Source organism: Rhea pennata, chromosome 17 (genome assembly GCF_028389875.1).
Source record: "Rhea pennata isolate bPtePen1 chromosome 17, bPtePen1.pri, whole genome shotgun sequence".
In the NCBI taxonomy this organism is placed as follows: domain Eukaryota; kingdom Metazoa; phylum Chordata; class Aves; order Rheiformes; family Rheidae; genus Rhea; species Rhea pennata.
In genome coordinates, this window is record NC_084679.1 from 16,776,330 (window position 1) to 16,844,833 (window position 68,504).

A 68,504-nucleotide genomic window follows, 5' to 3' on the forward strand; every position below is an offset into this window, starting at 1 on the left:
GTTACAGGTGCATTACCTTTATGGTTTTTTTGTGAATCTGTTGCTTTTTACCTGCAGTACACAGCCCTTCAAACAGACTGATTATCATAGCTTGAGGTCTGATAAGGCAAAACAGATCTCTGTGTTTATATAACTTGCCATTGAAGCTTGGCCGTAGTAGAAAGGAGTTGCTGGTTGTATCTGGTGCCCTAGGAGAGCATTGAGAGAGGCAAAAGATTGCATGGGTTGTAAAGACTAAGTCAATGCCTTCATTAAATCTTCTGTCACCAGCTGATGACTCTGTGATGGCTTTGCAATCTGACAGCCCTGGGCTGCAGAGAAGCTCACCTCTGAAAAGATCTTGTGTAACAACTCTCCCTGCACCACCCTGAAGCTGTGGGCATCCAGGCTGCCCCTGTAAGCCCTCGCTGCCCAGCCATATCCAGGGCCTAGGTGAGTCTCTGGGCTCCCAGGAGCTATGCTGCTGGGATAGATGTTGCCCAGAAAGAGCTTCTGGATCAGGAGATCCAGGAGGATGTGAAATGGGCTCTTTTGTGGGCTGAAGGGGCAGGAAATCCACTGCAGTGTCAAATACAGAGGGCCTGTGGTGTGGCTGCTCCCATGCCCACTATGGTGGCCCGAGGGGCCTCTTAAAGTTGCCGTGAAACACCTCAGATTCTGTTCCTTCTCTGTTGCTCTTCAGTGCAGAGACAAATCCACGTGTCTGCAAAAGCATCTGAAATCAAAGAAGCAGCAGAAGTTGCCTCGCTGTCCACAGCTAAACAGGAGGAGGAAATGGGAGCTGCCATCACAGACTGGAGCCACCAGAACTTTAAGAACAACTCTGCACTCTCCTCCTGGCCATTTCCATGTTTGCAGGCTGCTGCGCTGCCGTGGGCGAGGTGCTTCCCCTCTCCCTAAATTGGGGGAGGTTCAAGCAGGCTGGAGCTTCTGCACGGCTGGAGGCCAGACTTGTGCTTGCTGAGTGGAGAACAGGAAGGACAGACTCATTCCACAGTGAGGGAAGGGCAAGCAAATCCTTGCTTCAGCCCTACTCTTTGCTTTCAAGAGTGCGAGAGATGAAGCCCAAGGACCTCTGTGCCTTGCCACCTTCTGTGGGTGGCAGTGTGGCTCCCTGATGCTGCTCTTGGCCTGTTGCTCCCAGCACCCTCGCAGCATGCTGTGGTTTGGCTCCTACCCTGGGCCATGCTCTTATCCTCAGCACAGAATAGACACCAACCTGGAGAGAAGCAGCAGAGGTTTCTTCAGTGTTGTCCTCCGCGGGCACGGCCGGGCCCAGCGCAGCGCAGCGCCCCGGAGCCGGCGTGGCCCCGGCGCCGGCCCCGCGGGCACGGCCGGGCCCAGCGCAGCCGCAGCCCTGACTGACAGCCGCCTCGGCGCGCTGACGGACTGCTCCCGCCGGGCGGGCTCGGCCAGTCACCGCTCGGCGCGGGCGGGCCCCGCCGCTCCATACGGCCGCCCGTTGGCGAGAGGACAAGGGCCCGCCTCCTTCCCCGCGCGGGGCCCAATGGGCCGGCGGGGCAGGGGCGTGGCGGCGCGGGGTTGGGCGGTGGCGGCGGGGCCGGGCGGGGCGAGCCGCCGCCGTGGCCGGGCCGGGCGGCGCGGGGGAGCGGCCGCGCCGCCGCCGCAGCGCCATGGCTAAGAGCCGCGGGGGCGGCGGGCCTGGCTCGCCGGGCGGCCGCCGCGGCCTGGCGGGCACCCGCGAGAGCCTGGCGGCTGAGCCGGGCGGTGACGAGCTCAGCTCCCTCGGCTCCGACTCCGAGGTCAACGGCGACGGCCCTGAGGAGCGGCGCGTCGACAAGTTCGGCTTCATCGTGGGCAGCCGCAGCGCCGAGGGGCGGTGAGTGCCGGGCCGCGCCCGAGGCCGGGAGCCCTGCGGGCCCGGGGGGCCGCTCCGCGGGGCAGCGGGGGGCGCTGGGCTGGTGGCGCTGGCGCCGCGCTGGCGTCTTCCCCGCCTCGCCTGGCGGCACCGCCGTGGGCTCCGGCCGCCTCTGCCGGGGCCGACGTGTCCCCCCGGCCCGCTAGCGCCCCTCGCCTCGGAGGCGCGTTTCACGCGTTCTGGCCCCGCTCCGCCGCCCTGGGCGCCGCGGGGACGAGACGAGCCCCCACTGGGAGTGCTCTGCCCCGCAGCAGAGCTGGGCAGCACCTCCGGGCTCCGAAGCGCGGCTGTGCGCCAGCCCGGCGTCCCACGCAGGCCCACCGCGAAGCTGCCTCATAAAACGCTGATGCTCCCAGGCCAGCTTTGGCTCTGTGGCACCTTAGTAAAAGCCTCCATGGCTGTAGAGAAGTGAATGTGGGGCTCTGCTGAGCCTGCAGAGTGAGACTCGTGGGATGTGCCAGCGTATGGGGGTCTGGAGCTGTTGTTTGTCCCCAGTGCCTCTGTTTAGGCTTCTTCCGACGCAGAGCTGATGATCTGCTCTGTGTGACCAAAGCTTGCCAGGCAGCGTTCCTGTCTCATGCTGTAAATCCTTTAAATTCTCTTGAGGGAATCACAGGAGCAGATGGGAAGGATCCCTTGCCTTTCTTCAGCCTCCTATGTCTTGGTGCAAGCAGCTAGCTGTGAGCTCTCTGCTGCTTGGGGTTGGGACATCCTGCGGTGTTACTTGTACCCGCAGCCGAGCGTGAGGCCGGAAGAGTGATGCTCCAGGTTCATGCGGGCAGCTCTCCTGCTGTGTGGAGCAGCAGTGGGGAAAAAGAGGCAGTGGAGGAAGCTGGGAGAGCCCCAAAAGCTATTCCTTCTTCTCCTGAGTCTCCTGATGGCTGATTGGGAGAAGGGAAGAGGGAAAACGTGCTGGGGGGCTGGAGCAGGCTTGGGGAGAGGCTGGAAAACAGCGCCCGCCTTGGGCGGGGGGAAGCACAAGGGAGGAATTGCTGAGCGCTGTAAGTAACGCCAAGGCCTGCTCGCTCCCTTTCCACTCAGTGATGTCAGTGTCTGGTTACCTTGAGGCCTGTTCTCATCCAAGCACTGGATTTCTGCGTGTTTTGGCCATCGTGCCATAGTTTGGCTCTCCTGGGTGATGGCTTCCTGCAAGGGGAACTTGTAGGCCAGTCAGGAACATCTGTAGCTGCTGGAAAAGCCAGCAGTTACTGGAGGGGCTGCGGCAAGGAGGGGAGGGCGGTTGGTCTCTGTTTGCAGAGGAAGCCGTCGCAGGAGCCTCCAGAAGGGCTCTCGCCCTCCCTGAGCCCCCGCAGCTTATGGCAGGAGGAAGTAAGGCTGCTGAAGTCAGCTCCAAGCAGTGCCAAGCTCATGGGTGGTCAGCTGGGAGACAGGAGGGCTAGCAGCTGTGCCGGCCCACGGCACAGAGCGGGACAGTGCTGGTGGCGAGGCACCCTGGAATGCGCCCTGGCCACCTCAGGTCCTGGATAGCTGGTTTGGTGGCATGTTTTTCCTCCTGGCAACAATGTTTTTGCAGTGACACCTGGCAAAGCAAGGGATCAGACCTGGCTCGGGCAGGTGGCCAAGGTGGCAGCTTGATCCTCTCTTTTGTGACCTTACCTAGGACTGACTTACCTGCAATTTGCAGCCTTGCAAGATGCTGCTGGATGCCCTTGCGGCCGACGCGAGGCCAGCATGACAGCCGATCTGGCCTGGCCCCTGGCCAGTGAAGCTGAGCTGTTTACCCCCCGCCCCAGCGCACATATTCTTAGCGCGTTTGTGAAGTTCCCCGAAGGTCAGAGGGATGCCGGGGATGCATGCTGGCATGTCTGAGCTCTCGTCCCTGCCTGTCTGCTCTGGTGTCAATTGGGCCAAGTGCCTCAGCTTCCCTGTCTGTGACAAGCAAAGTGCACGTCCCTCCCCTGTGCAAGAAGCCCTTTTAAGCTAGGAGCCTGGGGGCGCTAATTCTGCTCCCCCAGTACTGGTGTCCAGGGAGAGAAGCTGCTGAAGGATTGATTGCTTGGCTGCTGGGCAGGGCGCATTGCTGTCTTGGTGGCAGACTTCTCTGCCTGCCAGGATCACGCTTAGCTAATTCATGTATGCACTCAGTGCTGTACAAAGTGGGAGACCCTTTCCTGGACGGAGGAACTTTCCTGCCCATGGCACCTGCAGCCAGAGGCAGCTGGCTTGCATGTGTCCTTCTGAATGGACTGTTGCCTCTCGGGGCGCTTCTGAAGGTGCCATGGTGGCAGCCTCATTACTCAGGTGGCCTCTGTGCAGACATGAGTGCAAGAGGATGTCTCTGCTGTCATCCCAGCAGACACAGGCTGTCACTTGTATTTGGGCTACTCTGGCTGGGACATGGTTCATCGCGATGGCTTTCTCCTGTGGCTGCTCTACAGTCCTTTTGTCTTTGAGGCATGAGCAGCTTCCAGGAACAATTGCAGCTGACTGGCTTCAATGCTGCTTCCTGCCCTTGGCCCTTCTCCACGTGCCTCTGGTCTGGTGCTGTGTGTGCAGTGATACCAGCAGAAGGGGCTGGCTCCCCTCGCTGCCTTGTCACCCCCACTGGATGGGGTGGGGAGGGTCCCACAGCATCACTATCCCTTTGGGGGTTCAGCAGGCAGCAACTCCCCCATGTCAGAGCTCCTGGCCCTGGAGGTGAGTGGTTGCTTGCAGAGTTGCTTACAGCATGGTGGCTGCAGGTGCAGGGCACGGCCATCCTGGGGACTGAGCCTTCTTGCTGGCTCCCGCAGACACTGTGGGCACGCAGCACTGTCATGCTGTCCAGCAGGGCTTCGAGCTGCTGCCCAGGTGGCAGGGGATGCGTAAACAGGAGCACGCAGCCTCCCCCTGTGGCCGGCACAATCAAGGTTCTTCTAGTCAGAAAGGCTTTTGGGAAGAGCTGGCAGGGTAAGCAGGGCATTCCAGTACCCTGAACAGGCCCTCTCCTGCCTCCAGGCAGCAGATTTGCCCATGCCCTGGAAGCAGGGAGTGCTGGGGCCCAAAATACAGGCAGGCCCTGCTGCACCCATTCTCCAGCCAGCCAGGGCCCAGGCTCCTGCCTTCTTGCCATAGGGTCCTTCTCCACAGACTCTAGCGGCTTTCATGCAAGGGAGCTTCTACAAGCCCCAGCCTATGGCTAGTGGAGCAAGGTCAGATTGGGAGCCTCTCTGCACCAGGCACTGGGCTCCAAGGATGTTGGCAACAGCAGCTGGTGGCAGTACCCAATCCTGGTTTGCAGTTCTTGCCTCTGCTGCCATGTTGGGCCTGGTGGCACTGAGAAGGGCTGCGATGGGGGGGGGGGGGGGCTTTTGCCTGCAGCGTGGCACAGTGCAGAGGAACAGGGCCTGGCCACCCTGCTGCCTGGGGGTGACACCCTGGCTCCCTGCATACAGCACCTGGCACAGGAGGCAGGGTGGGAGAAGGGGATCCCTCCAAGCCCATCTTGCACGATTTGGCTGTGGGCCCTGACAGCTGGCTGCAGTTCCCCGGGAAGGCCTAGAGCAGAGCTTGCCTACTCCATCCTCTCAGCCTCAGCCATCTAAAATGCCTTTGGTCCTTGCTCTGTGCCCGCTGCCAAGCCAGCATCAGCTGGTAACAGCTTCCAGTCGGGGCTGGCTCAGCTCCCGCAGGACAGTGTCCAGATCCTGTATCCAGTGTCCAGCGCTCTTAAGCTTCCCACGCCTCTGAGAGCCCCAGCTTTTCCAGCAGCCCAGGCTCCCCCGGTATGGAGCCAGCACTCCCTCCACTCCCTGTGCTCTGCTGTAGTGCTGTGTGCTGGGCTGTGATCACAGGAGAGCTGCCTTTGTGGGAAACCTGCTGGCAGTGCTGTGCACTGCTGGCACTGGGGAAAGAGGAGTGGCTGCATTGAGCAAAGCAGATCATCCCTTCACAGCAAGTTCGCTGCTTGAACCGCACTTAAAAACAAATGCACTTGGCCTGATCTGACCTCGCTGCTGTGGGTGTGACCTTGCAGTGGAAGGGCTTGGGCTAGGGCAACACTGCCAGCTGGATGTGTCTCATTCAGCTCCAGGGAGCAGGGCTGGCTGCACCCTTCCCTGGAGAGCTCGAGGGCTCTCCATGCTACTTTCTGACTGCAACAGCTCTTAAGACAGTGTGGTCTGGGTGGAAGCAAAGCTCTCTGGCTTGCAGGTGCTCTAGCGATTGTACTGCCCTACAGCAGGCACCTGAGCTGAGGTGGGGCTGGACATGTTCAGAGCATTGCCCATGGCAGCAGGAGCCCAAGGCTGCTGGGTTTGCTCTTCTCAGTCTGGGTTTGGAGGTCTCTCCCAGGTGGATGCTCGTGCTATTGTGCTCAGCTTGGAAAGGCTCTACCCGCTCCTAGGATTGGTGCAGCATGTATCACCCCAGGCAGGCCAGATCTGCTCCTCTTTCCCCACTGAGGCTGCTCAAAGGGACAAAGTGCCACCTTGGGCCACCACCTTTTTGGCAGTTGCTTGAATGGCATCAGAAGCACTTGTGGGGATCGATTGCCTCCTGCTTCTGTGCACTGTGGAAGAACTTCAACTTTGTTGAAGTTGGTCTGCCCCCACTGATGACTTGAAGCTTCTGATCTCCTTGAGATACAGACACCGAGGGCTTGGCTGAGCTGTCTCTACTGCTTGCAGGCCCTGGGGCTTCTGGCATCAACGGATTCTTGCTGGAACAAGCTGATGCTCAGGCCCACATGGTGTCAGGGCAGTCACCGGGGGCTGGGACATGTGGGTCTGCTGCAGTCTAGCCATCCTAGAGTTGCCCTGTCATAGCATGGATGCTGCACTGAGCTACATGCCATGCATGGCTGGCTCAAGCAGCACTGCAAGCTGTCACCTCTGTTGTCAGTTCTGAGGCTGAAAGGCTTCCACAGGGGCTGGGTCACTCTGGCCCTCTCCTCCACCCAATAAAAGGGAGAGGATGCCTGGCAGGGCATAAGCATGTGGTTTGGGGAGTTCTGCAGGCCACACGGGCCTGTGCGTGCCCACTCGCGGGAAGTAGAGGTGGGGGAACAAGAGCAGCCTGGCGCTGGAGAGGCCAGGAAGCGCTGCGCTGGGTGAGGCTCTGCCGAGCTGACGTGGTGACTCTCGCCTGAGCAGAAGTGAGAGTAGGGCTGCAGTGCTCAGAGCTGAACTGTTTTTTATTTCTTGCCATCTCCCTGCAGGCTTTGGCTTGGATAGCAGCATCCTGCCTGGCTTGGCAGGGTTAAATTTTATTCCCGATCTAGGCTAAACTGTTGCTGGAAAACACTTCTCTCCCTCCTGGGGGACTCTCAGCTGGGCTTAGAGCCGGGCTTGGAATAGTGCCAGGCTTTTCGGGCGTGAGTATGACCAGAACTGAGCAGATAACAAAGGCTGGGGCGCCAGGAGCTCCGCAGCGGGGCACTTCTCAGAAAAACTCATTTACAGCAATGCTCCCTCCGCAGCAGGGGGCTGCTCTGTGGCTGCAACTTTCTCTGTGTGCAGTGCATCTCTTGGCAGGGGCATCTGAACTTGCTCAGCTTTTCTAATGGCTCTTAATGTGTTCCCCTAATTCCTTGCCTTCCAGCACACTCTTCTTGCTGGGCCTGGGTCCCCAGGGTTGCGCTGTTTTCTGCCTTGCAGCACTGCTGTCCCATTTAATGCCATGGGGGGTGCAGCGCAGGCTGCTCTCCTGAGGTTTTGAACAGCTGAGAAATTGAGGGAGGACAGTGTCAGGGTGAGTAGTTCTCCGCTGCTGCCAAACTGAGACCAGCGGGATCCGCTTCTGCAGGCTGTGGCTTATGCAGTGATCTTATAGGTGATGAGCGCTTCTAGCAGAGAGAGTCAAGCAGCTGCCAAAGTGCCAGTGCTCTTGAGCATGTCCTGTCCCTGCACAGCACTCCCAGCCAGTTCCATCTGACCTTCTGCCCCTGGGCGCTGTGCCCAAGGGATGCTGTGGTGATGGAGCCTAGGCCACAACGGGTAGATTTCCCTGGCTCTGGCTGGCAGGTTTGCCAGTTCCAGCTCCATCCCTCAGAGCTGTGACTGACGGCTCCTTGCTGTTCCGATCCTGCTGTGGTTCATGGAGAAGAGCTGTGTGCAAGCTGTGGCTGTTGCGAGGTGCATCAGCACCCGCTGATCCCCTTGGCGTAGTAGGGCTGGTATAGTAGATCCAGGGGCAGGTTGGGTTTGAGTGTGCTGTGGGGAGTGTGCTGAGGTGCTGCTGGGGATGAGAGGGCTCCAGTGATATAAAGAGGGTCTAAAGGCAGGGTTTGCTCTTTTACTGATGGACATCTCTTCCTGCCTCCTTGTAGGCTGGAGGAGGTACCCCTGGAGGTGCTAAGGCAGAGAGAGTCCAAGTGGCTGGATATGCTGAACAACTGGGACAAATGGATGGCCAAAAAGCACAAGAAGGTAGGTGCCTGTAACCATGCTGTCCTCCAGGGCATGGCTGGGGCTGTCTCCCTGTGTCACCAGTGTGGGTGAACAGGAGGTGACAGGGAGGGATTTCTGGGTACAGCGACATCCCCTTGAGGCTTTGGGGCAGTTACCTTGGCTGGTCTGCATGTCACTGTGTCCCACAAGGCAAACGTATTACCTTCAGATGGTGATATTGGCCCAAACAGGCCAGTCCTTCCAGTGACATTTGTTATTGTGGGAGGCAACTTAGTGGTTGGGACTGAGACTGAAGTTTGCATGTCCCCAGGCTAGGCTGCTCCTGCCCATGTCTGTTCAAAGGAATCATCCCATGGCCAGCGTCTGCTCCCTGCTGGGCTGGAGACTTCCTAGGGCTAATTTGGCTGCTGCTCTGCCTTGCAGACAGCCATGGGAATTATTAGGTCATGGAAACTTCTGATCTGAGCATCTTGTAGACCAAAAAAAGTTCAGAGTAGGAAATGTTTGAGCCTGGTGTATGTGCTGCTGGTCTGCAGGGCAGTCCCCACAGGAGACAGATCATCAACCAGATGGGTTGTCCCCGTCTCTTGAATAGTGCTGACTCGGTCCACACAGGACTATGCTGGTGTGTTGGGTGACCCCTGACCTCCTGAGCATGTGAAACAAGTAGAGATGAGATGCAACAGTTCTTAGGTTGTTGTAGTGTGTCTGTTGGAAGCAAGGAGGCTGCTGATGGATGGGCCAGCAATGTCGGAGTGGCTGGAGACCCTGCTTTTCCCCTCTTCCTGCTGGCAGTCTTTTTAGCACTGCTCTGCCCACCATGCTCCCCAGCGGCCTGCCATGCCTGTGTCACTCCTGGAGTGCTGTCTCTGCCCAGTGCGTGGTGAACAGCTGAGAAATCCCTCCATTTCTTGGCTGTTTGCACTGGATTTTGAGAGCTTTTCAGGATATGGTAGATGGGCAGTTTGTTCTGTAGGCAGCTTCCATCTCTGTATGTTCTCCAGACTAGGAAGAATTATTCCAGGCACCCTATCTCTGGCAGAGTCGCTCCCCATGTTTGTGCTGAGGTCCTCTGGGTCTCTGTCATGCTGCTGTGGTGTGTGGTCTGGTTTGCAGCAAAGTTGGTGCCTAGACTCCTGGATGGCTGAGATGGAGTCTGAAGTCTGCCTCTAGAGAGCTGCTCCTTGCGTGTGGCACCATGGCTGGCCAGCCTGGGCGGGGTCATTAAGGGAGGGTGCTGGGTCTGACCTTGGGCTGCTCTTGACAGTCCATATGCCAGATCAAAATGTGCCTGACTGCTTTCACACTAAGCCATGCCATGCTGCTCCTGGCACTGCTGCTCCAGTGAAGCTCCCCATGCCCCTAAACTGCCCCCCTCCCGTGCTTTTCCATCTCCTGTTACTTGAGATTGCTTAATGGCCCAGAGGTCTCCTGGGCAGGTTGGGGCTGAGATTTTTGCCAGTTTGTTTCACAGAATCAGTAAGGTTGGAAGGGACCTCTGGAGATCACGTAGTCCAACCCCTGCTCAAGCAGGGTCACCTAGAGCATGTTAGACAAGGTTGCATCCAGGCGGGCCTTGAATATCTCCGGAGAAGGAGACTCCACCACCTCTCTGGGCAACCTCTTCCAGTGCTCTGTCACTCTCACAGTGAAGAAATTCCTCCTCACATTCAGGCGAAACTTCCTGTGGTTCAGTTTGTGCCCATTGCCCCTTGTCCTGTCACATGGGACAACTGAAAAGAGTTTGTTCCCATCCCCTTGACACCCTCCCTTCAGGGACTTATAGACATTGATAAGATCCCCGCTCAGTCTTCCTTTTTCCTTTTTCCTTTTTCCTTTTTCCTTTTTCCTTTTTCCTTTTTCCTTTTTCCTTTTTCCTTTTTCCTTTTTCCTTTTTCCTTTTTCCTTTTTCCTTTTTCCTTTTTCCTTTTTCCTTTTTCCTTTTTCCTTTTTCCTTTTTCCTTTTTCCTTTTTCCTTTTTCCTTTTTCCTTTTTCCTTCTCCACACTTTCATGCCTGGGTATTCATTAGCTCACACCTGCATAGCTCCATGATCCTGAAATGCTCCATCCCTGGTCGGGATCCCACCAGAGTCATGGCCTCACATTTTTCATGTAGTCGAAAGCCCCCTGCACCACATGGTGGTCTTTGGCCTTTCCAGCCAGGCTGGAGAAGGGTAGATGTGAGCAAGTGGGTCCTACCTCTCCCACTGCTCTCCAGGGACTGGCAGTGTTGCAGGTGCTCTTTGCTTCTGGCATCCCTCAAGCCACGTTTGCCCTTAGTGCCCCAGAAGGGCATAGTGGGATCCTGGGGACCAGGTACTCTATATCCCCAGTGCAGGGGTGATGGCAGGACTCCATGCAAAGTCAACGTGGCCGAGCTGGCTTAGCCAAGAGCCTCCTCACCTGTGCAAGCGAGCAGTGTCCTTTGTTGAGGCCTTGGCCAGCCCCCAAGCGCTGCCTGCTGCAGCCTGGCTCGTCTTCCCACTTGGCCCTGACCATGCTGAGCTAGCCAGCTGGAAGGGCTGCTGAACCGAAGCTGCTCTTGCTCCCAGCAGTGGGGTTTCCTTCCTGCTCACTTGGCCAGCAGGAAGGGGAGCTGACTCGAAAAAGAGCTGTTGGCGGTGGAGGAGCTGCCTGCAACTGCCCTGGGCATTGCCAGCTGTGTTTCCTGTTAGCACAAAGGCCTCATGGGGACTGGGGCCTGCCCTGGTAAACAAGAGTACTGCAGGGAGGGAGCACAGGCCATTCCAGGAACATGCTGTGTGGGGCGCTGCTAAATGGCATTACTGCCATGCTGCATCAGGCAGCTTGGAAACACAAAAGCCCACTACCACGTTACACTGGCAAACGGAGAAAATGAGCTCTGGCCAGACAGGAGAGGCCCACAACTGCTAGTGCTGAGCAGAGAGCTGGGGCAGGAGTGGGTTGGCTGGTGCTCTAGCTCCCTTGCTGACCCGTCATCAAGGCTCTCCAGGGCTTCCCGGTGCCCTTTGGTAGAAAACCTGGCTCCTGGTCTGCCCCACAGGAAGCAGAGCAGGAAGACCTTGGGAGGCTTCTGTGGCTTACAGAGTCCTGGCACATCTTGGGCACTTGGCACGTTCCCCCTCCAAGTGGAGCATAAGGCACAGAGGCTCTGTCTCATACTGGGTTTTTGCAGAGCTTTATGCTGAGCAACTGTGTTGAAAGCACAAGTCTTGTTGGTCCCCACCTTGCTGCGAGCCCTGGCTGAGGACTCGGGAGTTGGCACTGCTGCTTCCCCAGGAGCAGTAAGATTGGAAGAGGACATCCTGGGGCCTCCAGGTTCTGTCCCTGTGCTGGCTGCTCTCCAAGGCCACAGTCGACTGGCAGGCTGCCACCAGGGCACAGGGCTGAGGCAGCCTGCAGGTATATCCCAGCTACCAACCTGGGAATGCTTTCAGAGTCAATGTCCTGCTGATCTGCTTGGTTTCTTTGAGACCTTCACAGCAACCCATAGTCCTGTCTCGATGGCCTGTCATGGGCTGCCACATTCCTGCCCCACACTGTGGCTTTGAGGAAGGACATGGCCTGGCTTGGACCTGCTAGGGCACTGGCAGTGACAGGTTTAAGTGACCTATGCTCCCTGCCATGGGGTTGATGTGAGCACTGCTTTGCCTGGACTTTGGTCACAGCTGGTGCCCTGTGCCAAGGAAACTTGGAGCTGATTGTAGGCATGGAGCCTGCCCAAGGGACCTCGCAAGCCCATGCTCCTTGGAGCTGTGGACTCCAGGACTTAGGCCTGCTCTTTTGTCCTTATTGCTGTACAAATGGAAAGGCTGAAGTGCTCAGCAGGGCACGTCTCCCCTGCCTGCACAAGCCACCCTGATATTTGTGCCTGATGGGCAATGCAGGAGAGCTGAGCTGGGGGGCCGAGGAGTTCTCTGCTCACTCTGCATCGGCCTGCCCTGAGAGCAGGTCAACGGGGAGCTTGCTCATGCGGCTCCACTACGTCCCTGGTGCTTCCCATGGGCCATGTCTAGATGGGGAGGAAACCACACTCTCCCCACCTTGGCTCTGGATTTGCTTTTCTATCCTGAGTGGCATCATGCTTGCAGGCAGACATGGGCTTTTTTTTCTTTTTTTTTTTTTTTTGAGCTATTTGCAAGGTGCAAGCCCTTGGCTTGGCTGGCAGCATGCATCTCCAGCTCCCTCTTGCTGCTCCGGCTTGCATCCAGGCTGGCATGCTGGGCAGAAGGGCGTGAGCAGACCCCAGCCTGCCTGGCCACGTGTGTTTGCCCTGAGATCCCTACGGTCTGTAAATACAAGGCTACATGCCATCCCTGCTGGTCTGTGCAGCACCGGCCATCTTTGTGGGACCTGAGGCAAGGATGTGAGGACCTGTTCTCTTGTCAGACATAGGGTGGCAGCAGCTGACCAGCCTGCCACTGCAGTGCGATGCCCAGCTGGCTGTGTCTAGCTCCTGTCTTGCTCCAGTGGCCTCTTTGCCCTGCATTGCGCCCCTCTTGATGACTGTGTGTTGTTCTCTCCGGCAGATCCGCCTGCGGTGTCAGAAGGGGATCCCACCTTCACTGAGGGGCCGTGCCTGGCAGTACCTCTCTGGAAGCAAAGTCAAACTGGAGCAGAATGTCGGCAAATTTGATGTAAGCCTGACCATGGTCCTTCCCACACCTGAACCTCCTGGGAGGGGATGCTAGTGTATGTGTGGGGTGCTGCGATGCTTGGCTCCTGCTCCCTCAAGGGCTGGAGTGTCAGCTGGAGTCCTGAATGCTGCTCGCTCCTGCTGCATGGGGGCAAGTGGTCCTATTTGCCCCAGTGAGACCTGCAAATGTGTTTTGAGGCCAACTAGGTGGGAATGGCATGTCCACGTTTGTGCTGCTGCATGGCCCTCTCCTCTCTCTGGCTTTGGGGTTCCCCTGTGCCTCTCTGGGCCTTGCAACTCCCCTTCTTTGTTGCAGCCTGCAGCCAGGGGCTCTGGGGAAGGCGATCAGCAAGGCAATGGGGCCACACTGCTCCGGGTGAGATGGAGCAGAGCATGCCACTCTATGGCACTGCTCACCCTGCCCTGCAGCAGGGACTGGCTCTCCGATCTTGGCTCGCACATTCTGTCAGCCTTTGCCCTGGGATTGAGCATGCTGGGCTATGTCAGCACATGAGGGGTCTTTGGCCTGCAGGAGAAAAAGCCCGTGGGAGAGCTGGCTTGAAGCAGGGGCACTTGCATCCCACCAGCAGCTCCAGACCAGTGTGGTGGCTGAGCAGCAGAGATGGAGCAGGCATGTGGGGCTGGGGAGGCCTGCAGTGCCCAACCAGACAGGGCTTGCTGGGCTGGGCTGTGACTGGCCACTCCGCTGGCTGCCTTCTTGCCATGGACCCTGCATGCTGGCATGGGGTTGGCACAGTGGTGCAGCAGGCCTGGTGCTGCTCACCTGAGCCCTCTCCTCCCCAGGAACTGGATCTCCTCCCTGGAGACCCCAAGTGGTTGGATGTGATCGAGCGGGATCTCCATCGGCAGTTCCCTTTTCATGAGATGTTTGTCTCACGTGGAGGCCATGGGTAAGTGGAGCTGCCTCACGTCTGGTACTCAGGAGCTGATGGACTGACACCTTGTGGCAGTTGATGTCTGTCCCAGCTTGCAGAGCTGCGCTCAATTCCTTGTGCAGTGTCACCCTATCTTGCACCACCAACTTGCAGAGCATCCGCAGGGGCTCAAAGTGTGGGCTAACAGGTTGACTTTTCCAGATGCTTGGTTCCTGGGTCACTGCTATCAGCACCAGCTCCAAAACACCAGCAGGGTGGGCTTGCTGCAGCAGGAAGGCAGATGGCAGAGGATGGAGGTGCCCAATCATAGTTTCCACATCACCCGAGAGAAGCAGAGCACTACAGGTCCCTGCGTGTCTGCACCACTTTGCTTACAGCCAGCTCTTCTCCCATCCATGCCTGCCTGGGAGATGCTTTACCTCACCCTGGGCCAGCATCCCTAGCAGGAGCAGCAGTGCTGAGAGACGAGTTGGCTCCTTGCCTCATCTGTCAGGACTCTGCCAGGGTGTTTCTGCAGCCCATGGGACCTGCTGAGTTGGCCGGGAGCAAAGCAAGGCTTTCGGCCAGGCTCCATCTTTGGACTCTTCCCACAAACCCGTCAAGGGCTGCCTGTCCCCAGGCTCTGCATGGGGAGGCTGTTGGGCTCTGTCCGTGCTGGCTCTCCACCTCTCCCTTGTTCCTGTGTCTCTGCAGGCAGCAGGACCTGTTTCGGGTGCTGAAGGCCTACACCCTGTACCGCCCGGAGGAGGGCTACTGCCAGGCCCAGGCCCCTATTGCTGCTGTGCTGCTCATGCACATGCCAGCCGAGGTACGAACACATGATCAGGAGGGCAGGCAGCCCTGGGGAGCCACTATTGCTGGAGAACTGGGACTGGTGGGAGGGTGCAGAAGGGTGCTTTGGGGTGGTGCCATGGAAGCAGAGGTACTCGCTGATGGGCAGGGTGCTCACAGCACTGCCTGAGCCAAGCTCCAGCCTTCAGCTCCCTGCCTCTGTGGTCCTGGAGGCTGCCCAAGTGTCTCCCTGCTCAGGGGAACTGAGGCTGTGTCTGTGGCATAGGGTGCCTTATGGAGCACCCCTCCTTCAGTAGCCTCTCCTGCCAAAGCCAGAGCAAAGGTGGGTGAACCCCTATGCTGCCTCCTCATGTGTGCCTGGTGTGAGGACCTGTTGGGTCCCTTGGAGGACCTGTTTGCCCTGAAGCATGGCCAACACAGGGAATTGCCCTTCAGCCCAGATATGCTCTGCCTCTTCCTGCCAGAGCTGAGCCTCCTTCCTCCTCTCTCTCATCCCTTGGAGCAAGTTGGGGGCTGCAGGGCTTCCCCTGGGGGCACGGGAGGTGTCTGCGTGCTCACCTGCTGTCTCTCGGCTTGCAGCAAGCCTTCTGGTGCCTGGTGCAGATCTGCGAGAAATACCTCCCCGGCTACTACAGCGAGAAGCTGGTGAGTGAAGGTCTGGCAACGTTTTTCGGGGTGGCAGAGGCTGTCTGCAGGCCACAAGCTCCTCCAGTTCCTTACCCCACTGGAAGAAGGGGTGCAGAGGGGAGCACTCCCATCTGCTCTGTGTGGTGCCAGGGCCCCCATCGGCACCCAGCACTGAGGGATGAGGGTTCAGTGTGTCTTTGCTGCTGGCATCCATGGGGCGCAGCACCAGTCTCCTAACCTGACCTGAAGATTATTCTCCTCTTCCTCTTGGTCTGGGGTGCTAGAACTGAGCACTGGGGAGCAGATCCCTGGGGCAAGGGCTGAGCTGGGGTTAACCCACTCGCTGTGGAGCTCAGTAGGGCTGAGCTGGGGTTAACCCACTCGCTGCAGAGCTCAGTGCTGATACTGTCCCTGCAGGAGGCCATTCAGCTGGATGGGCAGATCCTCTTCTCACTGCTGCACAAGGTCTCGCCTGTGGCCTACAAACACCTGAGCAAGCAGAAGATCGACCCCATCCTCTACATGACAGAGTGGTTCATGTGCGCCTTCTCCCGCACGCTGCCCTGGAGCTCTGTGCTGCGTGTCTGGGATATGTTCTTCTGCGAAGGTAGGAGCTATTCGTTGCTGTGCACTTCTTTCTCACGGGGGTTCGGCTACAGGTTGGCAGGGGGCAGAGAGGCCCTTCTCCTTTGGCGTCCCTGTGCCCGTGGGCAGTCAGCAAGCCCCCCAGACCCAAGGAGGGCACTTGTGGTTGCAGCAGGAGCATTGTGACGAGGTGACTGGCTGCTTGCTTGTGTCTGGCAAGTGGGAGCAGGCGAAGAGCAGGTTTGAGGAAGCTGTGCTCCTGGAATAGAAACCAGGCTGTTTATCTGGGGCCTGGTGGGGAGCTAGAGGGCACATTCATGTCTGTGTTAATACACACAGAGTCTGTAATCTGCTGTGCACCCCAAATGCCATCGTTCATCCTGACTGCTAGCGGAATGACGACTGTATCCCCCCCCATGTGCTGTGTTCCAGTGCTGCCTGGGTAGTGACAGCCTCCATTCAGCTTTGCCTTCTCTTGCCCTGCTCCTCCCCAGGCTGGGGTTACTCCTCTGCAGCAGGTGATGTAGTGCAGGGCCTGTTCTGTGCCCAGTCCTGTGCCCAGCAGGTCAGTGTGGTGCTGGGGCCCTGGCTTCCCAGCCTGGCATCGGGGAGCAGCTCTTACAAGGTAGTACGTCAGCAAATGCAAATCCTTGGTTATATCCAGCTGAGCATCCCCAAGCTAGCCTGAACTTAGAGCAGCTCTTGGGTGCTTTCTGGTGTGCGGTGAGAGCAGCCGCTCCTGCAGTCAGCACAGCTTCAGGCACCAGAAAAAGCAGCTGGTGCCCAGATGGGCAGCAGGATCCCAGCCAAATGTTGGATGGGATTAAGGGGAGCTTGGTGCACATAAGATTGGGGCAGCAGGGCAGACCTGTGCTGGAGCATCCCTTTTCCTCAGCAGCCTCACAAGCACAGCACAAGGCTGAGCAGACTGTGTCGTGCCATACTTGGTCCATGATTGTCATCGGGCTTTTTTGGAGGTCCATGGGAAAGAGGACACAGAAGCAACAGGTGGGATGTGGTGGCAGTGTCACTCCCTCCCCCCTGATGCTCAGTGCCTCACCTCCCTCCTTCCAGGGGTGAAGATCATCTTCCGGGTTGGCCTTGTGCTGCTCAAACACACCCTGGGCTCCTCGGACAAGCTCAAGTCCTGCCAGGGCCAGTACGAGACCATGGAGAGACTGCGAGCCCTCAGCCCCAAGATCATGCAGGAGACCTTCCTCGTGCAAGAGGTGAGGTGCTAGGAAGGGTAGGAGCACCCAGTCCACCCACTAGGCCACCCTGTGGGGCTGGGCTGCCCCTTGGTGGGCAAAGCTTGCACATAGCAAAGGCAGGTGTTCCTGGGCACCTGCCCTCAAAAGGCCTAGGCTTGGGGTCGGTTCTGTCCTGGGGTGGTATCCCGCACACTGCCAGGGTGGCCCCGCTGTAGAGCCAGCCCCCTGTGGTGTCATTGCTCTTCGGTCTCTATCAGGCTCGGGTGGCCTTTGGGTACTCTGTGCCACAGGGAGATTCCAATGGCATGAGTCTCTGTCCCACACCAGGTCATCGAGCTGCCTGTGACGGAGCGGCAGATCGAGCGGGAGCACCTGATCCAGCTGAAGAAATGGCGGGAGATGCACGGGGAGCTGCAGTGCAAGTCCCCCCCCCGCCTCCATGGCGCCAAGGCCATCAGCGATGCGGAGCCCCCCACCCGCAAGATGCTGGAGCCCGTGCCCTCCATCATTGTTCCCCCCGGGCCAGCCCCTGTGCCCAAAGCCCGCAAGAGCAAGGAGAAGAGCCGAGAAAAGGGCTTGAGCAACCCTGCCAATGGCCCCGGAGCTGAGGGCAATGGGATGCCCATCTCTGCCCGGGAGCTGCTGCACCCCCAGGTCTCTCCCCATCACCAGTCCAAGGAGAGTCTGAGCTCCCGGGAGAGTGAGGACACGTACTTGTAGGGCCAGCACATTGCTGGGCCCGCACACCCTGGGCAGGCCAGGCTCAGCTGGGCTGTGCACGCACCTGGGCCAAAGGACACTATTTCCTCTGCAACTGAGGGAGGGAGGAAGGGGGCTCGTGAGGCCTAATGTCATGGGTACTCTGGGCTGGGGGGATGTGGACGGGCTGATGCCCGGCTGGGCTGGGCTGGCCTGGCCTGGCCTGTGTGGGACTGTGAGGCACTGTGGCCCTGGTGTGCAGGGACCATAGGGGCACCCGCTCAGGGCAGAGGAGCTGCGTTCCCATGGGGACGTCTGTGGGAGCTCAACCAGGCAGGCAGTGACAACAGGCTGCACTCAGTCCTGCCTGCCCTGGGTGCTGTGCTGTCCCCACCCTGGCAGGGTGCTGGAACTGCGAGCAGTGGGAGCCCCAGCACAAGGTGTGGAGGGCCGCAATGCCCCTCGGGATGGTCTCCCTGTCCCAGAGCTGCCCCGTCGCCCTCCCCAACCCCTCAACCCTTGTCCCCCAGGGTCCCTCCTGCAGGTGCTGGTCCCCGGGGTTTATCCTGCCAAGCCCGCACTGGCTGGGGCAGACCTCAGACCCAGTTCCTGAGTGCCTGTGCCTCGTACAGCAGGACTGGGGGTACACGAGGAGCCGGGGGACTGGCCACCCTGCTCCTCTTTACTTAGTGTGGATGTATTAAGCTGTAGCCCAACACGTACCGGATTGACCTACTCACTGAGCCTATTTATTGTTCCTCTGAGCAGCAACGGTTGCAGGACGAAGGCTGGGAGCCGCAGCTGAGGGTGGTGAGAGGCAGCAGGGCTGGGTGCCCTGGGCTTACGCGGCAGTGCCGGCCTCACCACCAGGCTGGGGCCACGGCAGGGGCCTGGTGGTGACCATGTCCTCCTGGCACGCTGGGAGCTGCGGCGGAGGGGAGGGTAGGGCGGCCCCCTCCCTCACTGCTCCTTGGCTGGGTGCCCCCGCATGGCACTGGCAGGGGCTCCCTGCCATCTCCCTCTCTCTCTCTCTTTCTCTCTCTCTCTAAGGGCTGGGGGCAACTTTGTAAAATAAAGTGGTAAAAATGGTTTTGTACAAAGGGTAAATAAAGCAGGGTTGTGTAAAGGCGCAGAGTGTGCGGCTCGCTGGGCACCCACCACCACCACCCTCTCTCCCCAGAGCTGAGACCCGCTGTACTTGTGACTGCCATGCTGGAGCTGCGCTTGCTGGACCCGGCTCTGGCACAGCCACCCCAGCGGCTTGTGGGGGATGCGGTGTCCCTCCCCTGCCTCCAGGAGGGTGCCCGCAGGGTGAAAAATACCCCTGTTCTGTGGCGGCTATGGGCTTGCTGCCACCACCGAGATGCCTCTGCCCCTTCCAATCCCGTGTAGGCCCCGTTGTTTCCTCCCCCCCCCCCAGGTTTCTCTCAAATTCCCAGGGAAAAAATAGACACATGAAATTCTCCTGCTGCCTGGGTGGTTTCTGAGCTGCAGTTTAAAGAGCTGTCAGCACCGAGCCTTGTCCTCGAAGGGGGGCTGCACGCTTTGAGGTAGCAAAGCGCAGGCTGCAGGGCTTTGCATTCATTTACCCCGTGTTGCCCCCAGCTCTCCGTGCCACGCGTCCGCCGTGCCCAAGCGCTTTCTCCCTCCCCGTGATTCCAGCAGGCCGTAGTTGGGCAGAAAGCTCCATTTCTCCCCTCCGGAAAATCCTCTTTTTATTCCCTCCCCCGCCCCGCCCGGAGAGGAAGTGGCCGCAGGAAAGGACCTGCTGAATTTCTGCTCCGCGTTGGGGCTCTGCAGCTTGGACACTCCCGGCTGCACCGGCCTCTGCCCGGAGCTGGGGAACCCGCGCCCTGACCCCATCCCCGCGCCGCGCTGTGCTGGCGGGGCCGGGATGCGGCGCAGAGCCCCCACCTCGGGTTGCGCCGGAGCCCGGGGGCGGGGCGAGGCCGGGGGCGGGGCCGGGAACGGGAGCGGAGGCGGGGCCTCTGCGGGAGCCGGGGCGGGGCCGGGGCGGGGCCGCGACGCCCTTATAGCGGCGCCGGCGGCGGGCGGCGCTGGCCGCCATGGATCTGCACATCCTGGAGCACCGGGTGCGGGTGCTGAGTGTGGCCCGCCGCGGGCTCTGGCTCTACACGCACCCGCTCGTCAAGCTGCTCTTCCTGCCCCAGCGCTGCAGGTACTGCGGTGGCGGTTCCTTCCTTCCCCTGTCCGCCCCCTCCAGCAGCGCTCACCCTGCTCCAGGGCTGCAGCCGTGGGGCAAGGGGGAACCAGGCCGGGCTGGGTGCCCCTGGGCCGCTGCCTGCCTGCAGCCCTGGGTGGCAGGGTGCAGCCGTGCCCCTGGGCTGCCCCACTTCAGCAGTGCTTGTGGCTTTCTGCAGATGCAAGTTCTTCAGCCTGACAGAGACCCCCGAGGACTACACCATCATGCTGGACGAAGAAGGCTTTAAAGGTACTGTGCAGCAGCTTCCTCTGTGACGATGTCCATGCCACCACTGCAGCAGAGGCTGTCAGCTGCAGGCTGGGCCCTGCTCTGAGCTCCTGACAGGAGTCGTGTAAGTTCTCAGTGCATCCCTGCAGATGGCTCGGTTGGATGCTGCATATGCCTGGATGATGCAAGAGCCCAGAGGCTGCCATGCTCTGTATTGGTGGAACAGGCTGTGCTGGAGGGACAGATTCTCCCCCCCCCCCCCCCAGCTGGGTGTTCCTGGCTGCTCCCACCCAAACCTTCCTGTTGCCGGGCCTCAGAGAGCCAAGCGGATCTTATCTCCTTGGCTATGCCCCAAGGAACAAGGGTCGTTGCCTTGCCGCTGGCCCAGGCACCAGCAGCCGCCCACATTGTAGCGCTCGCTGGCCGCCTGCGGCTGACGCTGGTCCTGGCCTCAGACTCTCTCACCAGGAGCCAGTTTCACCAACTTGGGCACTCTGAGGCATTGGGGGCTGTGGCCATCCCTGGCCCTCACACGTTGTGGCTGGCAGAGAGGTTTGGTTGCAACCTCTCGCTCTATGCTTTATTTTTATGGATTTGCTGCCAGGTCTCCTTTTTTGTGCCTAGGCCACTGGTGAGCTGCTGCGGGGACCCCGCAGCTTAGGGCGGCCTTGTTGCCCTCCATGGACACCACAGCACCCTGTGCTTCCTGGTGCTCTTGCAGAGAGACTGGCTGGAAGTGGCAGCAGCCAGGCCAGAGCACGCAGTTTCCCAGCCCACTGTCCCTGGGAACACATGGCAGCTGCTCTGGGACTTCCTGTGCAGAAGCCAGATGGGGAAACGCCTAGCTGGTGGCAGCCCCTGGGACCTAAGCACCTTTCTTCTCCTTGGAGGAAAGGGCTTTTGGGCAGAGACCCTTCATCCTTCTTGCTGTGCCACTGGTGTGATGAGTTTACCTTCTCAGTGCACCTGCTCTGCTGCAGGCCCCAGCTGAAATGGCAAGTGGCTAATGTGCTGCCTTGCTGGACCCATGGCTTGGCTGGGAAGTGGTGCTCACCCGGGGCCATAGGGAGGACCTGCCAGAGCCTTCCCAGGTGCTTGCCTGTGGGTGTTCTGGGGTGGGGAGCTGGGGGGGGGTGGTGTGAGGAGTCCTGGTCTGGGCATGCCACTCTGGATGGTGAGCAGCTCAGTCCCTCTTGCCCTGGTCAGCCTGGCTCAGCTGCAGGGTGGTGCTGGCCCCTCTGCGCAGCACCTGGTGGGAGCTAGCCTGGCGGCCATCGGAGAGAAACGCAGGAGGAAGAACATAGCCCGGATCTGTCCCTTCCCGGGGAGAGGGCGTGTGGGGCAGGAAGGAACCCGCGAGCGTGCTCGGGGCTGCGCCAACAAAAGCAGCGCTTGCGGAGCCAGCCCTGGCACCGGGCCCCCGGTGGTGTGAGGCTGCTGAGCCCCTGCAGCTCATCCCGCCTGTGGATGTGGACACGGGCTGGCACGTCGCGGACATGCAGACCTTGGGGCAGCACCTTCCCCAGGTTTGGCTGAAGGAAACTTATCCCAGGAGGTGCAAGGCCCCAGGAACCACTAGTGCCTGTGGGGACAGGGGCAGCCCCTGTTCCTGTGCGATGCGAAGGGGCTTTCTGAGTGCTGGTGCTCTGTCCAGGCTGGTGTGAAGCTTGAGGGGGCTCCTTGCCGTGCATGTTACAGCCATGCCGATGGGTGGGTGTCTGGCTCCAGCAGCCCTACGAAACAGAGCCCAGGAAGTTATTGCAAAAGTTCCAGGATTTCCGTGGACCACCCGGAGCAGGTGCATGGTGCCCTGGGCCGTACTCAGCACTGTGCGCAGAGGGGAAACAGGAGCCATTCCCGTCAGATGGGTGCGAGGCGATGGCACCCAAGCCAGCAAGCCGTGGCCAGGCCTGCAGTCGCTTTGCGTTTTTGAGCTGCAACTTATTTTTTAATCCACTGAGCACAGGGGAGGGTGGGCCAGGCCCTGGCAGGCCCCTGGGCAGCTTTGCCATGGCTGTTCGTGCCTGGGCCTGTGCAGGAGACGAGCAGGCGGGTGTTTTGGGCCTGCAACCCACTGCCTTTCCTGGGGCTGTTCCTGTTCTTGGGAAGCACCACGCCACCTTTGAGTTGTGGCAGAGGGTGGGGGGGGGGCTTGCAATGAAAGCTGGGATCTTCTGAGGCTGGCTGTGCCGCCCCCTCCAGGGGGTTGGATTGCCCCTTCAACAGGCACAGCCCTGTCCCTGTGAAACCAGTGTTTCCAAGGGCCAGATGGGCACCCTGGCGAGGATGGGGCGCTATTGTCCCTCCTCCAGGCCTGGGGCTGGCTGCAGACCCTGGTGGCCTGCCCCAGCTCCAGGGGAGAGGGGAAACATTGCAGCAGTTCCTGGCCACGCTTGAAGCATGCTTGAGGCCAGCGGCTCCCTGGGAGACTCTCACCAGCCTTGCTCTTCCTTGGCCCTCATGCCTCAGTTTCCTCTTTTGCCCTCTCCTGTTGCAGAGTTGCCACCCTCGGAGTTCATGCAGGTGGCGGACTCGACATGGCTGGTGCTCAATGTTGTGTCCAATGGCAGGGCTTCCTCCAGCTGCCAGGCCACTGGTGTCACTAAGATCGCCAAGTCAGTCATTGTTCCGCTGGCTGAGCACAACGTCTCAGTGCTGATGCTCTCCACGTACCAGACAGACTTCATCCTGGTGAGCTCCGTCAAGGTGCAGGGGTGGAGGCTTGGGTAGCGGGGAGAGGCGCTTGCAGCCCTGACTCTTCCCTGCTTCTGCCAGGTCCGGGAGAAGGATCTACCCGTGGTGATCCACACACTGGCAGGAGAATTTGATATCTACAAGGAGGAGAATGGCGAGGCCGTGCCCGTCAACTGCAGCGGTGTCAGCAACGGCTTCCTCAAACCCAAGCCAGGTGGGTGTGCGCGGCCCCCTGTCCCGTCGGCTCCTGCTCCCAAAGCTGCATCCATGCCCCCAGGGCCTCCCCGATCGCCCTGAGGGATTCCGGGCTGTCACCGCTGTGGCCGCGGGGTGGCACTGCTGTCCTGTCCCCAAGCCAGCCTCAAGCAGCTGGGCGCCCTGGCTGGTGGCAGGTGGGGGGGAAGGGGAGCAGGCCCTGAGTGCCCTGTTGGGGGTGACAGCACGCTGTCCTCTGCCAGCCATCAGCCCCACGGTGCACCCTGTGCAGAGCCCCCAGAACCGCTTCTGCATCCTGACTGTGGCACCTGACATGCTGCCCAGCATTGCCACCATGCTCATCGACGTCCTCTTCTACTCCCCCAGGTGGGTGCCTGCAGGTGCTGGCACTTTGCTTGGGTTGCTGGCACCTCGCTCAGTTAGTGCTGTTGGGCAGGAGGCTGTGGAGTGACCTGGTGGGTGAACTCTCTGCCACCAGGTCCTTCGCGGCCTGACATCTCATGCTGGAAGGGGTCTTGGGGTTCCTAGTGCTGTGCCCTGGTGTGGAGTGGACAAGGTTGCTCCAACCCATGGCTGCTAGAGGCATTTCACCGCAAGTGTAAGGGGGTGCTGTCGGTATTTGGGACCTGGTGGCAGCAGAGTCCTGCCAGGCTGCACCTCCAAGCCTGGCGTCTTCCAAAGTGCAGAGCAAACCTGCTCTTGTCCCGTGTCTGCCCCTGCCCAGGGGGTGATGGTGTGACATCTGGATGTGACACCAGTAGAGGCCAGCACCCCCGCAACCCTGACCCTGGTGCTGCAAGCCAGCCCTCTTGCTCCATGGTGACGGAGCCTCTGGCCAGCCTGGAGGCTGCCTCAGCCTCTCCCTCTGCCTGCAGCCTCCCGAAGGAGGCAGTCCCTGGCAGCCAGGACCTCGACACCATCACCTTCTTTGCTTTCTCGCTGATTGAGGGCTACATCTCAATTGTGATGGATGCAGAAACCCAGAAGAGGTGGGTGCCCTCTGAGGCTCCAGCCTTGCACGCTCCAGGCACCTATTTTGGGGCCACAGGTCCCTCCCTGAGGCCCCGGCTGCAGTGGGCACTGGGGTCCTGGGGGATTTTGCAGTTGGGGTCCCATTCCCCCCCCCCGCCAACGTCTTTCAGGTTCCCCAGTGACCTGCTGCTGACCAGCTCCACAGGGGAGCTCTGGCGGATGGTGCGCATCGGCGGGCAGCCTCTGGGCTTTGGTAAGCATCACCGTGGCTCTGCCCTGCCCAGCTTGTGAATGCTATGTCCTGCTCGGTGCTTGTCTTGAGGCAGCCCTTCAGCAGTGGGATGCAGGGCTGGGGGCAAGGCTACGAGTGGCCAATGGCAGAGCAGGCCAGGGGGTTCCCTCGCTCCACTGGAGCTTGGCACTCATTGGCACAGCTTGTTTGCACCCCCGGGGACTTGTGCTCACTACTGGGCCCTGTCTGCCACCGCGGTCGTGAGCAGACCCTTTGTCTCACCAGACGAGTGCGGAATCGTGGCCCAAATCGCCGAGCCACTGGCTGCCGTGGACATCTCAGCATACTACATCAGCACCTTCAACTTTGATCATGCCTTGGTAAGCTTGCAGGCAGGGAAGCACTGACATGAGATGGCCCTGCCAGCCTCAGCCCTGAGGTGCTGATGCTGGCCTGCGGCCCTGGCCTGCTCCCAGGTCCCCGAGGATGGCATCACCGAGGTCATCGCGCTGCTCCAGGGGCGCCAGGAGAGTGGCACGTAGCTGCTGCCGGAGGTGCCATGGAAGGACTCATGCGCTCCCCACTGTGGGGTACAGTTCCTCGGGCAGCGCCAGCACCGGGGCAACGGCACCTGGGAACCAGTCCAGTACCAGCACCCCGGGATTACGTGGCCACTGGGGGAGGAGAGGGACATCTCCACTGCACTACCCTGGCAGCGAGGCTGAAGGGCACCCTTCCTCTCCATTGAGCACTCTGTGGCCTGGTGCTGCCTGCACCTAGTGATGCTTTTTTTTAATTATTATTTTATTAAAAAAAATAACACTTTTGCAAGGCAGGAATAGGGTGGTCTCCAGCCCTGTTGGGCTGGGGCAGAAGGTGCCCAGGTGCCTCCCAGGATGGAGGGATGGGGCAGTGCAGCTCCTTGGTGCTCACCTCCTGCCCTTGTGTCTCCTCCCTGCCCCCTGCCATCACCACCCCTGTGCTGCACCCGGGCACATCCTGAAAGACCTGGGCGGGGGGGGGGGTGCTGTTATGGGGACGTGCCCTGCTCTGCAGGGCCTGGCTCTGCCTCCCCACTCCCCGCCGTGGCCCTGGCGGTTCCTGCCCTTCGCTGCCCTGGAGGGGGGAGCACTGAAGTCCCATCTTCCGAGTGGTGTTTTTTTCTTTTTTTCCTAGTTTTTATGAAGTCAATAAAAGTCCAATTTTCTTCACCTACTGCATGGCTGTGGGTCCATGCTGGCTGTTGTGTGCTGCCCCGTGCCCCTGCAGGTGCGTGGTCGTTGCCTAGCTCCTGATGGGAGAAGCTGGCAATTCTCTTGGCCAGGAGCAACACTGCCACAGGCTCCTGACACTGCCAAAAGCCACCTGAGCCAGGTGCTGGCTGCTTTTCCCCGTGCCTGCACCAGCCCTCACTGTGCTCCCTTGGCAAATGCTTTCCAAGCAGGGGATGGGCGCCGGCATCTCTGCGTAGGCCAGCGCTGGGGCCATGGGATGCGCGGCAGAGTAGCAGAGGCTGGGCAGCTCTCACGGCAGCAGTGCCCGCTGTGCCCGAGATCGTTGCCGAGGCAGCGCAACTGATTCGCCAGGGAGAGGCGAGTGCTTGGGCAGCAGCAGAGCGAGAGCACCATGGGGGGGCTTGGCAAACTCCTGTGCCATCCTTTTTCCACTGTATGTGATAGATGACGTTATAAAACCTTCCTCAGCCATGGCCACGCTGGCACCAGGCTGAGAAGGGCCGCCAAAGCCACGCGGGGCTGCGCGCGAGGCCTCCAGCACCCGCTTGCGAGACCTCAAGTTCCTATGAAGTCCCCAGCCTCTTTCCTTCCTGTCTCACTCTCTTTTCCAGAGTCATGAGACAGCAGTGACGTGCGCCATGGCGATTAAGTAACTGCAGCCAGCCCATGCGATCACCGACTCTATTTTTAACTGTTCTGGGTATTGCACATCCTTCCACAAGGCGCTCCTCTTTCATCTTCATCCTCCTCCAAAGGGTGCATGGGGAAGGCTGCTACCTCTGTGCTAGTGACTGTGCTTTTTCCTTCTTCCTTCAGAGCCCAGCAGAGACCTGCGGCAGCAAAGAGCAGGTGCTTCCCCCTGCCACCCAGCCCCGTGGCGGTGGTGGCGCGCTTCCCCAGCCAGTGACTCAAGAGGATGAGCCACCCCATGTGGTGGGGTGAGCACCCCAGCCGCCTGGGTGCTCTCTGGGTAGCAGCCCAGCTCCAGGGCTTTCCCATGGCTTTTGGAGTCATGCAATGAGCCTGCTGGATCTCAGCACTTCCTGCTTTGTGCAGTGCAGGCCCTGAGTAATCTCCTTGGATTTTCACTGTGCAAGGCCCAGGGTGGTGTAGAGACTGCCAGACTGTCCTGTGGCTCTGGGGGGTATCTTTTGTTGGGGATCCTCGGTGGTGGTCAGGGTGCAGGTGCCAGCATGGGCTGTGGGCCAGGGATGTGAGTGGATGAGCAGCCAGCTTGGTTTTGGAACAGCTAGAGGGAGAGATGGATGGATGGATACGTGGATGGGTGGAGGTGCATAGATGGATGGGGTGAATGGATACATGGTTGGGCAAATTGATGGATAGGTGGATGGGGTGAATGGATACATGGATGGTGGTGGATGGGGTGAATAGATAGGTGTATGGATGGATGGGGCAGGTGGATATGTGGATGCATGGATGGGAGTGGATGGATACATGGATGGGTGGGTGGATGGGTGGATACATGGATGGGTAGATAGGTGGATATGTGGATGAATAGGTGGATTGCTGGAGTGGACAGATACATGGATGACTGGATGGATGGCCAAATGGATACAATGGATGGATAGATGGATACGTGGATGAATGGAGTGGCTAGATAGGTGGATGGATAGATGGGGTGGATAAATAGGCAGATGGCTGGCTGGATGAACATGGATGGATGGAGTGGATGGCCAGCTGGATGGATAGATGGGGTGGATGGATATGTGGATAGGATGTACGTCTGGATGGGGTGGATGGATGGGATAGATGAATATGTGGATAGCTGGATGTATAGGTGGATAGATAGGTGGATGGGATGGATGGATGGAGTGGATGGATAGGTGGATACATGGATGGATGGATGAATGGATAGATGGAGGGATGAACAAATTGCCTTTGTCAAACCGGTGTGATGTCTCCTGGAGACAAGGAACTTCTGGATCCTTCTTCCCTCTAGTGTTGCCCTATTTACAACCTTTGCCAGTCCACCAGGCCAGGATGAGACTGCCCATAGCTTGACTAGCTGTGACTGTGGGCCTGTGCTCAGTGCCTGTCCCTGGCAGCCGGGCCAGGCCCCCTGGAGGAGGCCGTGGCAGCTCCATGCTTCCCAGGTCCTAAGTCCCATCAGTGCCCTTGGGGCATGAAACCCCATTGTGATCTGGGGTCCTGCGGAGCCAGGAATGCAGGAACAGCCACCATAGTCATGTGTGCTTGGTGCTGCGGGGTTGTGGGCACTAGAGCAGCCCTGATGGTCGTGGCTGCACTGCAGAGAGAGGCTGTACTGTGGCACACACATCCCCAAGACTCTTTACCTGCTTACATGGGCCCCAGCACAGATGTGGCTGGTGCCAGCTGACCTCCCAGATGATGCCTAGAGGACGAGGATCCAGCCACAGGGATGTGACCAACCCAGGCCATTTGTCCTTGGACCCTCATTTTTTTTCTAGTGCAGACACAGCAATGGCTGGGGTGGGGGGTAAAAGATGGAAAGAAGATCCCTTGGAGGCCATCCAAGGTCTCCTGGGAGGAATGCTGCAGAGAAACCTGGGCCATGGCTGAGGGCAGAAGAGCCGAACAGTGGGAGTGGAGGAGCATCAGGCAGCGGTGACCTTGCTCATAGCATGTGTCTGGCAGCCCCTGCTGCCCAGGACCTGCTGCCCCGGGGATGGTGGCGGTGACACCCTCCCCGCCATGGGGATGCGGGAGGACGCGATGCTGGCCAAGGCAGCATAGCCTTTGCTGGCTGCTGTGTGATGCCCATTTGCTGCAGCAGGGAGTTCTGCAGGTTGGCAGTGGTGGGAGGAGAAACTTTGGGAAAAGAAAACATTTCTTTTGTATGGAAATGAGTCATCACTGCTCTCTTCCGTTTTCAAGGAGACATTATTTCTGGTTTTCCTCTCCTTTGCCGAAGCCGTCCAATCTGAAAGTGCAAATTGTGCTTCGGGCGGCTTCCTGTGCCAGGCCAGAAGGGCACGTGGGAGCAGCCGGAGGCGACAGGCATCCAGCTGCTGTGGGCTCGCTGGCACCGTGCTCTGTGTCTGCAAGCGGTTGTGTTTTTCCCTTTGGTGGCAAAGCAAGAAGCAGCAGAGGTGCTGGTGAGGACCTGGCACAGCCACGCCACCTGCAAGCCCTGGAATCTGGCACTTGGCAAGTCTAGGAAAATCACAGCCCCTTGGAGAGAAACAAAAACAGTGTGGAGTCCAAAATGCACTTTGCAAAGCAAGCTGTCGCTCTTTGGCCCCATGCTTTCAGGGTCTCGGTGCACCACCGCTGCATGTTTTGCATTGTAATGCCCTGCCCCACATGAGGACATGGGCCCTTGTGTCCATGGCCATTTTCCTCCCAAAGCTTGGAGCACCGATGCAAACACCTCCTGGCTGGGGCCTGCTGCTGGCTCATCAGCTGGTGGTGTCACCCACGGTTACCCCAGAGCCAGCGGATTTGTTCCTTTTAACAATAGCTGATAAACTGTACATAAAATAAAGTTTTGTAAAAATCGATCTAATTTCCCTGGGCAACTGGCACAGGCTGCCACGGGAGCCAAGGTGCTCCTGCACCACCAGCGTGACTTTAAGGGCCGAGGCCAAGCCTGGGCAACCCCTCTGCCGTGGGGCTCGCAGGCGGGTTCTCCCCCCGCCACCGGCATTGCATAACCCTTACGCAGCAGGATGGGGAGGCTGTGCGGGCAGCCCGCTGCCAGCTGCCGTGCAGCGCCTGCCAGAGCGTGCTTCCTCTGACCCCACGGCTTTGTGCAATGCCGCGGCCCCAAACAGGGCCCAGCTCTGCCGCTGACCCCCTCGGGCAATTGCATTTCCTTCCTTGCACACATGGCCCGGCTCCAGGCATGTGCAGCTCTTTCCTTCCATACAGCGAGGACGTACAGGAGCGGCGAACAGCTGCTGGGCACAGTAGGTGCCTCCAGTTTCTCACCCATCTGGACGCTGGTGCTACCCGCCACGCTTCCCTCCCCTCCGTGGCTGGTGCAAGCCACAATGTGCACCCTAGGTGGAGAGAAACCCAACCCAAGCGGTGCGGCAGAGGGGGTGGGAATAGCCGCTCGCCTGTGCTGGGCCTAGTGCCACCACGTGGCTGGGGCTGCCACCGTGCCCCAGCGGAGAAGCGGGGCTGGGCAGACGCTGGCAGTGCGTCGGGCGGCGCAGCGGCCCCTTAGTCAGCAGGCCACTTCCTCTGCCACCGTGCGCCACGGCATCCCACTGCCGGCGGCCACCCTCCACTTTCGGGTTTACCATATACGGCTGTGGCAACAGTGCCCCAGCACCGCCGTGGGCTCACAGCAAGCGCTGGGCATCGTGGTGGCCAGGCAGCTCCAGGCAACAGTTCCCAGTGTGGGGCCATGGGGCACGGCAACATTTGCAGCCCTGCAGCCGGGCTCTGATGGAAAGAGTATCTTCCGGAGCAGCACTCATGTCCGGATGGTCCAGAGCAACCTCTGTGTCATCTGCCCCATCTCCCTTCGCGCTGCACCTGCCTCTGCTGGCCACCTCCCTCGCAGGCTGTGTTTTCTGCTACAGCCCCAGGGGCAGCTGCAAGATGGCTTTGCCAGGTGAAGTAGCCCTGCAAAAACTGCCCAGTCCGTGCTACAGGCCTAGGTCCAGCTCCCGGCGTGCCGCCACCTCGGCACCGCTTTCCGAAATTGTCCGCTACTGCAAGGCAGGGTGGGGGGCGCAGCAGGCACAGTGGATGCCACAGCTTTCAGTGCACATCGCGGACACTGGGTGGGTGGCAGAGGCTGTTTTCAGTGTAATGTGCCATTACTGTGCCCCATTTAGTAAAGGAATCAGTGAAACCAGGCTGACTCAAAGCGGCTCTTTCCTATGGAGTGGCTTTCCTTGGTTTTGGCTCACAGCTGAAGCCGCCGCGGGCAGCAGGGCCTGGGCAAGCGGGGTGTCCTCCCGCTCCCGCCGGAGCGCCAAGTGGACCTGCAATGACTCCCTCGAGGAACTGAATCGAAGAACAAAACCAGGGGCCGGCCAGCCTCGTTTCCTGCCCCTCCGCCGCTGGCGCAGCTCACCCCGCTCATTGGCCCCCAGTCGTCGCTTCACTTCTGTATTTCTTTCCGTTGAAGCCGGGTGCCTCCTTTGTAGGTGGTGGCTAATCAGTGCACTTTAAAAGGCGAGCTTCCCCATAAGCGACCAGTAAGGAAGTGGCTCCGCGCGCCTTGCAGCACCGCTCGGAGATACCGCGAGCTGAACATGCGGTGCAGCAGGCGGCCCCTGGGCGTGCTAGCAGGTAAGTCACTGGTGGTGGCCTGCAACTACCCTCTTGCTCACGCGCTCATGCCATTCCTGCCTCCCTCCGCCCTGCCGGGCCACCTACTCAAGCTAGCTGTGCCGGGAGGCGTGTGGGGAAGCGTGGCAGCATGGCCCGCTGGGGCGCCGAGTCCCACAGCAGCGGCAGCCTGCTCCGCCAAGCCCACTCGCACTTTCCTCTCCCAGCAGCGTGAGTGGGCCTTTCTGGCTGTGGGGGCCCTCTTCCTGGAAGGGGTGAGAAGGGGAGCAAGTAGGGGGGCTGGGCTGTGAATCCTCCCCCATCACTGGCTCCTTGGGGGTCTCGGGGGTCTGGTCACCACTCCAGCAGTGAGCCAAGAGAGATGCTTCACTTGGCAGCAGCCCAGTGGAGCGGGAGGAAGGACGCTGGGTCTCACCTAGAGCTCCATGGCGGCCGGCACAACATGGGCGCCCCTCTCCTCCTCCTTGCCGCCCTGTGAGAGGTGACACTGAACCCCCCCCCAACCAACAGCTCCACTCCTTCCTCTTCCCCAGCCATGGCCAAAGGCCTCCTCCTCCTCTGCGCGGTGCCTGCTGGTGCTGGCCGCGGCTCCCAGCCCTCGTACCGGCAGCAGATCCACGCACTGGTGCGGCACATGGCAGAGGACGCGCAGGAGCTCTTCACCTTCTACGTAAGTGGGATGGGAGGGGACAGCGCGGCCTTCCGCCGGGGCCAGAGCCCACGGAGGTGCCCGCCAGCTGCTCGGCGCTGACTCCCTCACCTCTTCGCAGGAGAGCAACCAGATGCCAAATGGGACCAAGCTCTGCCAAAGTGGTAAGCGGCTGGAGTGGCTGCCCCAGGGCATCAGGACGGACCCGCTGGCGTCTGGCGCGCTGCAGGAGCTCCACGGTGCCATGCAGCGCCTGGAGCGTGCCTTGCGTGCTGTCTGGCAGTACCAGCGGGACCTCAATGCCCCCGGCGCCGAGCTCCTCCGGCGCCTCTCCATCACCCACCTCAAGGTGCGGGGACTCCTCAACAATGTGCAGGCCCTGCTGCGAGCCCGGGGCCTCACGCCCGTCCCCGTCACCCTCACCCCAAAGCCGGCACTGACCAAAGTCTTCCAGCAGAAGCTGGAAGGCTGCAAAGTCCTCTGGAGCTACTCCGGCTTCATGAGTGAACTCCACACTGCCCTGGAAGCGAAGGGCCTGCAGGAGCGCCGAGCAAAGCGGCAGCTGCGGCGCAGGTCGAGAAGAGGCAACCCGCGGGTCGGGCGCTTCTACACCCAGGCACGGCCCACACCGACATGAACCGTCCACACGGCTCCCATCTCCACCAGCTTGGGGCCCACTGCCACTGTCTTCCCATGAAAGCTTGGCAGAAACTTGTGGATGCACTCAGCGGGCGCACGGAGCAGGACTCCCTTGCTGCCACTGCTGCTGCAGATGGGACCAGTATCCCAGGGGAGGCTGAGCCTTTGCCCAGGGCAACCCAAAATTGGCTGTTTTTCCCTGGCCGGATTTGAGCACCCTGAGAAGGCAAGCGTGTTTGCTCCGGGATGGACAGCTCCACCAGGAATCACCTCTGGCTCCACCAGGACTGCACGTGGAAAGGGGTGAGAAGCAGCAGGCACCCGTGACCGAGCTTCTGGCAGCCATGGAGGCCAAGCTGCGATGCCCCCAGTCACAAGACAGCCCCGCTGGCACCAGCGCAAGCCCAGATCAGTGCCTGGCTGTGGGAACCCTCATGAAGGCTTGCACCCGCCACCGCCTGCAGACAGCTGGCGCTGTGAGGTCAGCACTGGGCGCCCGCCGCCGCGGGGTTACTGCAGGCTGGCAGCCCCGCGCGTCGGAAACGGCCTCTGCTTTCGAGCCCGGCTTGATTTTCCAGTGATTCAATGGGTCTGGTGACCCATCCTGACTAAGGAGCTGCTCGCGGAGCAGCCAGTGCGCGGCCCCGCGCTGCACACGCTCTCCTCCCACCCTCGGTAGCCAGCTCGAGCTAGCAGGAGTGCTGGGCCACTGATCTCATTGCACGCAGAGGCGGGAATGTCTCCTGGATGCCAGCTAGCACCAAGGAGCAGCCAGCCTCTGTGAGGGTTGGCATGCCACCTGCCTGTCTCAGATCTTGCAAGCCCCAGAGAGCATCTGGAAGCAGTGTCCTGGTGCCCTTGGGGTTCCTGTGCCCACCGCATCCTTCTGCCCACAGCATCCCTGTCCCCACAGCATCCCGCTGCCCGCAGCTTCCCTCTGCCCACAACATCCTTCTGCATGCAGCATCCCTGTGCCCACAGCATCCCTCTACCCACAGCATCCCTCTGCCTGCAGCGTCTCCCAAGCCTCACAGGTGGTGGAGGTGGCAGGACGCACTTTTGCTGGGGAGCCTGGCAATGGCTCTGACCACATGTACTGTGGCCTTGGGCCTCGGCAGCCAGCCCACGTTAGGCCTAATTTATAGATTAATATTTGTAAAGCTAATGTATTTATTGAATCTGAAGGTTTAACTTAAAACACCTTTGCACTGGGAAGATATATTTAAAAATGTGGGTTTAATATATGACTATATATATATTTTTGTGATATTTTTATTGTGTTTAAATATAAATGTAACAATATTTTATTTATGAATTTAAATATTTTTTTTGTACTGTGAGAAGAGAGCCTGCCCTTTCTGCTCATGGCGGGCCAATTGCACTCCCTTATTTTTCTATTATGCCTGAAGGAAATAAAGCATTGAACTACACGAGACAGCTGTCGATGAGTTTTGTGGGCGGTGAGCGGAAGGCAGTGTCTCCACCGGGGTGGCACGTGGCATGTGGCTCTTTCGTGGTGGCTGGTGTTGCCCGTTCCCGCAGGCCAGGGGCAAAAGCACCCACTTTCAGGGGGCTCTGCAGGGCAGCCAAGTACCCCGAACCAGGACATTTTTCAGGCATGGAGCAGGGAGAGGGAAGGAAAAATAATGAAAAAAAAAAAGGAGGGGGAGGAGAGAGAGAGGGGGGGGGGGGGAGAGAGAGGGAGAGATGAAGGTGGCCTCTCTGCAGTGGAGGTTTTGTTTGCTGGATGCGAAGCGGGACTGCGAAGCCCGCTGGCATGGGCACGAGGGCAGCATTGCCCGCTCCTGCCAAAGCCCCTGCCCTCCCCTGCCGCGGAGGAGGAGGAGGAGGAGGAGGAAGGCTGCTGAGTCAAAAAAGCCAGGGCACGGGCCGGGCGGTCACGCGGCACTGCGGAGTCAGTCGTTCCCTCCCGTGCGCCAGTGCCCAGCACAGCTTGCAGCGGGCCGCACTGACTCAGTGGTGGCCAGCGGTGCCGTGGCGAGCAGCAGTGTGGGGAGCATCCCGCTGCCCCGGCGAAGGGCGTCCCGCCGTCCCGCTGCAGGAAAATGCCAGAATGAGGCAGCCCCGGCTGGCCTGGTGCGCCGCCGGTGAGCGCGCCACGTCCGGCAGGCGGCCGCCCTGCCCACATCTCCCGCCCGGGTCCACAGGAGACACCGCTCACCCCTGCTTCGAGGGCAAGGGCTGAGGTGCATGACGGTGGCGAGCGGGACGACTGCTTTGGGCCGGGACTCTGCATCTCGGTGCCAGCAAGAAGGGAGCCAGCCAGCGACACGGAAAAGTTGCTCCTCTCACTCCGTGAGTCAACAGGGAATTCATTCCCCAGACTTATTCAGTCCTGGGCTTCCCCCACCCATGGGCCCCAGAGCCTAGCTCAGGCTGCCCTGGCCCTGGGATGCTGCCAGAACCCAGCAACCCAAAAGCTGCTGGTGGTGCAGGATGCATTGGGCTCCTCCAGGCACTGGGGCCCACGCGGGCAGATCCAGCAGTCAGCTGGGAAAATTGTGATCACTCCTGCAGTGCAGGCGAGCGCCCAGCAGGAGCTGAGCTGCCTGCGGAGCTTCGCTCTTCCTCCCAGCCTGGTGGGGTTAGAGACGGCAGAGACACAAGCAGGGCGAGCACCGCAGTGCCCGGGACGGCGGGTGGGATGCAGGTGGACCAGCGAGGGGCTATGCAGCAGCTTGTCGGGGCACATCAGACAAGGAAACCTGGGCAAGGGCGCCCTAGCTTTCCGGTTAAAAAAAAAAGAGAGAAAAAGAAAAAAGAAAAAAAATAACTTAGAAAGGGCGGCGGGGGCGGGGGGGATAAACGCAGCGCACGCGGGGCCGCGTGGAGCCGGCCCATAACGCGTGCGGACAGCAGGGAGCAGCAGTCAGCAGGGCAGCGGCCGCCGCGGGCCCCGACGGCAGCAGGGTGCTGCGCCCAGCGCCAGGCCCCCGGGGCCCCAAATCCGGGGGGGGGGGGGGCAGATTGCCAAAAAAGAGGAGGGGGCCATTAAATAATAATAATGATAAAAATTTTTAAAAAGCAACCCGCACGTCGAGGGCGGGGAACCCGACAGCGGCTTTAAGCTTGTCCCCGCCAGCGGTGTCCAGCAGGGGAGGACTGGGCAGGGGGGTGTTAAAGGCGCCCCGCGACGTGAAGGGTTAAGGCGGCCACCGCCGGCCCCGGGGACTGGTCCCGCCTTGCCCACTGATGCTGGCCGGGTTTTGCCTGCATTTGTTTTTGCCGGTGGAAAACAGAACTTTCTTGTTTCTTCTTCTTTTTTTCTTTCCCTCTCTTTTTTTTTTTTTGCCCAAACAGCAGTTTTGTGAGGGTGCAAAACAGCTGCTTTTCGCTTGAAAAAAAAGGAGGTTCCCCCCCACCCTGACACGGCGGTGAAGATGGCTGAGGGCTCGAGCCTGTCACCCCGCTGCATGGGGAGGAGGAGGTTATTGCAGGAAAAAAATACATTATTTATTTATTTATTTATTTATTTATTTATTCTGCCCCCCCCCCCCAGCTCCAAGGGGAATCACCGAGGGGGGGGGAACCCTGGGGTGGTGGAGGGGAGGTGGGGGGGGTGAAAGTGCTTTCAGAAGTGCATGAGTCACTGCCGTGGAGCCCGCGGGCCACCCAGAGGGCAAGCTGCAACATCCCCCCCCCAAAAAAAAAAAAAAAAAATCCCATGCGGCTTGGTATGGTGGTTTTGCCTTTTTTTTTTTTTAACCCGCTTAACTGCCCCCCCCCTGCACCCTTCAGCCGCCTCCAGCCCCAGCCCCGTGCGTGAAAAAAACCACAATCCCGGTGACATCAACTTTATCAGAAGTTTATTTCTAAGAATCATTCACGATTTCCAAAGCTCTTTACTTCCTGATTTACAGTTTCAATACAAGTAATGATAGTGTTTCTCTGTTTCTCCCCCCTCGCCCCCCCCCCCCTCCTTTCTTACAACACAGGCTCACTGCACGACCGGTATATAAACCAAGAGAAGTCCCCCAGTATGAACATGAATTTCTGAAAACCTCTTCTGCCAGCATCAATCTCTATTAAAGTTGCTCCCGGGACACACGGCTCACAATGAAGTTCATGCCGGCAGGTAAAAAAAGAAAAAGAAAAATCTTTGTCAAACCTATTTCCCCCTCTTTTTCCTCTCTCTCCTTCCTTCCCCCCCTCCCCGGCTTCCCTCTCCAGCTTTTCAACTTCGGCGATGTCCAAACGAGCACACGCACACTTTGTCTCCGGCACTGCCGCGGGCGAACTCTCCCGCAAGCCTGCTCTTCCCCGGGGCGAGCATCTCTGGGAATTGGCAGCGGGGAGTGCAGATGCCTTTCTGGCGCCTTTCAGCCAACATCTGGACACTTATATAACTCAAAATACTTCCAAACAGGGTGTGTGTGTGGTGGTGGTGGGGATCTTGCTATTTTTTGGTGCTGTTGGTTTCTCCCCCCTCTTTTTTTTTTTTTTTTTTTTTTTTTTTTTTTTTTGCCTTTTCCTCCTCCTGGGTCTGTGGATGCTACAAAAGGCAGGCAGCTCTTGCTTAATTAGAGGCAAGTAAGAAATCTGAGAAATGAGGAAGCTGCCAAGTGCAGCCGGGGCACTGGCCACTCCGCTGGGATGCTCGCGCTGTCGGGGCAGGGCGTGGGGCTGTGTGTGCTGGCCACTTCCCAGCACCTCTCCGCCGCAGGCGGCTGTCCCGGCAGTTGGGGTGCCTCAAGAGCCCAGGGATGCCCGGCGGGGCACCCCAGCTGTGCCAAAGGCAGCGCATGTTCAGCAGCCAGGGATTTCCTGGCCCGCACCACCGGCAGCTGCGCTGGCTCTTCCCAGGGCTCCTTGGCAAGCGGCAGCGGGCGCACGGATGGGGAAACTGAGGCACAGCTGCCCAGGCATTAAAGTGAAAGCCCCGGGCAGGTTTGCTGGCTGCGCCGGGTGCCAGCGCCGGGGTGGAGCCCCGCTCTGGCTCCCGTAGCATGCCACCGAGGATAACGGGGAGGAAACCGCTTTGCATATTCGATTAAATCTGGCAGGCCGTCAGCGGGGCCGTTGCGAAACGTGGGAATGCAGGCGGGCGCCCTGTGGGGAAGCAGGAGAGGGGAATTCCTGCTGGGCAGCGGGCAGGCAGGTGAGGAAGCGGCACCGAACCGAGCCGAGCCTGGCAGAGCGGGTGGCAGCATGGGAGTGGCAGGCGGCGGGGAGTGCGTTCCCCGGCAAAGGCAGAAAAGCAGAAGCTTCAGGCAAAGCCCAGCCTGGCAGCCCACCCGTCTGAGGTGCTTGGCGCCGGCCCTGCTCCCGGCACCGGCATCGGTGCCATGCCGGGCACCCACTGACCCTCTACTCTCTCTCCCTTGCTCTTTCCCTGTGCCAAGGTGTCGTCCCCTTCGTGGCCTTGCTGCTGCTGCACCGCAGGCTGGTGGCCGGCCGGGCCTTGCTGGTGAATGGCGCTGGCTGCCCCATCAGCAGCTTGTGCCGCTCCAATGTCCACGAGCAGACCCGCAAGCAGGTTGCGCTGCTCAATGCCACGGCCCAGGACCTCTTCAGCCTCTACGTAAGTGCCGCCCACTGCCTGGGCGCCCAGAACGGGCTGCGAGCGGGGCTGCCACCAGGGCCGGGGGTGAAAATGCGCTCCAGGCGTGTCCTGGCACAGTGGGGGATGTGCTGGGGACACACCAGGGACATGGAGGTTGAAGCTGCTGAGCTGCAGCACAAACTGACCATGACACCTTGGAAGGAGGGTGCCCCAGACGACCTCAGAGGCTGAGGGTGCCATGGAGTGGTGACCTGGGCAATGGGGACAGGGACAGGGAGCTGGCTGGGACCCCTGATGACACTTGCCTGTCCCCCCAGCTGAAGTGCCAGGGAGAGCCTTTCAGCAGCGAGACAGACAAGCTCTGCAACCCCAATGGCATCGACTTCCCCCCCTTTCACGTTAACCGGACAAGCGAGAAGGAGGTCATGGTTGCCATGTACAAGCTCTTTGCCTTCCTCAATGCCTCGCTGGGGAACATCACGCGGGACCAGGAGGAGCTCAACCCCACAGCCAAGGAGCTTCTTGACCGCCTCCACAACACCACCAAGACCACGCGGGGCCTCATCTCCAACCTGACCTGCCTGCTCTGCAAGAACTACAACATCTTCCAGGTGGATGTGAACTATGGGCAGAGCAGCAAGAGCAAGAGCGCCTTCAGGAAGAAGCAGCAGGGCTGCCAGGTGCTTCGGAAGTATGTGCAGGTCATCTCCCAGGCAGCTCGCATCCTCCTACCTCACCTGAGCCCCGTGTGAGCACTCGAGCCACAGCACCTCTCGCTCCGCCGCCAAGCCCGGAAAGCCACAAGAGGATTCGCCAAGGCTGGTTGAGCCAAGACCCTTTCAAGGGAGACCTCAGTGCTGGCTCCTGGCAAGGGGGGGACAGCTGGCAGCGGGACAGGGACCAGGTGTCCCCACCGGCCCCTGGCTCACCATGCGGCCACCAGCACCATCACCTGCCCCCCCCAAAGGTCCTTCCCTTCCAATGGTCCCTCTTCCCTTCATATTTATTACCCCCTCCTGCTCTCCCGTCCCTCCTGCCCCAGCCGCCTCTGCTCAGCGCCTTTATTTATTTGATGCTCTGTGGCAGTAGCGGCAGCGAGGCTGATGGCATGGGATATCAGCGGTTGTGCTCGGTGCGCCACAGGGCCACACTGGGCTGCATGGGCTGGTCCCCGCGGGGCGGCCCCAGCCGTCCCCGTCTTCGCGTGGCCCACGCCTGTGGGAGGCAGCAGCGGCAGGGGCTGCTCAGTCCCTTTGCTTTGGGTTCTAGTGAATTTTACGGCATTCGGGAGCTGGGATTCAGCCAGAGGCAGGCTCGCAAGCACCGGCATTGCTGGGGGCACAGCCTGGTGCTTCATCTCACTCCAGCCTGGCGCCTCCGGGAGGGAGCCCAGATCCGCTGCGCGGACGGGATCCTCGCACCCCAGCCAGCCCGGAGCTGGGATGTCAGCCTGGGGCCACGCTGTGAGCGCTTATTTATTTGCCTGGGACAGGCTGGGGCTGCGCATGCCCGCCAGCACCTGCCTCGTCTCCTAATAACGTTATTAATATAATAATGATGATGATGATGATAATAATAATAATAATTAAGCAGATTTGGGGTAATATATAGAGAGGCTTCTATTTAAATATTTATTTTTTATACTATTTTTTAATTATTAAATAAACGCATGGAAATGGACTGTCCATCTGGGGCTCTTCTTTGCTGGCACAGGTGAGCAACTGCTGTGGCTCTGCCGCCTGGTGTCTCCTCCAAAATACCCCTGCCCCGGGGCTGAGCTCCATCGTGGCCCTGGTGAGCCAGTTCCCATGCATTCCCAGGATTTTCCCCACCTCTCGGGCCCCAGGACAGGCTTAAATGCAGCATGGCCTGAGCAGGAGCTGCGGGTTGCGTGCGAGCGTTGGCGCAGCACTGCCAAAAGCTGCAGTGCGAAGCAGTGCCGAGGCGCCGGGAAAGTCCGGATCCCGTCAGGAAGAGGCAAAGGAAGTGGATAGGGGAGAGGGGCGCAGATAAAACTGCAGCTGCTTCCCAGGCAGCATCTGGGAGAAACTCGGAGGAGTTTTGGCCCCCTCCACCCCCATCCCTGGGGGCCCAAGACCACCATGGGGGCCGCAAGGAGCATGGGCACCCCCTACAAGCGCCTCGCGCGCGGGGACGGATCGGTTAACGAGGGGGCCGCTTATCCGAGACACCGCAGCAGGATGATGAAATCCTCCTCCTCCTCCTCCTCCGGCGCCCCCGGGCCGCCCGCCAAGCCTCCCAGGCGTGAGGCAGTGAGCGGATGAGCTAAGATCCTGTGCGATCATCTCGCGCGTCTCGGAGGAGCCCCAGCAAAAAAGACACACACACACACACACACACACACACACACACAAAAGGAATAACCGGAGGGGGGATGAAAAAAAATAAAATAAAGCAACAAATAAATGCGGAATCTGTCACGGGACGGTGACGCCGCGGCCCGGCCTAGGCCCCACAGGCGGCGCGCGCCGCAGCATGGCCGCCTTTCTCACGCTGGCTTCAAGTGGCCCCTCCTCAAGTGGCGGGCAGAGAGGGCCATGCAGCATGACCAGGAGGCGGGGGGGGGCATCGGTGCGGCGAGCAGCGGGACCCAGCGAGCAAGCGGTCGCGCTGCAGGCGCCTGCCAGGCAAGGCTCTTCCAGCGGGCATGGGGGGCTGCGCGGGAGCCGGGCGCCCCGAGCGCAGCGATGCCTTCGCGCTGATAAGCAGCGTGGGCTCGGCCGCTCAGCGCTCCTGGGCCGCCTCGGGGGAGCACGGGACGTGCGGAGACGCTGCTGCCCGCAGTGAAGTCAGTGCCGTCGCCTGGGTGTGACTGACTGACCTCAGCCGGGCCCCGCGGGCTGCATCATGCGCTTGCTGACTCCGGCCGAACCCAGCCGGCCAGGGCTGTGCCGCTGCCTCGGGCCCCCCCGGCGAGACCAGGCTCGCTCTCTGCGAGCCACAGGTTCAGGCTCCCTTGTGAGGAACGGGGGCAACCCGGCACCTGCGCGCACACACCAGCTGTGCCACGTGCCGCTGAGCATGGGCTGCATTGCACTGCGCCACTCATCTGTCCAGCACCTACATGCAAGCACCGACAGTGCCACACGCCTCTAAGCATGGACTGCACTGCATTGCGCCCCGCACCGCTCACCCACTCGGTGCCCACATGTGTGCCGCTGAGCGTGGGCTGCATTGCACTGCATTGCGCTCCATGCCACTCACCCAACCAGTCCCTGCATGCATGCACCAGCAGCACCACATGCCGCTGAGCACAAGGATTCATCGCCGGCACCCTGTGCTGCTCACAGGCCTGGTGCCTGCATACATGTACCGGCAGCACTGTGTGCCACTGAGCATAGGCTGCATTGCATTGCGCCCCACACCACTCGCCCACCTGACGCCCTGCTGCGGACCTGTCCTCTTGGCCTCCACAGCAGTGCCCAGGGGTTGCACCAGCACCCTGTGTAGGGCTCTCCCTGCTCTCTCCCGCTGCAGCCAGCCTGGGGGCAGCACATCGGACCTTGCCCTGCTCTTCCCCCAAAGGTCCCTGTGCGGAGCCAAGCTACCCTTGCTATCCGCCCCCTCCCCCCGCCCCGCGCTGGGTCTACACGGGTGCGACAGTGACGGCAGTGCAGAGCTGCCCCACAGCGGACCACGACGATAGTGCCTGCTCGCTGGGTTTGGTTCGCCCCCAGCGAGCTCCCCAAAAGGCTGCTGGCTCTTTAAGGTGCCCTGACACAGCGCTGGGGCCTAGCAGCCCTCTGAGGAGGGAACATTGCGTTCACAGGGCTGGATCTTTCTCGCCGGCTCGGATTGGCCTCCGGCCCGAGCACGGAAACTGAGATCCGAGCGCATCTGAAACGCATTCAGCCCCGGGCATCTTTTCTGCAAGAGCAGATGCCACTGCAGGCCCCCAACCACATCACAGCCCCGTGGCGTGGCAATGGCGCGGTCCCGTGGGGAGCAGCAGTCCCAGCCCCAAATGGCCTGACCGCCTCCTGGAAGACCAGCTGTAACAAATCACCATCCCGACGGGCTGGAGGCGAGAGGAACACAACGTGTTTTGCCAGGCCTGGTTACAGAGCGCGGATCCTGCAGCGTGCAGGGCACGTGGCACGGTGCCGAGAGCACAGCGAGGCTGGATCTGGACCCCCCCTCCCCACCTCCCCCACTTCTGCCAAAGGGGGACAACTCGCTGAGGGGCAGGGTATCTCACCTCGGGGGTTATCTTGGCATGGCTATCTCAGCCTGCCTGGAAACAGAAAACATGAAAACTGCTGCAGCTCTGACTTCCCTCACTACCGATGGGGGAGCCCTGATAAAGCGCTCGGTACGTAGAGGCTGATAAGACCCTGACGAGCCACGCAGCACGCACAGGCACTGTCGGAAAAGGAGCAATTGTCCGGCTCCTTCTGGCATGGTGGCAATAGCCAGGGAAGGAGAAGCCATGGGATCTGGCGTTGGACAGGATGATCTCCAAAGGTCCCTTCCAACCTTACCTAATCTGTGATTCTGTGATCTCGTGCAACATTTTACGTCCCTTATGGACTGTGAGGCCAAAATGCAGCCGCACTGGCGAGGCTGATGTTAGAAGAGGCGCAGCTACGTCTGAGGGCCATCATTTCAGGTGGCCTGTCCCAACTTAGCCCCGGTCGCAGAGGGGAGAAGGCAGGGCTCCTTGCGGGTGCATCTCACCTGGGGCGAGGGTTTGGTGCTGGAGGAAGCTGCAGGGGCTCTGCAGGGGTGAATGGTTGGGAGCCAGCAGTGGGTGGCACCAGGAGAGAACCCAGCAGGGTCTGGCTGGGTGGTGTGAAGGGCCCCGACAGATGAGTCCCTGGAGTCAGGACCCCTCCAGGGGAGCAAGGGCGGCAGGCCCAGGTGGCATGGGCACATCCTGACCCAGCACCCCGTGTCCGTCATGCTGCCGCAGCCTGTGGTCACCGGCACTGAGCAGCTTCATGCACGTGACAGTTGCTTCTAGGTGATCTTTTTGCATCAGTGTCTCGCCTAACTTCGCAGGAAAGGCAAACAAGCTGGGAAGCTGAGCGGCTGTTCCCCGACTCCAGCTTCAGTGCTGCTTCCAGACAGCTGGCGACCGCAGGGCTGATGACCTGGCACGCACGCTTCCCTCCAGGGCCGCTTAATTGCGCCGCCAGATATGCTGAAACAAAGGAAATGCAAGAATATGCAAGAATACACTGGTAGCAATAAATATGTCTGAAGAGCAACAAGCGGCGCTCGGTTGCCCCGGCGGGAGAAGGGGCTCACGGGCTGGGGGTGAGTGCCGCTGCGAGGCCTGGCTGCCAGCCCTCCAAAAGCTGGGTGGCCGCTGGTGTGAGAGGCTTTGCGGAAACTCGCAGCAGAGCCTGCCAGTTCCCGGGAACTTTTTTTTTTTCCCCTGCCTTTGCCCAGATTTTTCTCTAAGCAGCTCCCCTGATCTCCTCCAGCTGCCTGTGGCCCCCACTGTGCTGCTGTGACACACACTCTGCCCTGGGGCCCCGAGGGGCAAGGCCGCCTCAGTGGCAGGTAATGCCAGGACACAGGGCTAAGCAGCAGGCAGGGCTGTGACTCTGAGACCCTCTTGTACGGGCACCCTCCGGTCAGCAGGACGCCTCCAGCACTGCAGGAAAGCATTGACCCAGACAGCAGGCTGCTGAGCACAGTCAGGGCGAGGAAAGGCGGCTTGCCAGCAAAGATGGAAAAGCTGGGCAATTGCTTAGGCGAGGAAAGGTGGGGTGGGAGCGCACAGCTGTGCACAGGCTGCGGCAGAGCAGGGCCGTGTGATCTGCTCTCCGTCAGCAGTGGGTGGGACAAGGCGGCCTCGGCTCCAGCTCAAGAAAGAGCGGCCAAGGGGAAGGTTTCCTCTGGTCAGTCTAGAGATGCTGTGTTTGCTCTGTCTGGGAGGTCGCAAGGAAGAGGCAGGATGAGGCCTGCTGAGGGGCTGATGCCGAGCAGGCCCCACCGCGCTGCCCACGCCGTCTCTGGGCAGCGCCGCATGGTTCCATGTGGGGTGGCGCCTCTTTGAGCCCCAGCGGAGAAGCCAGCCAGGTGGGAATGGCCAGTTCGAGGGCTCCAATTCAGGCAGCAGATGGGTTTCGAGCATGGAAATCCCTTCCAGAGCCAGCAGGGTTTCCGGCTTCCTTCTGGCAGTGTCCATACCCTTGTGGGAAAGTGCCGTGTGCTCGTCACGGCTCGGCTGGATGCCGCGTCACACGGCTGGTGGCGAGGGGCTAGGGAGACAAATTGGTTTTGGCCGAAACCCTTCTTTTCCTAACCACAGTGGAGGAAGTGGCCAGCTGGGCACAAAACAGAGTCAGGGCAGTTCCCTAGAAATATCAAAACTCTTCCAAAAAAAAGAACCGGAGGTAAAACCCGTCAGTGCTGTTAGCTCCCAGCACCCGAGCCCTGGAGCGGAGGCCAGGATCTTGGGCGAAGTGAGCGTATCTCTTATGACAGGGCCCAGGAACAGCAAAGCCCATCGGCATTAGCCGTGGTAGGACAGCACGCAGGACATGCTGATGAGCCGGGCAGGAGGGAGAAGAGCAGAGGCAGGGCCTGAACAGGAAATCCTGGCTCCTGCTCCCTCTTTGCAGAGCTTTTGGTGTATTTATGTATTTTACGCACATTAAAATGCATTGCCAGCAAGCCCAGGGCACGGAGCCACCCACCTCCTGCCCTGCGGCTGCCTGCTGCATGGCCTGGCTGGCTCTGCCCAACGTGCCAGGTCGAAGCAAGTTGGCTGAGGCCCCAAGGTCCCGCACAGGCTGGCAATTTCCGTATTTCCCTTCCTTGTACACAGGTGTGTCTCAGGAAAGGAAATTGCCACCAAGAACAGACTTGCCTTGCTCTCAGTGTGGGGAATCTGCACCCTCGCTTTTGCTGAAGAGTTGACTCTTACTCAGAAGGTATCAAGGCTTCTTTGTGAGCTGGTGCTGAGCACAGGCGCAGCTGTCGTGGCTGGTCTCCCTCTTCCTGCCCACGCAGACAGGTTAGTCCCTTGCAAAGAGCTGCCTGTTCGTGTGTTTCCTCTGCAGAGGCATGTTCCTAGGTGCCAGGAATAAGCAAAATAGCAGGTGAGCCCCAGAGAATGAAGAGTATTTCTCCCCTCCTTCCTCTGCTTAAGTAGGTCAATCCAGCCCTCGCCATCTCCTGGAAGCAGGGACTAGGCCTGGACAAATGTTACCACTGTTGTTCTTCTGTCTTCTCCAGAAAATGCCAGCAGAAGAGGCTGAAAAATCCAGACTCCCTAAACTACATATTCTATAGGCTCCTAGAGCTCCATATGGAAGCGTCATCCCACAAATCCTCCACTAGCCATTTTTTCCAGCAGAAAAGTGACTGTCCAAGGAATGGGCAGTAGTCACAAAAAGTACCTGAAGCTCTGTCCCCTGAGTGATTCCTGTACGTTCTCGCTCACTCCTTTATCTGCTGTTACATGCCATAAAACTCTTCTTGCCCAGCTCTCTCCTGCCCTCACCTCCACTCCCAAATCAGCCATCATACAGGCAAGCTGGGTTACACACAGGGCCAGGCAGGCAGGGGATGGCCCATACACTTCCTTGGAATGCTGTATACACTAGAGGATTTAGAGGGATCAACTCTAATCTCCAGGATCACCAAAGCCAAAGAAAGTCACTCTTTCTGTCGAAGTACTGAACATCAGCAAAATTCTCATCTCTTGTTGCACTGGTATGTATTGGATAAATCTTTTATTAGATCAAAGGCACACAGGAACTGCCAAGTGAGACCCATCTAGCCCAGCATCTGCCTCTGGCAGTAACTAATACCAGATGCTCCAGAGGAAGGTGCAAAGCCTCCTGGGCACGTGGGTGCAAAATGATCTGCCCCATGCCTGAGTTCTCATCATCCCTTACAAAGGCACAGGAGCAAGTCCACAGAGAGAGAAAAGATTAACATGCCTTCGATGGGTATTCACACTCCTGCTTCCCAGACCAGTGTTAGTTGGGAGGGTCCCTCTGCGGAAAATGGAGAAACAGAGGAAAGATTTCTTTTAGTGTGATTCAGAAGAAGAGTCTATCTCTACTCTGAATCACCCTGGAGAAGAGCTGCTGTCTGTTCATTGACCAAATAGGGAGTTTAGGACTGATAGCCTTCAGCTAGACACCTCAAAGTAGAGGCGAATGCTTCATCTGAAAGGGATTTGGCTTTCAGCTTTTACTTTGGTGAAACATCCTTCTACAGGCACCTCTCTTAGATGCTTCCCTCAGATTTAAAATGTCACAAGAATACATGACTGAGATCCAGACCGCAGACAAAAGTGAGATGGAGCCCATCAAAGCGCTGAATTTAGCAAAAATTTAATTTATCAAAGCCCTGCTTCACAAGGCTCCCTAATGATGTTCCAGATTAACAGATGAAATTCCAGATAAGTATCTGATGACAAGACCTTGAAGATCTGAGATCTTTGCCACAGCAGGCTTTTGTGAGCTCAGGTGAGTCACTTCCCGCATAACTTTAAGCTTCTCTCTCCTGTTAAATGGGACTGAAAATGTCCAAACTCCTTTGCAAAGAACCTTGTAATCTGCTGATGAAAAAAGCAACAATTGATGGATTAATGCAAGCATTATTGGAAAGCAGAGGAAATACCAGTTACAAAATACTAAAAAATCCCAAGGCTGCCCGTGAGCAATGCTTCCTGCACTGGTGAGCCGCATGGCTCTGACAGCGACATCGCAAAGCCCTCATGACGTAATGAATCAACTGGCTGCCGTTGCCTCAGTGCTCAAGTCAACTAAGCTGGTAGAGAGCGACTTTGCCTGTGACTTACATCAGCAAAGCCGCCCTGAGTGTTTCCGCTGACATGACCAGTCGCCTTGCAGGTTCACGGAGTTTCACACACTGCGCTCCAGGAGCAATTATCACAGCACTTGAGTCATGAGAAGCCTCATTGACCGTTCCTGAGTACTTCCTTTGTCCAATGTGGAAGGATGCCCAGGCAGAAATATCTCGCACATCTAACTCTCTTTCCTAACAGAGCGCTCTGTTGCTGGGCTATAGGGAATTTTTGTCCTGGGCTTCTTGACGTGATCCTTTTCAGACAGAAAATCCTGACTCATGAAGCCATGACGTTGAATATACTGCTGTGTAAGGTCTGATACAATTAGAAATTTGGCATGGGCTTCCTCCTAATCCAGCCAAGGAGACTATATGCATTTTTTGAGAACAGAATATTTTTATTTTCTACTTTTAAGCAAAAGGCATAGGAGGGAAGCCTTAGCAATGCCTTAGCAATGAGTGTCACCCAAATACAGACAATGTCTCCTGCTGGATAGTTTAATAAGGGAAATGAGAAAATAACAGTTTTTCCTTTTTCCTTTGCAATCAGTGGCCAAATATGTTGATTCTTTTCCGGACTGAGTAGCTGCCAATTTCAGAGAAGAAAATCTCTTGTAGCCAAGTAGCTCAGCTCTTACGTTCTCTAGAACAGCCTGGGAAAAAGAAAATAGGCCAACCAATCAGCTATACGATTTCTGAACATAAGTAGGTAATGGCCCTCTGAACACCAACAACATGGGAAGCTTGCTTGCAAGCTGGCATTTCTTTTAAAGCAGAAAATCAACACATCCATGTCAAATCCTTGTTCACACTTGAACCTTCTTTACAGAAGTACTGGGGTTGACTGTGGGTCAGATTTTGAAGTCCTCTGAAGCTCTGAAGCAGAGCTTCCCCAAACTGTATGCATGCATCTGTGGATCCATCTGGCCTCATCCGGCAGGTAGAGAGAGGATGAGAGCATTTGCTTTCAGGATGCTCTTTGGATATTCCTGGCCTAAAGCCTCAGGTTAAGCTCCATAGGCAGTACTTTGAAAATAGAAAGAAATTGCTGTAGGTTGGCTAGCCTAATTTCTCTTTTCTTTTTTTTTCCTTTTTTTTTTTTTTTTTAACTTGAATGTAATTCCACTGCGCTAGTAGGGAAACCAGGTAACAGCCAAGCAACCACTTGCCAATGGAAATATTTGGCTGTGTATAGACAACTAGGCTTCATCTCTATGGTGTGCTCACCAACACCTTCATTGTGTCTGGTGTGTGGCCTGATTCAGGACCTCTTTACCATGGAGTAACACCGTGATTCTTCAGGGAGCTTTGCCCTGTGCTAGTGCTGGGCTGAAGCTTCCTGCCCCACTCAAAGTCAATCCAACAGGAGGTCATGGACAGAAAGAGAGGTCCTTGCCCCCTGCCTGAGTAGTCAAGGAACATAGTGGTTGTGAACTCGCTGTGCTTCAGAGCTGCAGCTAGGAATCTCTGAAGCTCTGTTGATTCCCAATTTTATGGCCTAATAGCAATAACTGGTGGCATCTAAAGCAGGGTAGAGCAGCTTCCACTGATTATGTTCCAATGTTTTACAGTCCTGTAAGTGGAGGGAAGATACCGGGACTGCCGAGCTGCGGCAGAGGACAAAATCTTTTTTCCAGCTGAAGATATGCAAGGAGAAAAGTGCTCAGCAAAAATGCAAGTCTTGGATTCCAGGGTAGCTTAACTGGAACAGCAGAAGGAAAAAAAATTATCTTTTTGTGTATAAATAGAGCTCATTTAGTGTTCATTAATGCAGCTGCAGCTTGAGATGCTACTTTGTCAACGCTGTGGAGGCATTTAGAAATGTCAGACAAGATTAAAGTGCTGTAACAGTAGGTCCTGCAAGGGCTCACGAGACGTGGTTCCTGCCCCAAAGGCCAGCACTCGGAACTGGAGAAGAAGGGAGGGAGTCATTTAAGGTCACAGACAAGTGAAAGCCCCCACTGGCGCATGCACAGTCCTCTCCTGAGTCCCAGTACTGTGCCTTACCCACTGGGGCATGCAGTTTCAATTTACTCTTTTGACTTAACTTTTAAGAAAAACTATTCAGGGACAAAAAGCAACTGTCCTCCTTGTTCTCCTAACAATTCCCTAAACCATGTTTACATCTGTACCACCTGCTCTGGATGACATTCACGGTTTGGAGGCTGGCAAAAGCTTGGATAGATTGTAGCCAACTCAAAATGCCACTCTGTTTTCTAGAGACATCATTTTCCTGTGTTTTAGACAGTCCTACCCTCTGTTACTGAAAAAAGGTCTGTGTGTGATTCAAGGTCAATTTGCTGCACAAAGGACTTGGGCTTCCTGTTATCAAGCCTAGACTTTCATCAGAATAAACATCCCCTCGCTGCACGTCTTGTAAAGAAATACAAGTAATATGAACGGAATATATCATGAAATGTCTATAAAGGAAACCACTACCTTATATCTGCCTACGACAGCTCCCTTCTCCCATTGACTTGTGCTTTCCCAAAGTCCAGGGCAGGTCTTGTGTACTATCTTCTAAATAGCAGTAACGGTCCTTAAGCCTGCCGGCAATACACTTAAGCGTATGTCTTAGTAACAAGATCCCCTCCTTAAAATCATGTTAAATGCAGAGCTAAATCCATTAGCTAATGAGACAAGAAAATGCTTAGAACATATGAACAAGGAATTATTAGCTCTTCTAAAACAAACTGTGCAAACTAAGTGGGCACAGTTGCATTATTTCTACTACAGCTGGGCCATAGGATCCACTGAGATTGCATTGAATCAATGGTAGTTTTACTACTAGTGTCTTAAGAATCATTTTTATACCATTTAAATGACATATTTCATAGCAAGATACTTAGGAAATGTCCAATGACCATTGACCAGATGACCAATCAATTCTGAGTTAGAACAGTATGTCATTGAGGCTCAGGGAAATGCCATACAAGTATGTCTGGCACACAGATACCCAGGGTGGTGCTTCCTATGGAAAACTCCTATGAGACTCTGGAATCTTAGTCTCACTTTAAAGGAAAGATATACATGCCCATTTGACTTAAATTAGCTTTGGAAACCACTTACGGAAAATGTGCCAACTCAGATGCAAATCCCTCTTACTTACCTTGTGATGAAAACAAAAGCCTAATGAAATTTTATTCATCCATTAACAAAGACCACTTAGCACAGCTACACGCATGGGTGGGATGCCATTGGGGTGACATTATGCTTTAAGTACAAAGATCTTATGGCATGACAAATGCAGCCACTCTACTACAGTAGGCCACATCTGCATACTTCACCTGCTGACTAAAGAGGAAAAATACAGAACCTTCAAAAATTAAATTACCAGTCAAAATCCTGAGCTGGTAATCTCAAGGAACAGTTCTTCAGATTAAACATTATTATTAGAATTATACTCATGAAAAGCACTAAATAACTTCTAATCACTTTTATAGTAAGGTATAGCCAAAAAATGATAGCTTAACTCCCTTGGATGGTATAACAATATGATTTTTGTATTACCTGCCCAGATAGGGGTCTCTCCATTTTCCACTGAAATCAATGGCAAAACTCTAACTCTCTGGTTTCGAGTATGAAAAAATTTTCATTTCTCCTACTCGTGTTATGTTTTGTTTCTTCCTTCTGCTTTCCTTACAAAACTGAAAGCAGCAGCAATCAGATTAGATGATTTCCTAGACCACACACAGCAGTGGAAACCCCTAAAGAATCATCAGTTTTCAGGCGAAAACTGAATATTGACACCTGTCCACAAGATTACTGTGTAGTACTAGAAGTTGGGGTTATTTCTTGTTGAGGATATTATATTTAAGGATGTGGTTGAGACAATGGTAAACATTTTCCGTTTGACTTCAGCTTGACTTTCAGTTTGAAACACAGATACTACTGTTCTTGTTAAACACTATCCCAGAAATAAAGAACAATTTTTGGAAGCACTGCAAACCTGTATGTGGCTCTGCAGGTGTAAGGATATCCATAGTGCATCAATTCAAAGGCCTGTGGTCATGAGAAATGTGAAAGGGTTCCTCTTCTCCACCGATTTTCTGAAAACCCCATGAAAGATTCACTTTCCCCTCACAGAACGTTCCCAATATTACAGTTTTTAAAAAATCACTTGTAATCTTAATTGCTGTTCATATCTTTGATAGATCAAAAGGAGGATGTCTGTGATTCTTTGTATTACTCATTGTTGTATTAGCACAAAGATCACATACTCATTTATTTTGGTTTAAGAGGTAACAGTCTCCTTTCACTGCACGCACATAATTACTGTAAGTATTCAAGGGACTTGCCGAATGATGCATGGGGGGAGGAGGAGAATCTTTGAAGAAAATTGTTCAAACGTAATTTAGTTCACTAATTGCCAAGGGACCGTTACTAACGAATTGCTTCTGTTTTATGTCAGTAGTGAATCAGGTTGACGATGTGTAACATACATTAAGTCAGTTAATGAGTATTAACTAGAAATGTGACTGAAACACAAGAAAAAGGTTTTTACCTTTAGCTAGCCAAGCAGAATTGCTAATAAATAAAAGGATATGTGTAAGTGGCTTACATGATTCCAATCTGCAGTGGAAAGACTTTTCTTAGAATCTGATGGTAACCACAGGCTTGTGGGAAAGAAAAATCAGACGCTTACTGTGGCAGTTCATCACAAGTTACTTTATTTCTAACCAAGCCTGAAATGAAAATGACTAAAAGTCATTACCGTAAAATAGCTGATTAGAAGCCAATGTGAACTGAGACAGTGAATCTCTGGCTATGGGTACAAGACCAGGACACTTTTCAGTAAACTAAGCTGTGGATTTGCTTCGTGGTAGCTGTGTGCACACTCTTACTATGCGGTAAGACAGCTTACTTCACTTTCATTGCGAGACAAGACACACTGCGTTTTCCACTGCACCTAAAGCACGCTAATGCACTAGCTCATTTGTGCAGCCATAATGACAGCCCCATTTGTCTTTCTCATCTGTGCAAGGCACAACAATAGGAAAAGCCTCTGGAGGCAGGCAGGAGGCAGCGGGCTGGAGATACATGGAGACAAAATACTCTGGCAACACCAGGGCCATGCATTCAGGTCAAGGCAGGTCCGGGGCTGCTGCCATGCTGTGAATAATGCAGACCCCGGTGGATGTGCAGGCATGAGAGCAAACATCATTACAAAATCTGGGCAAAGATTTCTAGTTTGCTCTGGCATGTGAACAAACTGGCTTATTAGGCCACAGGTGCAAAAATGAGAACACAGGACTGAAAGTGAGGATAAAATGGAGAATTCTCATGTTCTACCTGTTTTGTGAAATAGGCATCAAGCCATAAAACCTGCCAGACACTGCTGCAGGCTCAGGGATAGTCAGTGGTCTGTCTGCCTTTGGCCAAGTAAGCACAGCTGTGGTACTGTCATTTTAATTGCAGTAAGTAACACTGCCAGTTGTAAAACTCAATTGATCAATAAGGTTTTGGCCAACTAGAGTAAAAGCACAAGAAAGGCAAGACATCAGCAGCTGGGTTTAAAGTGAGGTCAGCTAGTTAAGTAAGGTCAATCCATACCTCCAGGAACTTTTATCCAGTCAAGCAAAGGTTCACAGTTTCAGCAGTGAAGAAAATCTCAAATTCCTAGAGCCAATCACAGGTGCTGCCACAGCAGAAGACATCATCTTATTCATTGTGATAGGGAACCTGGTATGTCCAATGATGGCACTGGGGGCTGAGGATCTTCAAGGCTGTGCCTTAGACACTGTAAGTCAGATACTCAGCAAGTGATCCTCACTGCTTTCCCTGCAGCTCTCTGATACACACTGTAGAAGAAACACCTTCTATCCAAAATCACAGCTCCTCTTCAAGCCCTATTCCTGAAATATCTTTGTTGCCACATCCCTGACATTTCAGATAGGCTAAACTGTTGGGCAAATTATTCTGTTGAATTCTAGCTCTTCCTCATCACTGTACGATCTGAACACTTTAGACAATTGACAATGTGTTGGGAAAAGAGTGCATTTCATTGCCTTCTTTGCAATTTCATATTTCAATATTTCTTTTGCTATGTGTGTTCAGTAAGGGAAATGCTGTTCCCTGAACAACTTTTAAAAACTATGTAAGACCATTTAAGACCATTTTCTTCCTCTCACCCCAACAGAGTGCCATGCAATCTACATGACACAAAACACAGTGCTCTTGCTCAAAGTGTATCTAAATCCCTTATTTTATTGCTGTGGACGTCCTTACCTGTATTTGCAGTCATAAGGTATCTTTATTAAAGCTAAGTTTTAAAAATGCTGTATTTCAACACGATTTATCTCATGTAACTGTCTAAGCCCCTTGGTAAGTGGTGGGTTGCTGCTTTAGAAATAAGCTGATAATACAGCCATAGCAACACTATTTGCTGAGTCAGAAAAAAAACATTCAGCAACAGCAGAAAATGCGTATAGACTATTTTATCTCTGTATTCAATACAGATAAAAACCCTTTTTTGAAAAAAATCTATGCTCCGGAAATAGTAGATAGGATGAAGTTAAGCACTGTCTAATGAATCATGAGACTTGTTTGCTGGCATTAATTCCTCAGAGTTTATCTTGAAATACTGCCATTAATATTGAGGATATATTGGCAGAGGACTGTCCAGTCACAGAAGAGCAAATTTAGCTGGGAGGGGGTGGAGGAACAGAGAGGGGAAGGGAGTGTGTTTGTGTGTGTGTGTGAGAAAGAGAAAGAAGCACACAGACACCATTCATATGGAATCATCAATCCTCAGCTTTAGAACATCAAACAAATACTGTTGAGCTACATTGTCATGACAATTACTAGGCTTGCTGTCTCTTTACAATCGAAAGTTTTTACTAGACAAATATGCAAAAATATATGTGGAATGTGGACGGTTAAATATGAAAACAGAGTCTTCACTAGTGAAATGACAATGAGAACTCGCACCTTCTAAAATGTATTATGTGTCAGAACAAACATCATTTCCTGCCTTCCAGAAGCAGCTTCTCTGGTTCACTGACCTTCCTTTTCTTCTTGGGTCCTATTACCTCTTCCTGGCTAAATGAAAGGTTCAGGCAGCTTATCTGTAAGAACCATCAGAAACAGTGATCATTCTCACGGTACAGACTCCTGCTACATGAGTCAAGCAATACAACTTCCATAACTACAATACTACAATCTCTTTTCCTGGATGTTCTTGGGTTTGTCAAGTATGATCCTGTGCTCCACAAAAGCAATTAGGCAAGAAATCAAAACTGGAATCCTCAGAAATCAGGACTGTAAGATTTGTGAAAGCAACTGGTTCAGATTCAGGGAGTGGGAATGTTTTTGGTGGCACAAGGAACAGTATCTCTCTCCCCACTGGTGAAGGAAATATAAGAAGCAAAATCTTTGAGAAACATAACAATTTATAAGGCAGAAGCCCTTTTCATCAACTTCAGATAATCATACAAATATGTAACAGCAGGGTGGTAAATTCAAGGTCACTAGAAACAACTTCACCGGAGGAGATACATATAGTACCTGTATTTGCACATCTGAGTCTGTGAAAAACAACTAAGCAAAGTAAAGTTTTATTCAAGAGGCCTGACTTTTTTCTAGAAAAATATGAACCTTCCTCAAAAATATTCAGGGGCCTACAAATTAGAAAGGACTAAAAAAAGACTGATATATATGTTAGAATATACATGGATGAGTGGTATAGCCAACTCAGACAGATCATAGATAGATGGACACCCAGATAAACAGAAGTGTTGGCTGCCCCATTCAATTGACAAACTCACTTATTCTCATTATCACATGACATATTTGTGTTTTTACCAAAACAGTCTTGAGCTGCAGAGAGTAACCTGTGTTGCTGCCCTCCCAGCAAGGATAAAGCGCACAGTCTGGCAAGCTAACCTGTTTTGCTCTGACTGGAACTAAACTAAAGGGACATACCACAGCACACCACTTCAACTTTGCCTACAAAAGAAAGTTAATTTGGATTAAAGGAAGGCAAATAAAGGGGTAAATAAGTCCTAATAAAGTTCTTGTTCTAAAATAGGAGTACTTTATTGTGGTTTTACTGAAAATCATGAGGAATCCTGTAACTGAAGCAGGATAAATGCAAGGAGTTAATAACGAGCTAACCTGGAACACATCTTGGATACAAGCACAAGGTCTCCAGATTGCAAAATGTGGTCATTATAGAACTCCCCACTCACATCATCAAGGCTTCCTTTCTATCTGTCCTTGGTATGAGGTTTTGGTAATCTCTACATAGCAATGGGCTTTCTAATGAGTGAAATAACACCGATAATGATTAACAGCAAAATAGTTTGAAACAACCTCAGGTCTCCTCTCTATCATGTTTCAAACTGTTTTTCTTCCCCTCGCCCTCTCTTCTCTCCTCTTCACTATGAGCAACAAAATAATATTGGTTAACACAGAAAGTACAACTTCCTTTCAATAAAAACAGAGAAAAGTAGAATCTGCCAAAGAGAGACAGGCAGCTTCTGCTTCATGTTGCAAATTCAATCTGACCAATCTTCTAGCGCTGTCTAAGTCATATTTGCTTGAGGAAGGAGTGATGAGTGGATCTCTGTTTTAGAGCTCCTGACCTGATATCCAGCTGCTGAAACTGGCATTTTAGGCAGTTATTTACTTTCTCTCCCTGGCATCATTTTAACTGGTCTGCTTCCTTTTCTGAAGTCCAGGGCACAGAGGGGAGAAATGCTGCATCCAAAAACTCTCCAGGGCTAACACAGCTGCAAGTTCTGTACACTACTCTGCTGGTCACACAAGAAAGCAAAAGCAATGATCCCCAGTCTCTGGGCCCCAGTCACCTGAATAAGAAGACTCTCCTATTTTAATCTAGGCTGCAAAGCTACAGCTAGTACTTTTATTACCTCTATTGAGGAACAGATCTTAGGCAGCACAGCCAGCTACCTGGTAAGGTAAAAATCAAGTAAAAAAAAAAAAAAAAAAAGGTAAAAAAGTCTTGTCTTTACCAGGCATTTGGTTGTGTTGCCTAAGAACTGTCACCAAGTGATCTAGACAAGCACTATTTGTATACTAAAGACATGTTGTTAAACATCAAATGCACAAGGTATTTCACTGAAGTCGACGTGTCCTGTCCTGCTCCCGCCAACTACAAGTTAATGCAAATTCACACAGAAACTCAGAACCAGGAACAGAATTCAAGTGCAACCTCCAGGTCCCATCCTTAACCACATGTTCAAGTTTCTTCCCCAGGACTGTGGCTCTAAATGGGATTATGTCAGATTCTATGCATGTTTATTTGCTTTTAACCAGAAAGTAAACCTCTTAAACAATGTGGTAAAAAGCAGGAAATCCCTCCCATTGATTAAACACACAAATCAAAGCCTCCAGAAGTTGATTAGTTCTAATTACTTGCATGTACTGGGATGCCTGCCTTAGAATAACTGATGGGGGAGCTTGGGCTACATGAATGTTGCTTTTTGTCTTACACAACCAGTACAGGCCCTCAGCTTCACGGAGGCCTGATCAAGCCAGATGTTGTAAAAGTACGCAGGAGCAGGCCCTGATCCTCACAAGCATACCCAGTAAAGGGACAATACTGACAATAAGATGGGAGGGACAAGTCCAGATCAAGAAGCAAAGTCAGAAACAGATTTTCTACACCCCAAATCTCAGTCCAAGGCTTTGTCCTGGGTTGAGGTCATACCATGAACACACAGTGAGTTTGAAACTTGTGTGTTTTATGGTATTGTGCCGTGTGTAAAAATGTAATTTTTGCTACAAATATTTTAAGTGAAACTGCAGCTAACTTGTGAATCATACAAGTGTTACTAATTTCTGGCATTAAACTAACAGGACAGCTGCACATTGTCTGGAGAAGATATCAGGCTAAAAATAGATTAGACTTAGATTAAAGCCTTCCCAAGACAGACTGGTGGATGAAATAGAATGAGCAGATCATAGCTATACTGCTATTCTTAGATAGGCAAAGTCAGGACCTAGTTTTGTGCTCTGCAGTTTTCTATCCCATGTCTCCACATATTCTGGCCAAAAATTCCCAGCATAAATTGAAGCAAATTTACAGCTCTTCTGACATGTGTTTTGCTTCCCATCCTATGCAGAAAAGCTAAAACAGCCTAAGAGCATTTGACTGTGTCCCCTCTTTGTCCCTGGCCTGCCTCATGCTGAGGTTTGGCACTTTTCAAATTTTATGCCCTCAGCAGAGTTCCCTTTGTTGGGACTTAAAGTTTTAACTTGGTGAGGTATCCTGTAACTATCCTGACAAATTCAGAAGCACATTAATGCCAAAGGAAATCCATCACACAAGCCAGAAGAATAAGGACAGTAAGAATAAAGACTTGACTGGTAAAATAAGGCAAACCGATCCTCAGCTGTCATGGTAGCAAACAGTATCTGCAGGGGATGTTTTTCACCATCAGGAAATTTTAATCAGAGAGCAAACCAGTGCATGATGCTTCCTGTGATTTCAGCTGCAGCTAACATTGACTTAATAGCACAGCAAATACTTGCCACTTTCAAAAATCAAGACAGTGGCTCTTTAAATTCAGTCCCCAAAACCTGAGGCATCCCTCATGAATGGCCTTTTCTGGCTGAAGAGCAATAGTTCTTATCTACTCACTGACAGATTGCTGCTCCAAGCTCACAAAACACAGCAAAATCAAGGTTCAGAAGGCTATTCTTGGTGGTGTCCAGTGAAAGGACAAGAGGAAATGGGCACAAACTAAATACAAGAAATTCAGTTTAAACACAAGAAAAAACTTTTTTACTCTATAGCTGATCAAATACTGGAACAGGTTGCCCAGGGAGGCTGTGGAGCCTCTGTTCTCGGAGATGCTCAAAATCTGACTGCACATGGTCCTGAGCAAGCTGCTCTACTCTACCCTGCTTTGAACTGGTGGGGTGGACTAAATCATCTGCAGTGGTCCCTTCCAACCTCCGTGATGCTATGATTCTGCAAAGGTGTCAGAGATGTTAAAAGCTCCAACACAGGGCTCAGCACTGATCTCATATCAGTTTCTAGTAAAGCCATTGCACTGACATCAGTGGAATTAATCCTGTTTTCATCTGCACAAGTGGAGGAGAATCACGCTGGTTAGCATGAAAGCCAATTTATGCAGGTGGAAGAATGAAAGACACTCACTGTGGTGCTCCTGTGGAAACTTGCCATGTTTGTGTCCCCCAGTAAGCCATGCCAAGACATCACTGACTACTAATAGACATCTTCCTCTTCCATAGCTCACTGTTAAAATCTCTGACATTCAACGGAATTTCCTTTCAGCAAACTGGAAGTCTCAAAGACCTGCTCTCTATCTCACTGTGTTTTGCGTAGAGTTTAAAGTATTAATGAATGGCTTTTTACACAGAATATATATTAAAAAAGAAAGAATAGCTGATGAAAAACACAATAATCCCTCTCCTTAGCAACCTCCATCAGGGCCCTCAGTCAGACAGTGGGCTGTGTGTTAGCCATTCTGATTGCAGGACCACAACCCAATTTTCCAATATGCTTCCCAAAGCCAGAAGACTTGCCCTTATAAAGTTAAAGAGTTGTAACTGAGGAGGTGAACAGCAATGGACACTCCTTCTGGCTACTAGGCTACTACCCAGCTTAGTCCCCCATGGGTTATCAGATCTGCCAATCTTAATTTATGACAATTTCTCTAGAGGGGCTGGTTGTTAGCATGCACATTATGAACTTCATGTAAAGGCACGTAGTACAGACGTTTTGGGTAATCCCATGGATGTCTCTGGGGTTGCTGTCAGCGAATTAGAGGGCACAAGGGTTAAACTGCACCAGATCTGAACAAGGGAATAAGCCTCACCTTTAAATGAAGAGATCACTACAAAACTGTTTCCTGTGCACTAGACAGGAATAACTCACGCAAGGGATGAATGGCCCCAAGATACTGCTAAGGATCTGATGTGAATTGAGAGAAGCCAGGAATTTCCTGACCTCACTGTCTCACTCCTCCCAGAATGGCCTGAACTAACAGGAAGGAGAGAGGCAAGCTCATCTCTGAATCTTTCTCCTCATTGTTTGGGTCTGTGTAGCCTCAGCTGTGTTGGAGGAGAAAATGTTCTGGGAACTTCTCATCAGATACGGTTCTCTTGATAGACAGTTAGAGATAAACCTTTCTTTTTTTTTTCTTTTCTGCAAAAGTTCAAGATAATGACATTGCCACAGAAAAATGTTTTCCCATTGCTCTGCAAAAGGCAGACTTCACCCTTCTCCTGTTTACTGTCATGACAATTCTAAAAGTGGTTTGCCTGGAAAAAATCAGACAACAAATATCTTGATCCTTAAGCTGTTATCCTGCAGTTGGATCCACTTGTTCTGACCTTTACAGTCAGACAGAAGCTACATACAATAGTGAAGTTCTGCAAAGGCACAAGAGTCTCCGTTAGGATGATCATGGCTCTGGACACCAATAGGGTGCTGACTGATGGCAAATGGGACAGATCTTTCTCACAGTGTGCTATCTACAAAAGACTATGTTCACACCAGCTTCCACCCCAACACAGTCTCTCAGACGAAGAGGACATGGCCAGGTACTCAAATCACCTGCAGTGGGTGATGGGTCTTTGGGGAGCATTAGCTGGAGGCGAGCCAAGCTATCTTTTCAGGTCTAAAGCTGCACTGATTTACAACATTTAGGCATCTGAATCACTCCCTAAACCTCTAACTTTTAGACAGATGCAGTTAAAGACAGCTAATCTGTATGCTAGGAGTATGCCTACACCAGACAGTGAATTACAGTGCAGAGACCCCTGAGCTACCCTCAATCAAGAATGTTATGTCCACACAAGGACAAGTGTCAACACACTTCCATATTTCCCGAAGCAGTCTAGCAGCTTACGCATGGTCAGTCCAGCAGCATGATGTCTGGCCCTGGCTAAGGATGCCAGACACTCAGCAGGGATAACTGACTCGTGCTGTGCTGATGCAGCCATACCACTTCCAGCTCTGACCCAGGCTAAGTCAGAGACAATTCAGGACTCTCTGCATTCTGCTTCATTGGGCAGTGTGACCATGCCCTAAGAGCCACCCCAGAATTTCAGCTCACAGCTTGCTGCGGGAGATAAAATCTGCAGAGGCATCCCTATGGTCAGCTTTTACTCATCTTCTAGTAATACTTCATTCCAAACTCTTTCCATTGTAACATGTTTCCTTACATATAGACAAAGCTGACAAAAATCACTTTGCAGGACAAAAACATTACAGGATTTACAAGATGATAAAGGAGTATGCTAAAATCTTCAAAAGGCTATCTTCAGCTCAGTGCAGGACCCTATTCTCATCAGCAGACTTCTATAAACTAAATCAGTGGACAGCAGTTCCTATTTTACTCAGCTCTTCAGACTGCAACTCCTACAATACCTGTGGAAACTAGCAGGACACATACAGATAGTACACCAGGGTAAATCCTTGGCTGATGCAATCAGAAAAACTCTACTGAAATCAGCAGAGGTAGACTAATTTACATGCTGGTGTCTAACTCTGGATGATTAAGTACAGAGACACTTTGTTGGGAAAGGGCAATCTCTCATTTGATCCAAAGCATCATCAATCATTAGATTGCAGATAACAAGTAAGTTGAGTACATGCAATTTTTTCTCCAATCCCAAAGGCCCTCTCTCAAAGTATCTCCATGGCCATTATTAAAGTCCAGTTACAGTTCTAACTGCCCAGGAATGGCTTTTTCTCCTTTGGCAGATGTGAATCCTTTGTTTCTCCCATGTCCTGTAGATTAAAAAGAGCCTTTAATACATTAATTCCTGGTTTTTTTTGAAGAGCTATAGGTCAGGAAGATAATGATCAATAAACTCAGTTCCAACAGTATTTATTTTTGATGACCCAGAAGTTAGAAAGAACAAAGCAGTTCAGACAAAGAACAGTAAGATGCTGGTCCAGATTTCCAATAGCAATTTGGGACTGTGGGTACCATATTTTTTCAGCACTTTCTCAATATCAGAGCCTCATACAGATTTCAAATTACTGGACACTCCAAATTGCTTTAGTTACTTTTGGAAATCTTGGCTTCAATATTTATGTTATGGCTCTAGAGAGCTTCTCTGAACACATTTACACAGTCAGAAAATGGTATTGCTTTACTGTACTATAGTTTGTAGATGTTCTCATTCACATTCCGAAAGGACTGCTTCTATCCATCTAACCTATATTTGACCCTGTTAGATAACACCTAACTTAGACTTCCCATTTACACTAGCCTGTCCTCATTTTTTAAGACAAACTTCACTCGACAGTTTGGCTTCCTGATTCAAGTGGAATACACAATGGTCATTTGTTTTACCTACTTCCTCAGAAAAGAAGGGAAAGTCCCTCTCATATGGAAAATAATGTTGAATTTTAATTAGCAGTGGCTTTACCATGATGATCTGCACTTTTTAACTAGTAACCTGATTCAATCTTTTCCTAAATGGACCAAAATATTAGCCAACTTCTATGCTATGCTGCTTTAAAAGATAGTATCAATGAATCAATAGAGAAACCCTCTGCCATGCAGAGGGCTTGGTTTTTTGTTTTTTTAAATCTTTGGAAGCACACAATGGATAAAGTGACTCTTCCGTTTTTCAGTAACTAATACTGTTTCCACCACCTTCAGAAACTCTCACTATTGCTACTGTATTCTAATGAAATTCACATGCTGCAGGAGGGAGGTATCTGGTGCTCTGATTATAATCATGACAGACCCAAAAGAATGTCAGCGCATGATTCAGTGGGACAGCCATGAGTTACAAACAAAAAAGGCTCCTGTTTTCACATAGACGACAGAATAAACAATGATCAGAAGGAAACTGGAGGATGTGACAAAAAAAAAAATGTGGTTAAAATTTGAAAAATACCAGCCTGGGCACAGAAGTTCATTTCTAAGATCCACAGTCAAGGCAAATACTTCAGAGATGCCTTTTGAATGACACGTTAAGTTGCAGTCTCCAATTGCTGTCTGAGTTAGACACCCCGGGATTCTTTTCAACAGAAGCAGGGAAAAATTTAGTAGGAATTTCCTACTCTCATTAACTTCTCCTGTAAAGATGTAATTTCCGAACACCCAAGCTCACAAGATTTTCAACTAATTTGAATGGGAACAGGATCAAGTAGCAAGTCACTCTGGTGGGATTCAGAGATTTGCTCTGTCACTGAACAAACCTCTGCAAAAGCCCATGAATTTGAGCTCAGATTCTGACTCAGGGTTTGGCCTGAACAGTCTCAGGATGGAATTAATCTCACATAACTTTATTTATCTAAAATTACATGTCTGGCCCATGCTAGTTTTCTGAGTAGCCCCAGTAACCACTGAAACAAGATCAAAATCTCCAGGGGACAAGTCTTCCTATCCTAGAGATGTAGCCAAAAAGGGGTCAGGTCCATCTGTACCTGTGACTCACACGTAAAGTGTCAGGCATCATGAGAAGAGAGGTGAAGACTATTTCAGGCAACAGAGGCAACATAGCCCTCAATCCTTATATGGGGTAGTGATTTCAGAACCCTAATCCAAAAAGGTATACAGAAAGAAAAAACCCAGTCGTTCCAGTGATTTAGTTTGCCTGCATTATTCACAAGCATCAGCTCCAGAGAACAGTACAGAACTCCTGTACTGGATGTAAGAAGTAATTTGACTATGGAAAAGTTTCTTCCTAAATGCTTCCGGTTTATGCTTATGCCCCTATGACACGACATTTTGTAGCTTTTTTGTATTTTGGTACTGTGCAATAAATTTATGAATGTTATTTGAATTTTGGGCTGTCCTAGATGATATAATATCCCATGGCAATGAATTCTACTTTACGTGGAGCACCTTAGAGCCATTACAACTTGCTCACCTGTGGAGATGTCCTCGAGCAACACATTTTCCCTGTTTCTTTTATTCTTGTCTTCTCCTTTCCACCTATAGTCCAAACATCACATCAAAAATAGCTCTAAAGTTAAAATCCGACATTTAATTGAAACAAAATCCAGAAATATGACTGAACCACTGCAGCAAAATCTCATCTCTAATTAGAAATTATATCACTCTTGTTCTCAGACAGTGCAAACACTGGTATTTTATATATATTACATATATATACACATATTTATATATTTTATACAGGAATTTCAGAATAATGTCTCATCTGAACATGCAGCACATGAACTTGTAGCAACACTTATCCATTAAGGTGATACTTTAACTCAGTTTTTAGTCTGGTTTCCTAATAAAACATGGCTTATGCCAGTACACACACTGTGTAAGTGTGTGTCTGTGTGTGTGCATATAGGGGAAGGAAGGGAGCTGTCCTCTGACTGATAACTATTGACTTAATTAGACAGTTTTAACAAAATTTGATGGGGAACCCAAAGCGCCTAAGAGTTTCATGAAAACAGGCAAGGCTTTAGAGGAGAGCCATAGTGGGATCTGTACCTGTAGTGGAAAATGTGGTTGTATGAGCTCATTCCTTATTAGACATCAGATAATCTGCAGGAGAAAGACCTGAAAAGGTGACTCCATACATAGACCAGCTTCTTTATTCCACTGCTTAGGGATCCCAGGAATGCTATTTACCATTTTGTCACTAGATGGTATTGTTCCACAGGCTATATTTGAGTCTCAAAGGTCAAATGTAACGTGGCATATTACAAAGCTAGATTTATTGAAGTGACAGAGAGAATGCTTTCTTCATGTATGTTTATGTTTGTTTTCATATATAAATGGCATTACCAAAATCAAACTGTGATAGCTAGAGGAAAAGAGCTTTGGTAAAATGTAGATCGTGTAACTTGGTATTGATGAACTATACATTTCCTTCATATCAGAAAAAAAGCTGCTAAGATAAAGAGATGGAAAATTACTGATAAAAATTGAATGTATCTGTTAATAAACCAAACATACAAGAGGCCCTTTATCATAGTTCAATCTAATCTGATACAAAATTAAGAGAGCCTGACAAATTCTGTTTGTCCATTTCAAAATTATTGCACTAGGATGTTATGAGCTGATAAATTCCTTCACTTTCAAAACTGGGCCTTTACCTGTATCCTGAAGACAAAACGAAGACGCTTGAGTTTTCCAGCCTGGATACATGTCACTTTTGTCCTCTCCATGCTCACTTGAATCTGCTCTAGCAGGGAGAGGGTTGTTCTGTGAAGTAAATGATGCTTCGTCTTAATAACCTAACCTAACAAACATGCCTAAATGGTAAATCCATGAACTCAGCACTAACAGGAATGAGATTTCCAACACTCCTGGGAGCCCAAGTCTTTCAACACCCGAGCCTACAAAAGTCTTTCAGGAGATAAATTTACCGAGAAAATTCAGAAAATTCTGACCTAAATGGCTTCCTATCTTGAGGAATCAGCTACGCTGGTGTTTGCTCCCTGGCACTGACCACCTAAAATATAATTTTCAGGTCTAAGTTGCTGGTCCAAGCTCCCACTACATCATTTTGAAGTAAGACCCCACCAAAGGACAATTCATTGAAGCCTAACTTGGTGCCTAAATAAATGATCTTAACTGCCTGCTAGAGATGCCTCCTCCACTAAGTACAGAGGGGGCTTAGAGAATTGTTTAGACATGATGTTTAGATGGCTAAAGGTAAGTGGAAGGGATCCAAACTAAATATACAGTGGAATGCTGCTTATTCCAGTGAAATGCCAAGTGGAAATGCAACATCCCTTGCAATTGTCTCCATTTTGTGCACGTCCATGTAGAAGTACATTGCGTCTCTCTCTGCACAATCACTGCCCCCTTCTGGGGAAAACAATTTCATCCCAGTCAGTGGAGCTGCTGGGATGAAATTCACTTTAGTTCTATGAATTTCCAGCCTCAGCATTCAATATGCTGTAGCACTGCTGCCCTATCACAAGTTGAAACCCTTATTAGACAAAGCTGAAACTTGTATTCTTAGAAAATGTTTCTTTTTTAAGGAGGACTTTGTTAGATAAATTCTACTGCTCCAGTAAGAACTGAATGGAGCTATCTCTATACCTTGGGGCTCCCCTCCTCTTCTTCTTCATCGCAGTCTAACCCTTGATGGGAGATCTCAGCAGGACCGTTCTTCTGGATCAGTCTGCTTTCAACTGTTCCCATTCTTTTATTTTCAGTTGTTACTCTCACTTTCATGATGTGGAAGCCAGTGGAGACAGACCCCACTTTCAGGTTGACAGGATCACCATCAAAGAGCAGATTACCAGGGCTGCCATCTTCCTTAAAGCCAGGGGGCTGGTAATCTTCAGGAGTTACTACACAGGGAAGAAGAACTCACTGTTGTCAGAGAAAACAAATTCCATATCTCTTTAATCTGCAGAAAGGACATCTAGCTCAAGTAATGAGCCCAGCTACTAAAAATATTCTGTTTTTTGGGGAGGAAGAGGGAGAAAGCAAAGGAAATTATTACTAAAACAGATAGAGAATGCTCTATGTCTTTGTGGGGCTATTATCTGGAAACGTGCTACAGTTTAGTGATCTTGTAGAAAGCTGTCTGTCTAGTGTGCAAAAGCTCAAGGGTTCCACAGAGTCTCAAGGTAAAAGACTCCAGCCTCTCTTAAGGAAAGGCTGGAAATTCTAGTCTACAGATTGTTAAGCAGGAGGTCAAATCGCACCTCATAATGACCCCTGTTTAGATTGAAAAAAAAGAATGGAGAACATGCGGTCAAGAGCCTCAATGAAATAATAACTTTAAGGTGTTAAGATAGCATTAACATTCTCAATTTTCTGGAGCAAAACCCATCTATAGTATGTCTGTTCCTCAAACTACAATGAAAGAGGATATCTCCTTTTTACACTGCATGCCTGTACTTAAATAGATGTTGAATCCATTCTTAAAAAGCACCTGCCACCCCGTTTGTCAGAAGGCATTATTATATTTCACACCATTTCTCTCTGCATCAGCTAATACATTCTACTATTTCACTCTTCTATATTTATTTTTACAGAGGCTTGGGTTTATCATAGGAATTGATGAAAGGCCAAGTTTTCTGCACAGCATGCTCTATTCTCCACCTACCATCATTGTAATAGAGGAGTTTCATGGTCAAGATAATGTCATTGGGAAGTGGCCCAAGGTTTTGCATTAATAAGTACAGTTTACGGATCAGGAGACTGCTGGCTTTTTTAACCTCCTCGCTGCACATCCCGTTCATGAAGTTCATTTTGTTGCTAAAAAAGAATAACATAGTTGTTTGGAAAAAAGACTAACAGAGTTGTTTTCCCCAGTCATGAATATTCAAGACCAAATTACAAATATAGAGCATCCACTGAATTGTCTGAAACCAACAGCAACAAAGGTACAATGCCTTTATGCAACTTCTAAATAAACAGGGAAGTGAAACAGACTCCAGTGATGGGGTGGCATCAGCAGAACAACAGCTCTAAACTAAGAGGCATGGAATTTACATTTGAACAGACTTTGTAGCCGGGGGCAATGTACCCCATTATACAAGCGTCATGACTCACTCGTTTAAACATGATTAAATTGGATCAAAAGGACCATAAAACAAGTGCTTTTCACCTAAGCAATTTGAGGAATGAGAGGAATGGGGTGAGAAGCCCATATAAAGCCAATTCATTACAGTGGCTGTTTTCAAGTCCATTTTGCAGTTTTAAGGGAAGTGAATTGCATGTTCTCACTTCAATTCCATATAAGAAAAACTAGTTCAGAAGCACATTTTTCAAAAGTGACTAAGGGGCATTCCTCTCACCTCCTTCGCCCATCCAAATGTCAGCTGGCTAGTCTAAGCAAGCAGTCTAGACTGAGATAAACGTATAACAGAGGCGGGATGAATCGCCTTCTGGAGGAGTTTGTTTCTCTTGACTACAGAGGGAAATGAGATGAGCAGCTTAGACCATACAGCTAACTATCAACAGTTGAAACTGTACCAGATGAATCACAAATTGACTAAAGAGCCTAAACTTCATTGACTTTCAATGAGAAGAGGTCTTAAAGGCTCCTCCATCACTAAAATGTCTTTGAAAAGCAGGTGGATGATACAATATACAGGCCGGATGGACTCTAACACAATCATCCCGAGTGATCATCCAAGTAATCTAAGACAGCAAAAGCAGAATCATAGAGCTGAGTATGACTAAGTTACTGGAAGGAAGAGCTCCATTAAGATTGATTTGCTCTTCTAGTTGAAGCTTTTGGGGTCATCATGAAAACTGAGTGGCTGCTGAACAGCTTGTGTTCAGAGAGTAATAGGTTATAGTTTAGTAAGCGCCATACTGCCAACAGCAAAACTCTTTGCTGAACCCACTTTGCTATTAAATGAAATCCTGTATGCTCAGAAATGGAGGAGAACCGGTGGTACATCAAGTGAGGGACCAATGCTGATTAACAACTAGGTCAGAGCAATGAGAAGAAACTAGGATTTTTTTTGACACATCTTCTTTGCAAGTCTTGGGAGCAGTGGGATGGGGATCGTAAAGGAAAGAGTATATGCAAAAAAGAGATGGCAAACGGTGGGGTACTGTACCAGTATAGAAAAAAACACTGTGGATGTGATGCAGGAATGGTGTGAAAATGTAGCAGATGGGGAATTGAACCTCTCTGAAGGACTGGGATCCATGGTGAGGAACTCATCAAAAAAAAAATCAATCTATAAAGCAGAAATCTTCCAGGAGAAAATTTCCCTTTACCATGCAGACATGAGGATGCAGACAAACAAAACACAAAAAATGTGGAATGATTAACTCCAAGTTTTCATATGGCAATAAACCTTGCAGGTATACAAAAGTGGTTTTATCAAATGAAGGTGATGAGATACCAATGATAATACAGTCCTGACCAGCAGTGCCAGAATGTCAGTTCACTGATGACTGCAAGTACACACGTGTTGTTGCAATAGTAGTGTCAGTCACTGAAGAAACAGAACAGAGTCCTAGCTAATATGGAACAGGTCATTCTTGGTCAGTGCTAGGGACATCAAGAGATGCTGAGTTCCTTTTGGAGACTGTTGTTATTTCTAGGAACAAATGACTGATCTGAATAAGGTGGACCAAAAATACCAAAATACTCAAGAGTCATATCTTATCTTTCAGATCCCAAAGCTCTCATTTTCCCTTCAGTGTAGAAAGGACATTTGAAAGCGGCTTCAAAGCTATAATAAACAGTGTGGTCAACAGGACACTCCAGACTGTGATATAACCCATATTTATTTTCCAAAAAGAAAACCATTTTGATGGGTACAATGAACGATTTGGATGTGATCAGAGAAAGAGCAGCAAATGGTATACTACAGAGAAGAAGTTAGGAGAGTTTCCTGTCAGGAAACTACTTACAGAGAACTAGTTTCCTGACGAGTATTAAAGGCAGCAGAGCACTCTTGCTATACAGACAGGTTCCAAGGCCCAAAGATCCATCTTTTACCAGTGACAAGTGCAGAAGCAAACTAAAACCAGGCTAACTATTTTTCTCTGCTTTGGTTATAGCCAGTGGCCATTGATAATATTTATTTTGAGCTACACAGATTTCAGGCTTACAAAACAGAGCTTTAAAGTATATAAAAGGTATAGAGAGCTAGAAAGATGCAAAGAGCTGTAGCTTCTGGCCATATATTTTGCAGCTTCAATTCAGACGTGGCTGGCTGAAGATCTCCCAGCTCATACACACACAACTGGTACAGAAGAATATGGGTATGCAAATGCTCAAGGAAAAAGCTTTTGGGGGTGGGATTTTGGCAAAAGTGATCAAACATGGAAAAGCTTACTCTGAAAGCATAAGGCTCTCCTGAAAAACTCAAAGAACACTCACTATTAGTGGAGAAAGCAGTAAACTCAACTGTGCCAGTTTCTGCATCACTACACTGATTAGGCACAACTTCTATGAATTGCCCTTAATTTAGTTCTAATCTACTGTAGATTTCTTACTGTGCTATGTAACAGCATTTCTATTCATCAGCTCAGAGTTCATATCCTGTAGAGTGAATGTCCTCAACTCTGATATTTAAAGCTGCTTAGCGACTCAGACAGCTACATGCTATAATCATAAAGTACAGTTTCTTCTTCAAGTTTCAATAAAGCATATTTTTCACAGTGTAAATCTGATAAATAAATCCAGATCATTACCTGACAACGTCCATCTGCGGCCCATTCTTTTTGTACTTGAATTTGAATTGATATAGTTCAGTCACTGTCTAGAGATTTCACAGGAAAATAGGAAAAAAAAGAAACAGGTCTCTTTCATTGCAAGTGTAAAGACGTGTCTTGAACATATATCAT

The 68,504-nt window shown here is 53.3% G+C and overlaps 4 protein-coding genes across 7 annotated transcripts in view; 3 read left to right on the plus strand and 1 right to left on the minus strand.

Moving 5' to 3' along the window:
- Positions 1-1,634: 1,634 nt before the first annotated feature.
- Positions 1,635-18,787, plus strand: TBC1D10A (TBC1 domain family member 10A). Its single transcript, XM_062590305.1, has 9 exons — positions 1,635-1,840; positions 8,148-8,247; positions 12,742-12,849; positions 13,653-13,759; positions 14,438-14,552; positions 15,116-15,181; positions 15,581-15,770; positions 16,823-16,977; positions 17,287-18,787. Exons 1-9 carry the CDS (start codon positions 1,635-1,637, stop codon positions 17,677-17,679), a joined length of 1,440 nt encoding a protein of 479 aa, XP_062446289.1. The 3' UTR covers positions 17,680-18,787.
- A 937-nt stretch (positions 18,788-19,724) lies between these two features.
- Positions 19,725-25,414, plus strand: CASTOR1 (cytosolic arginine sensor for mTORC1 subunit 1). Of its 4 annotated transcripts, none has more exons than XM_062589888.1 (9): positions 19,725-19,837; positions 20,040-20,110; positions 22,587-22,780; positions 22,865-22,997; positions 23,242-23,365; positions 23,839-23,988; positions 24,142-24,224; positions 24,472-24,583; positions 24,680-25,414. In XM_062589888.1, exons 1-9 carry the CDS (start codon positions 19,725-19,727, stop codon positions 24,981-24,983), a joined length of 1,284 nt encoding a protein of 427 aa, XP_062445872.1. In that variant the 3' UTR covers positions 24,984-25,414. The 4 variants fall into 4 exon arrangements, with proteins under 4 accessions (XP_062445872.1, XP_062445873.1, XP_062445875.1 ...); XM_062589889.1 differs by having other exon boundaries at positions 23,875-23,988; XM_062589891.1 differs by having other exon boundaries at positions 23,875-23,988; positions 24,489-24,583; positions 24,680-24,847.
- Positions 25,415-37,034: 11,620 nt separating this feature from the next.
- On the plus strand, positions 37,035-39,115 carry LIF (LIF interleukin 6 family cytokine). Its single transcript, XM_062590413.1, has 3 exons — positions 37,035-37,098; positions 37,343-37,521; positions 37,821-39,115. The coding sequence occupies exons 1-3, from the start codon at positions 37,035-37,037 to the stop codon at positions 38,253-38,255; spliced, it is 678 nt and encodes a 225-aa protein (XP_062446397.1). The 3' UTR covers positions 38,256-39,115.
- Positions 39,116-53,035: 13,920 nt separating this feature from the next.
- Positions 53,036-68,504, minus strand: part of HORMAD2 (HORMA domain containing 2) — a 23,397-nt gene continuing 7,928 nt past the window's right edge. The window contains exons 7-12 of the mRNA XM_062590192.1: positions 68,352-68,419; positions 65,293-65,444; positions 64,275-64,528; positions 63,320-63,428; positions 62,134-62,198; positions 53,036-53,369 (exon numbers count right to left, since the gene is read on the minus strand). Coding sequence (XP_062446176.1) covers positions 53,265-53,369; positions 62,134-62,198; positions 63,320-63,428; positions 64,275-64,528; positions 65,293-65,444; positions 68,352-68,419 — 753 coding nt within the window. The 3' untranslated portion in view covers positions 53,036-53,264. The remainder of the gene's footprint in view (positions 53,370-62,133; positions 62,199-63,319; positions 63,429-64,274; positions 64,529-65,292; positions 65,445-68,351; positions 68,420-68,504) is intronic.

Coding starts and splice junctions, on each gene's coding strand:
- TBC1D10A (XM_062590305.1), top strand. CDS start 1,635: ATGGCTAAGAGCCGCGGGGGCGGCGGGCCTGGCTCGCCGGGCGGCCGC. Junction 12,850..13,652: donor AGAATGTCGGCAAATTTGAT/GTAAGCCTGACC, acceptor TCTCCTCCCCAG/GAACTGGATCTCCTCCCTGG. Junction 15,182..15,580: donor GCTACTACAGCGAGAAGCTG/GTGAGTGAAGGT, acceptor CTGTCCCTGCAG/GAGGCCATTCAGCTGGATGG.
- CASTOR1 (XM_062589888.1), top strand. CDS start 19,725: ATGGATCTGCACATCCTGGAGCACCGGGTGCGGGTGCTGAGTGTGGCC. Junction 19,838..20,039: donor TTCCTGCCCCAGCGCTGCAG/GTACTGCGGTGG, acceptor GGCTTTCTGCAG/ATGCAAGTTCTTCAGCCTGA. Junction 22,781..22,864: donor ACCAGACAGACTTCATCCTG/GTGAGCTCCGTC, acceptor TGCTTCTGCCAG/GTCCGGGAGAAGGATCTACC.
- LIF (XM_062590413.1), top strand. CDS start 37,035: ATGCAGGCGGGCGCCCTGTGGGGAAGCAGGAGAGGGGAATTCCTGCTG. Junction 37,099..37,342: donor GCTGGGCAGCGGGCAGGCAG/GTGAGGAAGCGG, acceptor CCCTGTGCCAAG/GTGTCGTCCCCTTCGTGGCC. Junction 37,522..37,820: donor AGGACCTCTTCAGCCTCTAC/GTAAGTGCCGCC, acceptor CTGTCCCCCCAG/CTGAAGTGCCAGGGAGAGCC.